The following is a 72,089-nucleotide window of genomic DNA, read 5'->3' on the forward strand; positions in this document are numbered from 1 at the left end:
AGGAGCGTTTAACTTATTTTTTTTTGAAATCAACAAATTGAATCTAAAATTTTATATTAAATACAAATGATTAAGAATAAGAAAAGTTAATTTTATTTTTATATAACAGAAAGAATATATATTTCTATACTTCAGCAACAAAACCCAGAAAATAAAATTTTTAAAGAATATATAACAATAGCATCCGAAAATATTAACTACCTAAGAGCAAGATGAAAATTCCTGACCCCTTACCTTATGCCATATGCACCATCAGTTCCACATGAATCGCAGAAAGACATGTTAAAGGTAAAACAGAGCTTTCAGAAGAAAACAGAAAGAATATTTTCACGACTTTGGGGTAGATAAATATTCCTTAAATAAGACACAAAAATGTCAACTGCAAAAGAGAACAACTGATAAACTGAACTACATTAAATTAAGACTTTCTGTTTATATACGTGACAAAGGCCTCATATCCAAAATATATAAAGAATTCTTACAAATCAATAAGAAGGGAGTATCAATCCATTCAACAGTTGAGCAACAGACCTGACCAGGTACCTTGCAAGACAGAATATCCAAATAGCTAATACACATATGAAAGGGGGCTTCTCTGCACTGGTCCACAGGGAAATGAAGAGTAAAACCATAAGGTGTTTATCATGTTATGATAAGGTAGCCATCAGGGAAATAAAGAGAAAACCATGACACATCCATCAAAATGGCTAAAGTGAAAGACAGTCAGGTGTTGAAGAAGAAAGACATGGAGCAGCAGGAGGGGGAGTAACTTCCTGCAGCCACTTTGGAAGGCTGATCGGCAGCGTCTACTGAAATTGAAAACATACAAACACTGTAACCCAGCAGTGGACCTTCTAGGCATATATCCAACGGAAATGTGTACAATAAAGGCGCCCAATAAAAGACGCGTACAAGGATTTCTCAGCAGCCTATGCGTAATAGCCCCAAACCAGAAACAACAAAGATGCCCATCAGTAAAAACGTATGAACTATGACTAGATGCAAACAACATGGAGGAACCTCCCAGAATCCCCCGTCCCGCACGAAACAGAGCCCACCAGATCATTCCAGGAATTCACCGAACGCATCATTTCTATATATTTACCCTTCACTGAGGGAGGTGGGTGTGCGTGTGGAAGGTCTGAATTGACCCCCTCTGGTGCTAAGCCATTTGTAATCTGGGTGTTGGCCACCTGAGTAGATTCACTGTGAAATTCCTTGAGCTATGTGTTTTGATTTGGGTGAATTTTTGTATGTATGTATCATTTTAATAAAGCAATTTCTAGAAATAAGTGGTCAGGCAGGTAAAGAGTTTATAAACCAAAAAATTCTTTATATGAGTGTGTTATTGTTATCCTCCTGTGCTTGAAAAAACCTCAGCATTGATGAATTTCATGCTTCATTGGAGACCCCATGCATTTTCTGTCTTTTCATAAGAGGGCACCCATCCATTTAATGCATTGGCTTGCTCCAACTGGGGTGGCCTCTAGACTCTAGCCGCCAAGTCCGTGTAGTGGGGTGGCTTGGCTGCCATGTCATTGCATGCATGCCTTCACTGGAAGCCCTAAGCACCCCTCCTTTAGTGACAGTTTTTATTGAGATAAAATTCACATACCAGAAAATTCATTCTTTTAAAATTTCCAATTTATCAGGTTTTGTATATTTACAGAGCTGTACAACCATCACAATTACCTCCTTTTAGAACATTCTCCTTGCCCCCAAAAGAAATCCGTTAGCAGTTACTCCCATTCTGTCCTCTGTCCAGCCTCTGGGAACCAATAACCTTGTCTCTGTTTCTATGCATTTGCCTGTTCTGGACATTTCACTTGGATGGAATCATACAACATATGGTCTTTGCCACTGGCTTCTTTGACTTAGTATCGTGTTTTCAAGGTCCGTCCATGTTATAGGGGGTATCAGTACTTCATTCCTTTCTATGGCCTAATAATATTTCATTATATAGATATGCCATATTCTGCTTATCCATTTTTCAGTTGGTGGACACCGAGTTTCCATTTTTTGGAGATTGAATAATGCAGTTCTAACATTCATGTATAGGCTTTTGTGTGGACATGTGTTTTCAATTTTCTTGGGTCTGTGCCTAACAGTAGAATTGCTGGGTCGTATGGTATTCTGCCCTTTATATTTTGAGGACCTACTGAACTGTTTTCTAAACTGGCTGCATTATTTTATAATCCAGCCAGCAAATTATGAGGGTTATGATTGCTCCATATTCTTTGTCTCCATATCATATGGATCCTCCATATCCAGACTTATTGTTCTCTCTCTCTCTTTCTCTCTCTATATTAGTCATTCTGGTCAATGTGAAGTGATATCTCAATGGGGGTTTTATTTGCATTTCCTTGAAAGCTAATAATGTTAAGAATATATTAATGTTGGGGCGCCTGAGTGGCTCAGTCGTTAAGCGTCTGCCTTCGGCTCAGGTCATGATCCCAGCGCTCTGGGATTGAGCCCTGCATTGGGCTCTCTGCTCAGCGGGAAGCGTGCTTCTCTCTTTCCCACTCCCCCTGCTTGTGTTCCCTCTCTTGCTGGCTCTCTCTCTGTAAAACAAATAAATATAATCTTAAAAAATATATATATTAATGTTCTTGTTCAACATTTGTGTATCTTCTTTGAAGAAATGTCTGTTCCGGGCCTTTACCCATTTTGAAATTGGGTTGATTTTGTTGTTGCATTGTGCGAGTTCTTTATATATTCTGAAAATAAATCCCTTATAAGATATACAGTTTGCAAATATTTTCCCCATCCATGGGTTGTCTCTTCACCTTCTTGATGGTATCCATGGAAGCACAAAAATTTTTAATTCTTTTTTTTTTAAGATTTTATTTATTTATGTGACAGAGAGATAGCCAGCGAGAGAGGGAACACAGCAGGGGAGTGGGAGGGGAAGAAGCAGACTCCCAGCGGAGGAACCCGATGTGGGACTCGATCCGGGAACGCCGGGATCACACCCTGAGCTGAAGGCAGACGCTTAATGACTGCGCTACCCAGGCGCACCCAAAATTTTTAATTCTTATGATGTCTAATTTACCTATTTTTTTCTTCTGTGCTTTTAAAGACCTACATAAAAACACATAGCCTAATCCATGCTCACAAAGACTTGTTTTTCTTTCTTTCCTTTCTTCTTTCTTTCTTTCTTTCTTTCTTTCTTTCTTTCTTTCTTTCTCTTTCTTTCTTCTTTCTTTCTTTCTTTTCTTTCTTTTTTGAGATTTATTTATTTGAGAGGGAGAGAAAGAGAGAGAGAAAGAGAGAGAGAGTGGGGGAAGGTTGGAGGGAGAGAATATTCAAGCACACTCCCTGCTGAGTGCAGAGGGCTCGATCTCACCACGGTAAGATCATGAACTGAGATCATGACCTGAGCTGAAATCAAGTTTCAGATGTGTAACCGACTGCGGTACCCGGGCACTCTGACTTGTTTTCTTATAAGAGTTTGATCATTTTAGCTCTTCCATTTATGTCTGTGGTCTCTTTTGAGTCACTTTTAGTATCTGGTGGTATGTGTGTGGGTCTGTGCTCATTCTTGTGTGTGTCACCATCCACTTTTCCCAACATAATTTGTGGAAATGATTTTTCTTTCTCCATTGAACGACCTTTGCATTTTTGTTGAAAATCAACTGACCATAACTGTAACGGTTTATTTTTGGACTCTTTGTTCTGTTCGGTTGACCTATGCCTCTCCTTATGCCATACCACACTGTGCTGATTACTGTCCTGATTTTGTAGTAAGTTTCGAAATAGGGAAGTGAATCCTCCAACTTTGCTTCTAATTCTGAAGGTTGTCTTGACTATTCTGGGTCCCTTGCATTTCCATATGAATTTGGGGATCAGCTGGTCAACTTCCAGAACCTTGACAGATGACATGGAATCTGTAGACCTGTTTAGGCAGTCCTGCCACCTTGATGGCACTAAGTCTTCCAACCTATGGATGTGGGATGTCTTTCCACATCTTTAGATCTCCTGAAAATTTCTTTCAACGTTGTTTTGTAGGTTTCATGGTGTAAGTCTTGTATTTCTTATTTCTAAACTTATCTTTAAGTGCTTCATTCTTTTTGGTGCTATGGTAAAGCGGGGTGTTTTCTTAATTTCATGTTTTATTATTCAGTGGTATGTAGCAATACAATTCATTTTTTATATATTGATCTCATATTCTGTACCTTAAACCTTTTGCAGGCCTGGTCCAGGTTCTGAATTAACAGAAGGACTGATTTAGTTGATGGGTGAAACGAGCATGAGTCACTCTGTCCTTGTGGGCCTTGAAGGACGCTATCACTGCCTGGTGCCTTGCAGGATTGCCTTTAGTACATGCAAAGGAGCTGAACGGCAGCCTTCCCTGGAGCATCTGTTAAATGGATCTGAAATTAGAGCCCTGCCCCCAAACAGGGGTAGGACGGGCACAAAGAGCAACCCATCCTGAGGGGTAAGAGTTCTAAAACCTGGCCATGTTTTTATCTGTCTGACAGGAACTGTTGAAAAATCCTGTTTATCTTATAAGTTTCGTGATTCCGGGCCATTTAAAAAGGCTCGTAGTAGAGGAAGAGATGATTTGTTAATTTTATATTCAGAGCCTACAAAATTGCACCTATCATTCAGGTGCCGTGGAATAATCTGAAGTTATTTTGGAACACTCTTTTCTTCTTCTTACATCGTCTTTTAAAAAGTAGTTGTTTAACATATGCAAAAGGCCGTGTGTAATGTATCTGTCACTTACAAGCCTAATCATGCAATAAACCCAACGCCTAACACAGGAAGCACGGCATGACCCGAATCTGCCCTTCCTTATCTGCTCCTCCTCATCCCGAGTCCCCACTTCTCTCTCCGGAAGGTCTTTTCTCCTAAATGAGAAGGAAATGGAATTTTAAAGTATGGCTTGATTAGAAATGTATGCATGTTTGGCAGCATGCTATTTAGTTCTGTTTGTTCTTGGGTCGGTGAGAATGGTGTCTCCAGGCAGCCTTCTGGGCCCGTCTTTACTACTTCTGATCTGTTTCAAGGCTCATCCAACGTGGTTGTAAGTTGCTGCAATCCAGCAGCATTGTGTGAACATGCATCCGTTTATACAGCCTTTTTCCAGGCCATGGGTGTCTGAGAGGTCAATTCCAGGGTTCCCATCCGGAGCAGGGCTGCGGTTCACTAGTCTTGCTGGGCACACGCCTGAGTTTCTCTTGGCCGTGTGCAGGAGTGTGACTGCTCTGTTTTCTTCCCACCCACGTGCTTGTCTTTTCCCTGACTTGGGGCGTATGCTTACCAGATGTCCTAGTGACCAGGCCTCAGTCTCCCCTCCTCGGGGGCATTTGGACAAGGTTTTGACCTTCTCAGACTGGGACGAGAGTGCTGTGACATTTGTGCAGGGGAACCAGCCCTTGGTTACTTCCTCTTGGATCCACTCTAGACAAGCAGCCACACTTCTGTGTGCCGTTCCAGGCTTGCCCAGCCGTCCACGGACTCCAGTGGCACGGTGGACAGCACAGCCCATGCCTTCCACTCTGTGTCCATTAGCAATACTTTCAAGGAGGAAATCCACTGCAAAATGAGAGGAGTGGACAGACAGTGTGGATGGGTAACCCTGGACATCCAGTGGAGCAGCCTGGGAGAATTCCGATGGTCATAATGGCTGACCCACATTTCTGGTACAGTGTAGAGAGCTACCACTGTCACCGAAGACATGGATGATATCATCGTCATCTTCATCACCATCTTCATCAGTGGCAGCAAACTCGGATGCAGGCCTTACTACAGGCTGTCACTGTTCTACATGCTTTTGCACATGAGTTCTTCAATCTCGCAGTAACGCTGCGAGGCAGCTGCTACCAGTAACTCTCTTTTCTCCAGAGGAAATGGAGTCTGAGAGCCAGTAAGCTGTCCAAGGCCGCACGGCAGGCTGAGAGAGGGCCCGGGACTCATTGGGCCCTGACTCACGATCTGTGCTCCCGCTGTTGCCCCAGTATTTCCCCTTGTGTATTATTCACCAACCTCGCATGCCTGTGAGCAGTCCTGGGGACAGACGAGCTGCAAACGAGCCTGAAGTAGGTCCCCGTCTTCAAGAAACTTAGAGTCTGTTGTCTGAAGTCTTAACGGACTACATGAGGCCCAGCTTCTGGTGATAAATGAGGCCTGAGGAATATAGAATTTGCTCACACAGGGGTGATGATCTCCTCCTGGGGTGGCTAGTCAACCCCAGGCTTTGCTGAAGGAGTGCAGGGGTCTGGGTGGGTGAGCCCCAACTCCTCCACCCCTGCCTGTGTCTCATGGAGGAAAAGCCCCCTCAGCTCCTCGGACCCCCAGACCTGGTGGTGGTGTTGGACTCTGTTGGCAGGAGGTCTGTTTTCTTTGACTCCTCGAGTCTGGCTCAGGGGTCCAGCTCCTTTTAAGGTTCGCAGTGAATGCACGGGCTTGATGTCACTCCGAGGTTTTCTGACCCACGTTAAGTGGCTCTTCTTTCCACTTGAGGTTGGAGATGGAGGTGGTGTCCTCGCCTCTGCCCCGAGACCTGTTTTCAGAGAATTTTTCTTCCAAGGGAGCTAAATAATAGCCCAGGAACCAATGGAAACAAAGGAATAAAGGACTCACACACACACACACACACACACACACACACACACAAAGGAAAGAGAAGAAGCGGTGGCTAAAAAGTTGTCATCGCTGCTTAAGGATAATATTACAATTTTAGAGAGGCGCAGGCTCACTGCCTCATAACTGCTGCACATGGGCCCCATTAATGCTGAACCTGGCCCTCAACACGGAGGGGATCTCAAACAACCTAGTGAGGTCACTCGCCCTTTCTTCCCCCATGTGCATCTTATACTTATTTGCAGTGTTTTTTACTACCTCGTTCTGCAACCCATCTTGCAGAGAAGTTTCCGCACAATTTTGCAATAAATAAATACATAAAAGTAAATTTAAAAAAATAAAAAAAACAGCTGACATTTCCATGTTCCTGGGTGAACACAGTGGCGAATGGTGGTTTATTCATGGGATGTCCCTAATCACAGTTTGGAAAGTCACGCTGACCAGGGAAACGTGCTTTTTCTTTAGTTCCCTGTGCATAGGGACCCATGGCACAAGCGCGCACAAAATGCTCTCCCACTTCGGTTCCTTTTAAAGGTATCAGACACTGTTGCTGCCACAACTTATCTCGAATAGGCAGCTAGTGTCTGTAGAAGTTTATGCAAGAGATGGGAAAGTTTTTACCCCACTCCAAACACCCCTAACGCCTTCTGGCTGTAAAAGTAGTGAGTTCTTCTATCATGTCTCGCGGGCTCAGCTACAGAAATTTAATGTTAATTTTTCCCCAGTGCCTTGAACTTCCAGGTGTTTGATTCTCCATTTAAAAATACCCATTAGCGTAGCAGAGGGGACCCTGTTTTATCACCAGAGGCCGCGGCTGAGACCGTGTTGGCTGCCTGTCCAGGTTGTGCCCACATGAGTATTCTGTGCTGTCTCCCTGCGAGTTCACAGCAAATTACTTTTCTCTGCCCACTAAGCTTTTAGCAACTGCGTGTCTATGGCCTCCTGATTTTTAATGCAGCTAGTTCAAACCATCATAATCTTTGCAAGTCATTTGTAATATATTTATAGGAAACCATCATTCCATAGTGTTCTGAATTCCTGCTTAGGGTACAATGGCGAAAGTCATTAAACATTAGCAGTAATAGTATTTTCACTGTAATAAAGTGTTAATTACTTCCACATGTTAATAGAGTGGGGGAGGGAGTTTTCGCTATTGTTACTCTGCCTAAAATAATTTCCATGTGATAATTTTCCAGGATATCAAAAACTGAATAATTATGCACTAATTAAGAAAGTCGGGCCTGCTCTAGGAGTTAAGACTGCATTAATTTTAATGTTTTTACAGTCCTTTAATTGGGGAAAGGGCTGTAAATTGGGAGCTGACGCACCGTTCCTTCTTAAGTAGGCCTGCCTTTGCTATCGGCCTCCTATATACGGCAACCCAAGGTCAACACAAGTTTGCAAAATCCCTCTGCTCTTCATACGAAATGTATTGGTGGTGAAGCGTGCATCGATCACTCTGACAAGCATTTAACTCTCCAAGAGCACATGCTCTCACTTCTTAAATTATTAATTGCATTAAATATATTTTCATATTGTGGACGGTTTGCTACAAACTGTCCCTGGTAGGGAGGCACTGTCCCCCACTGTGGAGACCGCTCACCCTCTGTGGCTACGCAGGACTCCTTGGTAGGTTGGCAAAGCCCACGAAAGAGCATGTCTGTCAATCCAGGGTTGGCCAAAGGAAGTAACCTTGGTGGTCGTGGCATTCTTTTCATGGTGGTTTTCTAAGCTGCTTTGTTATCTTGTCTGTTACTCTTCCTTGGCTGGTTACTCCATGGAGGCCTGTTTTCCCATGAAGAAGTATGTGTCTTCCCCATGGACCTCCATGGGAACATTCACTCAACGTTGCAACAGAAAATGTTCCTGCCTCACTAATATTGAGTCAAGAGGAAGAGGGCGGCAAAGAGGACCAGACATTCCAAAGGAGACCACTCGAAAAGAAAACGGGATTCAGGCTATCAGATGAGTCTCATAGGGGTCCTAATATGTCATCTGCTGCAGCCATTTCCTTATGCTATGCTCGCCATGGCAGCAGGCAGAAATCCAGACCTCTCTTTGCATCTGGGGTGGATCAAGCAGTGGTATCCACACGTCATTGCAGAAATACGCTGCAGAAGGCTGACTGTCCTCGGCACATGCAACGTTGATTGTCAGACTAGAGAGACCCACCAAAGCAGAGTTGGAGACAGGGCCGGTGCAGGGAGTGCTGAAGGCATGACTGGCGGAGAGCACAGGGTCCTGAAGGGGATGTGGGCACGGAGGAGGACATTGGAGGGGAGCTGGATTCACTGACCATGAGTCTCATACAAGTCAAGCCACAATTTTTCTAAGGCATATCACCTGCCATCCTAAGGGACTGTGATTTGTGTGTTTGAAATAATCTTTGGTTTTAGGCTGCCATTTGACCAAAGAAGTCCAAGAAGATAACAATGACAGATGTAGGTTGATTCTTCTCTTTTATCACTAACTTGGGAAATAAACACATTGAAATGCACTTCTTCTGCTTGTCCTCAGTGGATTTGTGATGGGGACATCACTGAAATATGGCTTTATCCCTGAAATCCTAGAATGGAGAGTCTCTACAAAGATTGAGATGATTCTGGGGCAAGAGGTCTTTGACCTGGAACCCTGTTAGGTGTGGGGTATGTGGGAGTTTGCAGTGATGTCCTGGACACTGTGGACAAGCTTGAAGCCAGGAAAGTCCTTTCCCTGGGCAGGATGAAGCAAGTCCTTCCCTAGCAATGGATCATGGTCGTGATTCACTCATGGGTACTGACATTCTCCTGAATATTCTTCTCCAATATGGCATGAATTTTGGCCCTGGGATCATATAATTGACCCAAGCAGACTCTCTTCTTGTTCTTGTTCTTCTCCTCCTTCTTCTTTTTTTAAATGTAGGATCCATGTCCAGTGTGGATCCAAACACAGGGTTTGAACTCATGACCTTGAGATCAAGACCTGAGCTGACATCAAAAGTCAGATGCTTAATCGACTGAACTACCCACATGCCACCGCCGTCTTCTCCTTCTCCTCCTCCTTCTTCTTCTCCTTCTCTTCTTCCTCCTCCTCCTTCCTCTTCCTCCTCTTCTTCTGCTCTCCCTCTTCTCCTTCTCTTCCTCCCCCACCCCTTCTCCTCCTCCTCCCCCCTTCCTCCTCCTCCTCCTCTTCTTCTTCTTCCTCTTCTTCTTTTTCTAAGAGCAGACTATACATTTCTTACTTTCAAGGGACATAGAACTCCTGGATGCATTCATAATGGCATTGACCCTTTCAGAAAATCTGGATCCCATAGTAGAAGCCAACTCTGTGGCTGACCTCCTGTGGTCAAGTTATTTTAGTGGGAAGTCCACTTAGGACACCTGTTCACAGGTGGAATCAGTTCCCTCTCATAAAATGGCAAATGGAATATTTTGTTTCAAGGATCTGCATCACAAGTTTACATGAAAACCTCCAGAGTATCAGTTTGGTCTGTACATGTGGTATCTTTGGCAGCCTTGACACAGGGCCTTGAGGTCGTTCAGTCCAGAGGGCAGATATTCAGTCATTCGAAAAGTAGTAGAGAGTGGTTGCTTTGCACCAGGTGCTGGCCTTGGTGCTGGGGCTACAGCAGTGAACACAGTAAAGAGTATGGGGATGTGGGAGGGAAGAGAGTGAGCTACATAGGTATCTGATAAAAAATTATAGCAGTAGGACCAAGGGCCCCGAGGAGGAAGCCCACTGAGATGAGCAAGGAGGGGCAGGTAGAGAATGAAGTCAAGAGGTAATGGCAGGGCCTGATTGTGTAAAGCCTGTGGACATGGGCCGGCACTTTGGGCTTTCTCACTGCGAGGCAAGCACAAGTGAGGTCAGAGCAGTGACATGTCTTGACATGGTTGAGACCAGATTGTCGAGGGCTAAGGTTGGCGGTGGCCAGACCACTTCACTAACCAAGGTGAGATGATGGTGGTTTGCACTGAGGTGGTGAGCATGGGGAGTAGAAAGAGATCAAATTAGGGGTTTGTTTTAGGAATCAAGCCAACTGGGTTTGTTTTTGCGGATTGGTCATGGAGTATGAGGGAAAAGGGCAGTCCGTGGCTTGTGGCTACAAGGGTAGAGTTGCCACTTGCAGAGATGAAAAAAGTGCTAGAAGGTCTGGCCGGGGGAGGGAGTGTGAAGATTAGTTGTGGGGACATGAAGATTAAAACACTAACGGACAAATAAGTGGAGATGTCTGATAAGCTGTTGGCTTCGAGTCTGCAGTTCCCGCGGCAGGGCTGGGTTGGAGGTGGGTGCGTCTGCTGTCCTGAGCGTCCACAAAGGAGGCAGCCTCCCGCTCACATTTATCACCAATTTTGAGAATTTTTCCAAATTACATGGTCATCTGAGCATCTTGTCTTGGAATGTCTGAAAATGAATATCTGAGTATGAAATAAAACACTTCCTTTAAAATTTGAATTTAGGTTTAGATTAAGGTAAAAATAGAAAATTTGATTAACCAGACAACTGTACTTATCTGCCAAATGACAGAATTGGATTACAAAGCCCTTCCGTACATATACAGTTCATATTTATACACTTTCAACCTCTGGTTAATGATAGATGCTCCGGCTCCTGCAATTGCTTCCCTTGCAGATTGCCTATGGTGCTTTTACCTGGAGTACTCATTTTGGTGCTTATAAACTGCCTTCTGGATAATAAGTTCTTGGAAGGCAGGGATCAAGTGACATGAGCCACTATTGTATTGTTTCCAGTGTCTGGCGCCATGCCAGGCAAATAGCGTGGGCTCCATGGTTGGTTGGTTGGGTGGATGAATGAGTAAATGAATATAGTAATAAAAGTATAGAAGAAGACTGTCCTTCCTCACAGGAGATAGGTGTGTGCTTCTTATGCTTAACCAAGAAACCCACCCATAACCCAGGGCTTGCTTTGTTGGTTTGTTTTAGAGTCAATGGAAAGAAAATAGAACATGAATGTATTCAAGACAGAATGTGGTTTGGGGGTTGACATTCTGGGCGCTGAGTTGACAGCTAACCTGGAAGATCTGTTATTGGTTTAAGCGCCTGCACTTAGAATCTGAGAGAGAGGGGAAAGGGGAGGGAGGAAGAGGGAGGGAGAGGGAAGGAGGGAGAGGTATGAACATTGAGAAGTCATATAATAAAGAGCAAACAGTGATGACTAAGAAGTGCCAGGTCACATACCCCACCTGCACCTGTGCTCACTAGTGAGGGTGTTAGTTTTGTACATGGACCTCTGATGCCCAGAACTGGTTCAGGAATGGTCCTTAGTGTGTGACATGTTTTGTGCACATGTGTGTTAATAGCAAGAAGCACCCACAATCTCAGCAGTGGCTGGAGACCTGGAAGTCTAACTAAGTGGCCTTGGCTTAGCCCCTGTGTGCCTCTCCCATCCTGAGCATGGCTGGTCTGGTTTCCCCCGTGGTCCAGGCATATTTACTAAAACTGTCCCTTTGACTCCGCAAGGGCCCAGTTTGGATGATGACACATTCAAGAGCATCCCCACTTCTTGCTTCCTCTCTCCTGATGCGCCATTATCTTGAATTACGTGTTTATCCTTCCCTTCCTTTTTAAACACTAATTTATTTCGGGAATGGGTTTTCTATTGCATCTTGGATGATTAAATTTGCATTTTTCCAAGGCGGTAGGGAAAGAGCATTCAAGGAAGGGACGCGTAAGGAAATGGTTCTGTGCTCCAGGAACAAGTGGGTGTGTTGCTGGAAGTGAAAATCTGCAGGTCATAGTCCACTCGATGTGCCATTTCATAGAGTGCATTTTCATATTATGTGCTGAAGTGATAACTGATAATAGCTCCGAAAGAAGAGCTATCAAAACGGAGCTGAGACAGATGATCTGTGAGCTGCTACTTCCTCCAGGAGCGGTGCACCGTTCCCTCTTCGTATCACCCCCTGGTGACTTGAATTGCTCAGCACTGGAAGTCAGCACTACCTGGAGGAAAGATGAATTGGGCTTCGGGTGGTGGCGGAGGTTATGGGGAGCTGGAGGGATGAAGGGAATAATAAGTCACGGAGAAGAGGACAGGCAGAAACAGGGTCACGCGGATCACCGAGGGAATCCAAAAAGACAGAAGGTGGAGCAGGAGTGGCTTCTGAGTGGGAAGGCTGGGCAGGCTGCCCAGGTGCCTCCCCTGTTGGCGAGTGAGGGCGTGGCAGCTGGAAGGGACTTCATCTCTCTGGCTCAAACTCCAGACTGGCCTCTGTGCATTCTGTCTGTGTGTCATTGACACTGAGCAGACTGAGTGACGGATTTTAGCTAAGGGGGATTCTTTCTGAAATTTGAAGGTTTAGCATAAGTTTCTGTGAGCAGCATTTTCTGGAATTCTCTGATGTCCTTACTAAGCATCCTTTGTTGCGTATCACGCTGGTGTTGAGAGACATGTCAGTGCCAGCACACTGTTGCAATGTCCCACGGAATTTTTACTGAGTGCTGCTAAATGCTAAGCTCTGGGGTGCAAGAGCCGGCGAGATCCAACATGCCTCCAATGTCTCCAGGCTGGTGCTGGAGGTGGATTATGAGACGGACAAGGAAACATGGCGGCTGGTGGTGCAGCCATGGTGTCACCAGGATGCCATGGGTACACTCGTTCTGTCTGTGAGAGACAGAAAAGGCATCCCAGGAGGAGCTGTGTTGGCAGATGGGGATTCCCTTGTTGTTGGAATGGGAGAGTTTGGTTCATGGCGACAGGAACTGACCTCTGCTCCGCTACAGATTTTGTGGGAGTTATTTTAAAGTCTCAATTTCATCATCCTTTAAATGAAACATGTGTGCTATGCCACGTCCAAGGTTGTTTTTAGGTCTAACATTCTCTGTGTCTTTAAAGCCATGAGCTCACTGCCTCCCAACCTCTTGACCTAGAGATTTCCCAACAACTGAAGGAGTGTATACGGTGTGTATGCACATTTGTGGCGTATTGGCCCTTGGGTTTGCCTAGACTGCATCCAAACCTGAAACCAGATGGGATGCTAGGCTTGCTGGAAAATAGGGGCCGCGCCTTCCTTGGGAGAAAGCACTCACCTGCTGGGGATTCAGTGACGGCTGCAGACACTGTCTCTGGTTCCAGAAATGGTCAGTGACTTTGATTCACTGCACAAAGCAGTCACCCTGGCTGAGAGCCAGTCAGGGTCCTTAGGCTGCTGCAAACTTGAAGATGCCAGCAGGGCACGGCACCGAGGACGCCTTGGACCCGTGCCCGCCCTGGTTAGTGAGAACCAGCCGGGAGCACCTGAGGCCCCCACTGGCAGGGCTCGTGAATGCCTTTTTCAGAAAAGGCAAGCTGCCAACCACAATGAAATATGCAATTGTCCATCTGTTGCTCAAATTAAAAAAAAAATTTCCTTCCATTGCCAAAAATTTCTCTAACTACTGTCCAGTGGTCTAACCTTGTATTTCGAGGGGGAGGGGATTAAATAGTTTATTATTTTGAGGGAAGTAATTGGATTTGTGGACAAGGACTTCACTGATATGAAGGAGCCAAGGTAGGATTCTAGACGGATGCCACAAAAGATACCATCATCATTTGTTTGTTTGTTTGCTTTTACCATCATTTTTAAAAAACAATTCAAGAACTTTACAAATCACCAACTGTTTCTCCTAAAAAAAAATAAACTGGAATCCTAAGAGATCATTTTCCTCCTTTATTCCAGACAAATTCCTATTGTCTCCATAGACTTCTGGAGAAGCTGGGGCTAGTTTGCCTCAGTAACTCATTTTTATTAGTAAGAATACACGCATACACACAGACACTCCTTTATCTATGAGAATTTTCTCTTTCTCACGCCTAAAACAAGATTCACACATCATATTCTCAAAACTTCAAGAGATTCAAATTTTATTTTCTGTCTTGTTTTTACCTCCCCCATTTTTTTTGGTTGAGTCAATATTTTCCTTCTTTTTATAGGTGAATCTTTATGAACATTATGGAAGGAAGTCAGATATGTCAAGCAGAGGACAAAATCTCTGGTCATAAATGATACCTGGAAAGACACGAGTGGTTAAGAGCAAAGGGGATGAGAGCAAGCTTCTGGGAGGCATTCCAGGCTTCCTGATACATCTGACACAGCATGGAGGAAGGGTGCCAGAGTGGTTTGCAGGGCGCGTTTCCAAGAAGAGTCTTCAAGGCAGGATGACCTCAAGATTCAGAAGTAGGGGCTGTGGCAGAGCGTTCGCTTCCCTCCTGAACTGGTTCCCCATTGTATCAGCAGCAGGTGCAAGCTGGAGGGTGATGTCATAGGCTCCAGGAATGTGCTTTGAAGGGGCTCTTAGCAAGGGAAGGAAGTCCTGAAGGAAAGCTGTGGGGACACAGTTCCAGGGACACAGAGGGGAAGCTGAGTCTTGAAGACTGACAGCTACTCATACCCCTGCCTTCCCCCCAGCTGGCTCAGAGTCTCGATCCGTAAATATCATTCTCTTTGTTTTTGCTCTTCCATTTCCTCTTGTTCTTGTTTTTCTATTTCCTTTATATCCAAGTTCGAATTTCTCCCATATTAACATTTTCTCTCTCATTGGGCCACTCCCCGGTGGGTAGCGCCTCCCTCATTTTCTCTTACTTCATAATTGAGCTTTTGGGATATTTATGTTTTTATTCACTGTTTTACTGCTTCACTCCACTTTCAGCCCCAGATTCACCACAATTTACTGGATTTAATTTATGCAAACTAAAATTGCCAATCTAAGGAGCGCTCAAGACATTTACTTCAACTTCTGTCAAGAATTTAACACACTTTAACATTTACTTGATTTTTCTTCCAAATGAAACAGCTACAATACTCTTTAACATAAATGTAATACATGCTTATTTCAAAAAAATTGAAAATTCTGAAACAATGAAACAAAGAATATAATTCCAATTACATGAAATAGCAATAGTTATCTCTTATATCTATTTCTTCCTTTCAGAATTGTCCTTCTTCAGGTGGACATACACAGATTATATGTAGATTATATGTCTGTACATTATGTCTACATATAAGTGTTTGCATGTATATAAATATATATGTCAATGTGTGTATATATACACATTTATTTTACACTATATTATGTTGTAATATATTATATATGATATTGTTATGTATTATATAATAATACATTTACATATTATAATAAACATGATATATAGAATATGATGATGTTTACTATATATCATATTTGTTTATATATATAGGTAGAGAGAATACGATATTTATTTTTATGTTTTATAAGTTACATTTGGCATTTGATAGACAAAAACAAATTGCGAATTGTTTGCTTTCTTTCTGCTCTCTAAGGTAGTTTGTGTGGAATTATTATAATGTCTTTCGTAGGTGTTTGGGAGAATTAAACAGTAAAGTTGTCTGCGTCTTGAATTATTTTTGTGGGAAGGTTTTTAATGAAGAATACAATTTTGGTTATTGATATAGGACTATTCCAATTTTCTGTTTCTTCTTATGTCAGTTTGGTAGGCTGTATTTTTAAGAGGAATTTGTCCAATTTATCTGTATTTTCAAATCACTACCATAAAGGTGTCCACAATGCCTTCTTAGTATGTTAGTAATGTCTGTAGGATCTGTGGTGATGCCCCTCCCGCATTCCTAATATTGGGAAATTTGCATTTTCATTCTTTGTCTCTCTTGTTGATCACATTTCTAAGGGCTTATAATTTTTGTTTTTCTCAAAATTCCAAATAAATTCTATTTATTGCATGTTTGCTTTACATTTCATTGACTTCTGCTCTCAGCTCGTCATTTCCTTTCTTCCACCTTGCTTGGACGAAGTTTGCTGGGTTTTTTCTTGAGATGAATGCTTAGTATTTAATTTTTAGCCTTTCCTCCCTTTTAATACACAAATTAAGATAATAAATTTTCCTCTAACCACTGCTTTAGCTACATCTCATATGTTTTAATATGCTTTATTATTTATTTTTGTTATGTTTAGCTCAAAACAATTTTTAATTTTTAATGTTCTTTAGATATTCATTAGTATACAGCTTTATTTGTAAGCACTTGGAAATTTTTGTAGGTATCTTTCTATCATTTATTCGACAGAGATAGAGACAGGCAGCGAGAGAGGGAACACAAGCAGGGGGAGTGGGAGAGGAAGAAGCAGGCTCATAGCAGAGGAGACTGATGTGGGGCTCGATCCCACAATGCCGGGATCACGCCCTGAGCTGAAGGCAGACGCCTAACCGCTGTGCCACCCAGGTGCCCCCTATCATGATTTTCTAACTTACACTATGATCAGAGAACATACTCTAAATGATTTTAATCCTTTGAAATCTATTGCGATTTGCTCAGTGACCTGGCATACGCTCTATTTCGATAAATGTTCTAGCCTCACTTGAAAGAACGTTTATTGTGACACAGCTAGATGTGATGTTCTGTATATGCCAATTAGAACAAGTTTGCCCTTCGTGTCGTTGGAATCTTCTACATCTTTACTGTTTTTGCTCATGTTATCAATCACTTAAGAACTGTGCTAAAATCTCTGTCTGTGGTTATAGATTTGTCTATTTCTCCTTTCAGTTCTGTCAGTTTTTGACTCAGGGATTTTGAAGCTAAACTCCTAGGTGCATGCACACTTGTGATTGCTATTTCTTTCCAATGAACCGATCCTTTTAAATAGTGATACATCCTTCTTTAAGTCTGACAATACTGGGGAGAAAAATAAAAGGATTTCCCTGGTTCCAAATCTACTTGTTATTACGTGAATATGTGCACATGAGCTTTCTTTTCGTTAGAGTTCATGTAATATGATTTTCTATCCTTTTCCTTTATGCTTCCTGTGTCCTAATATTTAGGACGTATCTCTTGAAGTAGCATAATATTGGGTTCTTTTTGTTTTATCCAGACTGACACTATTTTTCTTTTAATTAGAAAACTTTATCCACTTACATTTCATATAAATTGCTCATATATTAAATGGTATAACTGTTCTAAATCTACCAACTTGAAATGTTTAATTCATCCTCTAAAAATTTCCAAACTTTATTAATATACTTAGGAAGAACTCCTTGCCCTATATATGCCTCATCATACTTATATTTTCTTCAACCAGTTCGCTTTTTGATACACTTTTTTTCTTTGTGTTTCTAACGAATTAGGTATCTAAATGTGCAATGAGCTTTCCAACAACTTTTCCTAAGATTCTACTCATGTTCTACCAACTCTTCCTTGTGAATTTGTCTTTATACAGCTGACCCTGAATATCGGTCATTTCTCAAGATCTTTCCTTGGACCTCTTTTCTTATTTCTCTCTAAGTAATCCCTGGGTAATCTTATATATTCCCATAAATCTGCGCTCCCATTAACACCTTTTATATTGATATAAGCTCTAGACACATATTTCCAACTGTCTTGTGGATTTCTTTATCAGTATATCCCTGAGGCGATCCAAAGTCTTTATGACCAAAAGTTAACTCATAAATTCTCCTTCCACCCTTCCTAACCTGGCCCCCTCCTTTGAGACCTCTGTTGTTGGTAAATGACTTCACTTTTGACTCAGATACCTGAACCAGAAATCTCATCCAAAGCTCTGTCTCTTCCCTATTCCAAATAGTTTCTTGACCAAACTGCTAACCGGCCTCCTTACTCATCTAATTGCTTCCATTTCATCTCTTCTAGTCATGTTTCCCTGATGTTAGCTTTCTGCTGAATCAATGTTTTTCTTTCCCCGAAGGTGAAGTGGAATGTCATTCGCATGGCTTAGAAGACCTTTCCTGCTGCAGCCCCTGCATCTCCTCACTACTCCCTGTGTGGTCCTCATACTGCATCCTGTTGGTATCAAATGAGCTGTGTGCTCTCCCAGCCTCCTCCTTTCACACAACACCCACCCTGCCTGGAATGCTTATCTCCTCATCCATGAGTGTGTGTGTGTGTGTGTGTGTGTGTGTGTGTGTGTGTGTGTGTGTTTTCCCAGTCTTAACTCAAGCTTTGCCTCAGCAGGACTGTGTGGATGTCTTTTTTCACATGTTCCCCACACATGAACATCTATATGGTCCCCTGTTATGGCGTAGATAGATTGCTATTTTAAAAAAAAAAATCGCAGTCTGTCTTTCTCACTAGATCCCAAGTCCTGAGTCTGTTTTCTCAGTGTGTTCACGCTCCCAGTATACAGTCGTATACTGGGTACTTGATACTCCTTTGAATATTGAAAGAATGAAAAATATGTTAAAAAGTGTTATTACTAGGGTTATTGCACTCTTTTATTGACAACAGATTCAGAAATATTTTTGGTAACACTTTGAAGACAGGTATTTCTGTGTTTTCATTTAACTTTCATTATTTCAACAAATATTTTATTGCACACTCATTATATACTATGGTTTTTCCCATTGACTAACAGTGTATCTTGGTGTTGTTTGAAGGTTTTATCCCCCCATGTTATGGCTAATAGTCTTTATTTCATAAATGAGAAATATAAAACAGATAATTGGTAAACTGTTCAACCAAATTCCTCAACCAGGAAGTAGTATATTTAAAAACAGATCACAAGCTATTTAAGCTTACCCTTACAACTTTTTCCTTTAAATGATTCTGGTTAGAAGTCTCAATACTATACCGATTAATTAAAATCATAGTGAATAGCAGTCTACCAGTGCAGATTTCTTCCAGCTTGGTTTACTGTTGTTAACAGAGTTTCACTTTAACAGTAATCATGGCGGCTGTTTAAGGAGTGTCTCACTGTCATAGATATTCATCTGTACATCTATACCTGGTATCTCATTTAATGCTTCAAGCCTTTGAACAACAGGTATTTTTTATCCAGATTTTGCCAATGAGGATACTGAGACTCTAGGAGTGTAGGGGCATGGAAGAACATGAGGTCACCTCTAGGTCCGCTGTGCCCCAAAGCCATGAGCTTTCCTTGGGTGACATTCTCCTGTTCAGCCCTTCCATCCTGAGGCACAGCAGTGGCCACCACCCTTCCTTATGTTAAGGAGGTGCTCCTGCAAATCCAAGACAACTTGTAATGGCAACGCCTGTGTGTGTTTGGTTCTGATGATGTTCGAGCAAGGAGAGCGAAGAGAAGTCCCACTGCTGGTTCTGACAGACAGTCTCCCCGGGGCTGCGGACATCGTATTTGTTCTGCCACATCTCTGACTGGCTTGTAATCTGTCAGTAATAAGGTGTTATGGTTTTGACTCCAAGTTTTACCTGGATGAACAATGTTATTCTTCAATGGTTAAAGTCATTTCTCTCCAACAGAGAGGGCTTTCTTTTCCCTCTTTCAAAAAAATGGATAGTGGCTCTTTCTTCCTGAAGCAGCTTGGCGGCAGAGTGAATCAGGCTGCACTCTGATCCTCCCTAACGGGAAACACTACACTAGAGGAGGCTGAGACGGAGTCCCAAACGCTCAGCCAGCTCAGCGAGCACAGTGCGGGGTCACTGATATGGAGCAGCCAGTAGAAGTCACGAGGTCTGGTGTGAATTGGACTTTGAAGTGGCTGAAGAGTGGGAATCCCATGATAGGATGCTCAGTTTTTCCAGTGGAAGGAATGTCACAGTGCTGCATGAGGATGGAGTTACTACCTGTAGCAGGAGACTTCGGATCATCTTTACGTAAAATGTAACAAGATGCTGCCCATGGGGAAAGCCTACCCACCTTTTACTGACAAGAAATTGCGAAGCAAGGGCACTGTCCCACTTCTAAAATACATTTAAAGCCATTGGCCATCTTTGCTAAGTCTACTTATAAAGGAAAATTACTCCTGTTCTCTTTTTGGAAGAGTATGTTTTCCAAGGAGGATTACTATTTGTCCAGTTGCACCCTGAGCACTAATCCTTTAATGTAAAGAATGATTAGGACGAGTAGTGAGGATAAAATGGGATTAAGAAATAAGGCTCATGACTTAATTATTAACAGTAAAACTATGAACAGAATCAATAAGGCTGCACATACAACAATTAAGGCAAAAACTTTCTCTCTGCCAAGATACAGTTTCCCTCGGAATGCGAGCTTCCACCTCTCTATGCAAGACAGAAAACACCTCTTTATAAACTCATCATAAATGTTGACTGAAATTTAACCATGTGTTCCAGGCTCAGAAATGCAAATGTTTTTAGTTTATGGGGAGAGAAAAAAAGAATGTGTTTAGCAGTGAGGAAAGGGAGGACACCGCTTCAGGGTTAAGGCTCCAGAATTACGCATGCTTTTTTTTCAATAACTATTTTAATAAGTCTTTCATTCCAAGGAACTTTACATCCCAGAAAATGTCTGTATGAAGAACTATCTTGGAGGAAGTCAGGATTTTAGAGGCATGGCAGGAAAGGCTAACTCCTCCAAGAAACCAGGGTTAAATCCTGGCCACTGAACTCAGAGTCTCACTGCACCCACGGGCTGCGAACTAACTGCCCGTGACTATGACGGTAGGTCGTGAGCTCCAGACCCCGTGTCCCACTCTAGATGTGGACTCACGCCTTTGGCAGAAGGCTGTCCCAAGCTTCACAGGAGTAATGTGGGCAAAAGATAGACACAGAGCAGCCATATACTCACCAACGTCAGAGCCACCGCTGTCATCTTGAACAAGGACCATAATCACTTGAGATATTTCTTAAGGTCAGTGGTGGCAAAAGACATGGTCTGGAGAGCCTTGGCTGAGAGCTGGCCACTTGGTGTTCCCAGCAGGCTTCATTCCTCTCATTGTCCATGTAATCTTAGGCTTAACTCCCTAAATCTCCTTTTCCTCATTGGTAAATTGGAGGGGTTTGGACTAGATAATCACTTTTATTGCTTTAATATAATACAGTTCAATGATTTTAAAAAAATTCACACTTCACATAATAATAGCACTTGGAATGTTTAGTGGGAATGAATAAAAAGGCTTTTAAAAATAGGCACTGCTAGGGTAGTTTGAGATAATTGAGGCTATTATAGGTAGAAATGAGTCACACCGAAGAAGTGTTGTTGGGTACTTTACACTTAACAAATGAGAAATATCCTTTTCTAGAATTTTTACTGGGGGTTCAGAGACTAACTTTTAGCTTTTGCCGATCTTATGTGACAACGGACTTAGTCTTCCCGTTGAGAAGCAAGTTAGTCAATGTCATGCTTGAAAAGTGTGTGCCCTACCAGTGACCAGAGGAAGGCATGCCCTGCTTCGTAATTCCTCATGTGAACTGGGCATCAGCTATCCTCCAGTGGGTGGAGGCAGAGAGGTGAGTAAAATGCTTGGAAGAAGTCCCGTCAGGACTGAATGTGGTGAAGACATAAACTGGAAATTCACAAAAGAAGTTCCAGTGATGAAGTGGCATGAGCAAGTAGACTAACCCACCCTGAATAGACAAGTAGCAATTCAGACCACAAGAAATGAGCAGGCTGACACTATTTCGTAGATGTGATGAGACAGAATGTTGGCCAAGGCATTGTTTTTGGTTGAATTGTGTCTTTCCCAAACCCCCGTGTGTCAGAATTTGACCTTATTTGGAAATAAGGTCTTCACAGAGGCAATCAAGTTAAAATGAGGTGCATAGAGAGGGCTCTAATCCAATATGTGAAAAGGGGAAATTTGGATACAGAGAGAGACACACATGGGAGAAGACGATGTGAGAATGCACAGGGAGAAGACAGCTATGTGGCAGGACCTGGCGTCTACACACCAAGGACACCAAGGACAGCCAGCAAACACCAGCAGCTGGACGAGGCAAGGAAGGATTCTCTCCTAAAGCCGGCAGAGATGAGGTGTTGCTGGCTACACCTTGATTTTGTGTCTGACCTCCAGAACCATGCAACCGTCAGTCCTGTTGTTCTAGGCCACTCTAGAACTTTCCAGTACTTTGTAATGGCAGCCCCAGGAAACTGATGAAGGCGTGATAATATGTGCATATTCCCTACTGTCCAGAATAGGAGATGGTTTCTCCTTTCTGGAGAAGAGTTTGTCAACATGTATCAAAAATCTTAAAAGTGATCATTTAAAGGAGATATTCTGCCTCCTCTCTAAGATGACCGTGAGGACTATGTATTAGCAGGCATAGAAACCATAGGGACCCAAAGTGTGCACAGACAGGAAGGTTATGGGTGATGCAGGTTCACCAAGACCACCTTCAGGAGATGGGTTATACGTTCACTCTACTGTGATTCCTTAGAAGGGTTAATGGCAGGAAATGATAATATCTACTCACTCCTAACACTTAGCACCCCTGCGTGCTCGCAGAAGAATGGAGAGGAGGCAGTCAGGAGTCAGGCAGGGAGAGCATACAGGGGCCACGGTAGCTCAGGAGAGAGCGGGTGGTGGCCATGACTGCAGTGCGGGCAGGGGACACAGGAGAACTGGGTCCCCTCAGCACATGTTTTGGTGGGAAAGCTCACGGCACATGCTATTGAGAAAGACTCCTTGGTTTCCAGAGTGAGAAACTGAAAGGATGCTATTACCCCTGGTGTGGGGACGGCTGTCTGGAAGCAGAGTGTGGGTGAATGGCGGGAGACTCAAAAGGTCCATTTTGCAGATGTGGAATTTAAGTTGAGATCTCCAAATAGCGATCTTAAATAAAAGATGTGGACAGACGGGCAGTGAAATGTGGAAGTCTTTAGCACATGGTGGCATCTAAAGTCACAGGAGTGGACGCCATCCGCTGGGGAAGACAAGATGGAGAAGATGGGGTCAGGGCTCCCTGGTACCACAGAGCTTCCCGTGAACCCGCTTGATAGGAATTCAGGACACACCAGCTCTGCAACTGCTAAATATTTGCGTCTTGAGCGTGAAAACCTCTGCGCGCTGTATTGGCTCCAGCACGCAAGACTCTGTTCGGCCTGAGATGCCACGCTTAAGAAGCTGGATATACACAGAGACTGTCGACCCCTTTAGAAAGACAGGAAGGCCTCATATAGGAGCTGCTGTGGGACTCGGGAGTGTGTTGTCCGGAGGAGCAGGCACCGAAGGAGGGAAATTGATGATTGTTCTCCAATCCTTGCTCGTACCGTCATGCCTGGGCCGCCTTCCCGGGGCTGCCACAGCAAACTACCACAGACCAGGGGCTTAGAGCTACCGGAATCTCTTGTCTCATGGTGGTGGAGGCCATGAGTCCAAGGGCAATGCCTCTGATCCTACAAGCCATGGAGGAAAGTTCCAGAAGGTGTTTGTGATTGAATGTCTCTCTCTTCTCCTGCACCAACCAACTAGCATTTATTAGGCACTTACTGTGTTCCAGCCTCTCTGCCCGTGTTTCATTTGCTTCATGTCTCTTCATCTAATTATATGTGTTCTCACTAGACTGGAGAGCTTCGAAAACCAGTCAAGGACCTCAATAGCGGGGTTAAACTGCTCAGATCTTTTTTCTGCAAGATGTGATTCTTTTTCAATTAAAAATAAGAATTGTAAGGCCCAGTACATTTGGAAAATCATGAGCCACATGTCTTGAAAGAGGTTTCCGTACTACAGAATTCTGAGAACCTTCAATTTTCTGATGGGCATTGTGTCTAAGAAGGAAAGATTATGTACTTTCCCAGAATATTCAACTTTTATTCCAGCAAGCATCACACGAAATTACTATTCTAAGGAACACAGAATGGGAAATGTTGTTCTGCGAGATCACGGCTTCATTAATGTCAGCCGTAATTGTAATTCTGGAACGTGTCTTTTCCTCTGTTTGAGGAAGAAGTACTTGGAACTGGAAGGAAAACGTCATCGTGGGTCCCGCGGACACAATGTGGAGACTTCTCTAGAAGAGGCTGTTTTACAACTATGCACAATGCCAGGAATTTTCAGATGTCGGGTGGATCTTGCTGTGCTCGAGGCTTGGGTTCGGTGACCTAATTGCACGTTTGTAGCTCGGGGTCTGTGTCGGGGTTGAGGAGGCCGGGGGGTCGATGCCCCTTCTACTCAGCAATGGGACAAGCATAGATTCTCCAGGAAATGGTAACTTGATGCAACTCACCTTTCCTTTCAGTGGGACTTTTTGGTAGGTTGTTGAGAAGACAGTGCCTTGTTTCCTGAGGAATCTGAGCAAATGATCTCTATCTTTCCCTCCTTCTGTTGAAATAAATGGTATTTGGTGATGACGAGTACCTGCGGTGGGGCAAATAGTTGGAAAGTTAACAGAGACAGAATACATAAAGACTGACAGAGGCAGGTTTCAACTTTTCCTTTTTCCTTTCCTTTCCTTTTCTTTCTTTCTTTTGCTTTTTCTTTTCTTTCTTCCCTTTTTTTTTTCTGCTCCAATTTCTCTTTTGTCACTGCATTAATTAGAAATTTAGGTAAATGACATAAGTGCCCCAATTTTTTATATCTGCCAGGAGAACAATTAGGCCATTAGAAGTAACAAATGGTCCGGACTCATGTTGCCTGTTGAAGATTTTCAAGCTACATTATTTCTGACAAGAAAAAAACAAATAATAGTTGTTTTGGCCAATTTTTACCATAAGCAGTGTCAGCTTTAGCAGATGCAGCCGAGCCCTGGCTTTCTCTCCATTGTCATGCCTCATTAAAGTGTGCTGACTCTGGTGGGTTCCCAGTCCTTTCGGTAAACACTTATTTACATGAACTGCGGCATTTTTCTTTGGTGACAATTTCTAATTGTTTAGGCACCAAGGGTGATATATTAAACACTCGGAAAAAGGCTTCACCTGTGAAACAAATTAGTTTAAATGAACTATCCTTTCAAAAGAAAGGCAAAATTTCAAGATGGACAAATTAGACCTTTCTCAGGCACATATGGTAAGTGTTTCAAACACGTCCCCACTGGTACCCACTCCAGAGAACAATTCTTCATGATGGAGTGGAAGACTTCCTGGCTCATTTGGGGGTCCTTTCCATGCCAGCGTTTGCCCGCAACGTGCTCAGAAGGGATCCTGCTAGGGCTGAACGCCGCGCAGTTCCCTGGGCGTCTGGAGCTTCGCTAACTCTGTAGCCTTTGCTTTCGGAGCTTAACTCTTTCGGAGACACGTTGACTCAAGGCTGTTCCCACAGCATCTTCCATCATGTGCTCCCCTTTTCACATGATTTCTGGCAACGTAAGTGGCTGCCGAGTATCGGTTAGAGTCGATCAATTAGCCACACCCTCACATCTTCAGAGCTGGGCAGACTGACAGCCGCAGCCCTGACGGGATAAGATAGGGTCGGGAGAAATCAATCACCAACACAGCCGCTCTAAGATGTTCTCTTTGCTCAGGGTTCTGGGCTCGGTGCACTGAGAGTAGCAAATTGAGAATCAGGGTCGGGGCACCTGGGTTGGTTACGCTCAGTTGGTTAAGCAGCTGTCTTCGGCTCAGGTCATGATCTTGGGGTCCTGGGATTGAGCCCTGCATCGGGCTCCCTGCTCTGCAGGAAGCCCGCTTCTCCCTCTCCCTCTTGCCTGCTGCTCCCCCTGCTTCTGCTCTCTCTCTCAAATAAATAAATGAAATTTTTTAAAAAAGAATCAAGGTCAACTTCGTACTGTCCTGGACTGGGTAGTGGTTGCCCTCCCCAAATTTCATGCCCTTCCCAGAACCTCAGGACTTGCCCTCATTTGGAAATAGTGTCCTTTCTGATGAAATCAGTTAAGATGAGATCATAATGGAGTAGAACTTTATACCAGTCTGAGTGGTATCAGGCACACAGAGAGGCTCGGGGGGACAAATCGCCACCAAGATGAAGGCAGAGATTGGCGTGATCCCCCCACAAGCCAGAGAAGGGCCAAGGACTGCCAGCAAGCACCGGAAGCCAGGAGAGGCACGGGACTGACTCTGTCTCAGCCCGCAGAAGGGATCGACCCTGTCCACCCCGTGCTCCCAGATCTGGCTCTCACAACCATGTGAGAGTAAGCTTCTGTTGTTTCCCACCCAGTCTGGCACTTCGTGATGGCGGCTCTAGGACCGATACGCATCCTTTAAACAGGGTCCGAGGGAGCAAGGCACCTCCTAGTAAATGTCACTGTGTAACATCCTTCTGTTTAGCATCATTTGAAGGCATTTTTAAAGGAAGTCCCATGCAGAGCGAACAATTAGGCAAGTTTTACTAAAGTGAAGTGCATTTTGAGTATAGCTGCAATTGAATGAACACTAATTTGCTGCTACTTTTTATGAGAAACTTGAGCAAATGGGGTGATAAGTAAATGGATATGACTTTAGAGCCGCGTTCCTGCCTCCTATGGACACTGTCTGTCTAAGATCGGGTCTCCACTCGCGCCTCCACCGTGTGGTGGCTGGAAACACGACACCTGTCCCGGGTGTGGGGCTCCTGTCTCCGCTGATTAGAGCACATCCCACGCCAGATCTTCACTTTCTTCACCCTGAGTCCAGAAGACTTTTCTCTGACTGTGCAGTTTCTCCTTTCACTCACACAGAGCAGCTAGGACTCTCCTGGTGGGGGAGAGCCTTCCTATCTCTGCCCGCTTCCTGTACTAGTGAGACCAGGGACCAAGTGCCTTCTAACGGGGAACTGGCAGACTCCTCCCCATTCAAGGGGTCCGCTCAGCATTAAGCAGAGAAATAGCCAGAAGCCAGAAAAATAAAAGTGATGCAGAATCCACCTTCCCTCTCTCCCTCTGCAGCCCACATGCCCCCGGCGCCCCTGGCAAGACCACCTCCTGTGATGCCCCCTCGCCTGGGGGGAGGGCTCCCGCCAGCTCAGCTGAGGGTCCCACCTCTCTTCACAGTGGGGTTTGCTCTGCAGACCACGGGAGGGGATGCACGTTTCTTGAAACTGTATTTCTGCACACAAACAGCTGTGAGATTCTGCCGATTTGCTCTCATGCTTCCAGAACGTGTGCATTGGGGGGCACACATGGGTTTGCACCAGTTACTAGAGAGGTAGGAGGGCGTTGCCCTAGATCCAAGAATTTCTGTCCAGTTGCATAGACAGAATGCTGCAGGAAAGCCAGTGGGATGGTTGGATTGTGACTATAGAATTCTAAGAGTGTTTTTAGTGGCTTTATGGCTAAAGTCATAAATACTTTTCCTTCTGGTTTGCTGGAATCAGGTTGCTAGTGAAATTTATCCCAGGTTTACCTAAAACTACCACCAGTGGCCCTGAACTGTGGCTCTTTTCCTCCTGCTGCTACTCAGTGGAGAGTCAGCCCCAAGCAGACGCCTGGCTCTGCCTCTTCCTGGGCCCTCGGTCTCTTCTTCGAGACCCTGTTGTATTTCTGGAGAAGGCTAAGTCTTTTCCTATATTGGTGTTCGTTGTGTGTTCTTTAATTAACACACACTTAGCATTTTTAGATGCCTTCTATACCTTTTCCATCTAAATATTTTAGACCAAAATATTTTCCAAAGCCAATTGAGTGACATCTGTGAAGTTTCACATATTTTATTGAAATAACACATTTCTGTTTCTATATTTTTATGAACATCAGTAATTGATTTGTGCTGCTTCTCACAGGGGAGCATTTTGGGGGCGTTGATGCTCACTGTTTAAGGAGACATGGGTCTGGGACATTTTTGATCGTCCCGCCTATCTAAGCCACTTTCAGGATTTAATGGAATTCTCTAAAAATTAGGGTTTTCGCCCCTCATCAGATCTTCGATATTTCTAAGACAACAAGGAGAAGTGGTATAAAAGGGAAGGCACGGGCAGGATTTGGAGCGCCTCCTGGAAGGGGTCCACTTTAAATCTATGCACACACGTGCTGAAGAGCCAGGCAGCACTGACTCTGTTTTTTGTAAGTGAGCTTTTCCACCTCGTGAAAGGTTGCTCAGGGAAGCCCAAGTATGGACTGTCCGGGGAGAGAGCAGTGGGGGAGACCGAGGGCATCCGGGGATCCAGAGACGCGGTAATGGAATGACGGCCCAGCAATTTGTGGGTAAGAAGTGCTTGGATGTCTCAGTGAGGTGACACAACCCACCCCACCCCTCGAGCTGCTCCATCCATCAGGCAAATACAGAGACTTTGAACCTCCTCATGTCGGTGACAGCTGGGTCCACAGCTGATGGGCTTAACAACAGGCTCTGAGTAGCTCCTTTGCTTGTGTGTCACTAATGCCCACCCACCCGTGCGCCACAGCCAGGAGCCTGGAGGGAGAAGGATCCAGTCATAATCTAGAGGTGGATTTGAGCCTCGGCTTGAATTCCTTGTCCTCTTTCCAAACCTATTCATTCATATGCCATTTCTGAGAGCTTACTAGGCCCCAGAATACACCGAGGTGACAGATGTTACAGGTTGAATTAAAAGATTCCAACCATAACAACCTAAAAATATATGTTCAAGTCCTAACCCCCAGGATCTCAGAATATGACCTTATTTGGGAATACGGTCATTGCAGATGTAAATAATTGAAATGAGGTCATACTGGAGGAGGGTGGGCCCCTAGTCTAATAGGACCACCGTTGTCAGAAGATGGCCTAGAAGACAGAGACAGAGGAAGGAAGAGGAGGGAGGGAAAGGGTCCAAGAGAACTGGAGCTGTAGGCCATGTGACCCCACCTGCCCTGTCCTCCCCTCATCTGGCTCTTCTCTCACTTCAGCGCTGGGTTGGGGGTGTGGGGCAGGTGGCAGGGGCCAGGGGATGGGAGGAGCTGTCAGAGTAGAGACAGGGCCCAGCACACTTCCTCCCTGGGTGTGAGCTGTGGGAGGTGGGGCAGGGTGGGTGTCTTTTGATCTCACCTGGGCTGATCTTCTTATTTAATTCAACAGACATAAGCCATAACAGCACAACATATTAGATTTTAATTAGTGACACATTAAAATATAGAAAGGGGATATTGTTAGACATTCATGAATAACAAAATTACAATATCAGTGGGGGGATTTAACATACTTTCTCTTAACATCAAGTAAAAAAAAAATACCAGATGGGAGATTTCAATAATATGATTAGTATATAAAACATTAATAATATAGCTAATACATTTAAACTTTGTACCCCATAAAGAATATACACTATTTTTTAATATCCATAGAACATTGTAAAAATGTATCACTTGTTAAAAAAGAAAACACCAATATATTCCCCAAAAGGAATGTTTTCTTGTGACACAGTCTCTCATGACAATACAATGAAACTAGAAAGAAATAATAGCTTAAATTAGAAAGAAATAAGAGCTTAAAAAACTATGACAATAGGGGCGCCTGGGTGGCTCAGTCGTTAAGAGTCTGCCTTCGGCTCAGGGCGTAATCCCGGAGTCCTGGGATCGAGCCCTGCATCAGGCTCCTCCGCTGGGAGCCTGCTTCTTCCTCTCCCACTCCCCCTGCTTGTGTTCCCTCTCTCGCTGGCTGTCTCTCTGTCAAATAAATAAATAAAATCTTAAAAAAAAAAACAAAAAACCTATGACAACAACACAGGAAAATTTAAAAAAATCTTTTCCTGAGAATGAAAAAGGCAGGTTACTAAAAATAGGTGAAGAAGAAACAAACTTCAATTATTGAAATAAATAATACAAGAATGGTCATAGGAAGCCTCCTGGGATGTGGCCACAGCTGCACCAAGATGCAGATTGATAGCTGTTAACGTTTTTATTATTATTAACAGCAATAAAAACAAAAACAAACCATTGTATCAAAGAAGACAAAACCCAGCGTGAACTTACTGAGAACAGGCGGAGAGAGGAACTGGTAAGGATGAGATCGTCTACTAGAACATGACGGAAATGGAGAGTAAGCTTGAGGGTTGATTCTTTGAAAACAATTTTTAAAAGTTTATTTTGTCTCATCAAACAAAATAAAAAATCACCTTCCAAATGCACAGGGTTGTGTTGAGGGACCATTCACACAAGACACAGAGATGATAAAAAATATGCCTGAATATCATTGATAATCCTGATGACACAGGGGCTTCCTAGGACTGTGTATGATTAAAATTGACTCAGAGTATGAGGTAGAGCCCCTGACCGGGCCAAGTCACCACATGAAAGGAAAACCAAACCAAACCGTTTACCTTCTACTGCCCCAAAGTGTAACAAGCAAATGTAATGGTTTCAAGGGTGATTTCCACTTCTTTGCATCTTTCAACCTACAATCAATTTCTACTCAATATAAACTATTTCTGAGCATAGGAAAGGAGGAAATCTTTTCAATTCATTTTATAAAAATACAAGATTCTTGATATCAAATCTTGATGCAGATACAGAAAGAAGCTATACATCATTTTCACCTATGAGAAAGTCCTAAATAAAATATCACCAAACGGAAAAGAACAGCATATTGAAAAAACGATTAACGTTTGTTGAACATGTTCCTGTGAAGGGCTTCGTCCACAGGAATCTCACTTACTCCTTGGCGACTGTCTTTCAAGAAGAGGAAGGCCGATGGCTTGAGGAGGTCAAGGTAGTTGCTCATTATCTTGTAACAGGAAGTAGTAGAGATGAGATTCGAACCTAGATTTTTCTGAGTCCAGATTCTAAACTTTTGCGAATGCTCTACCATGACTTCATAGTGTTCGTTGCATGCAGGTGCGAATCATCCTGAAGAAACCTGGGAGAATCAACCCCATTCACAACACAGGTAAAAACACGTGTGCTGATTGTGTTTGATGCAGCCAAGTTATTTGATGAAATTGAGTATTTCTTCTTGACGATAACAACAAGGAGGAAAAGGGAATATATCCAAAGCATGGAAACAGTGTTTTGTAAGATCATCAGCCCTGTGCCTGCCGGGTCTCATTAGAATCACAACTTTTACAGTTAAGAACAACACAAGACGATCATTACGATTCTTATTTAAATAGGCTATTTTGCCAATGTTCATAGCAGCAATGTCCACGATAGCCAAACTGTGGAAGCAGCTGAGATGCCCTTCAACAGACGAATGGATAAAGAAGATGTGGTCCATATATACAGTGGAATATTACTCAGCCATCAGAAAGGATGAATACCTACCATTTGCATCGACATGGACGGAACTGGAGGAGATTATGCTAAGTGAAACAAGTCAAGCAGAGAGGGACAATTATCATACGGTTTCACTCATTTATGGAACATAAGGAATAGCGTGGAGGACATTAGGAGAAGGAAGGGAGAAATGAAGAGGGGGAAATCAGAAGGGAGGATGAACACGAGAGACTATGAACTCCAGGAAACAATCTGAGGGTTTCAGAGGGGAGGTTCATGGCGGGATGGGGTAACCAGGTGATGGGTATTAAGGAGGGCACGTATTGCATGGTGCACTGGGTGTTATACGCAAACAATGAATCATGGAACACTACATCAAAAACTAATGACGTACTGTATGGTGACAAACATAACATAATAAAAAATAAAAATAAAAAAATAAATAGGTTATTTTGTAAGTTTTATTTTATTTTTAATTTAAATTCAATTAGTCATCTGTGTCGTTTAATAAATTATCGTTGTGTAAATAAGCTATTTTATAAGTTTTAGAAAAAGGACACAGAATTACTGGAAAGGAAGAGAAAAGATTAGAATGGTTTTCAGTTGACATAACTATTTGTGAAACCTAAAGAAACCAACTGAAACCACATTAGAGTTACCAAGATGATGTTAGCTGATTCTTAGCTAATATTTAACCATGTCAACTAAAACTTAATTTATAGCTAATATGCATAAATTAGCAGATTCTTATAACACAAAACAGCAAAAAGCTGCACTGAACATATATTCTAGACAAAAACATCTGATTTACAATAGTGACAGAAATATAAAATAAGTCTGAATAAAACTACAAAATATCCTGGAGAAATATTAAAAATTATAGAACTTTGCCTAGGGACAGGAATAAAAAAGACTTAAATGAATATAAAGAATAATGTTCCTGTAGGAGAAGATTTAGTAGTGCAGATGTCAACTTTTGCCTAATTCATCCACAAATTCAATGAATATCCAATTCTAGTCCCAGCGGGATTCGGGGTGGAACTTAACAGAATGTTGTTAAAGTTTACCTGGAAAAATAAATGGCTGGGAAGAGCCAAGGAAATTTTGAAAAATAAGAATAATGAGAGAGGACTTGACCTACTAGATATTAAAATACTAGAGTGATTAGAACGATGTGCTCGTGGTGCAGGGTAAATGGATCAATAGCACAGAAAGAAATTTCAGGGAGAGACATAAATAATTTAGATAGAACCAAGATGACATTTTAGGGTAGTAAGAAAAGAACGAGTTATTCAGTAAATAGTTTGGGGCAACCAGTTAAGCATTTGGAAAAAGAAAAGTCGGATCCCTATTTTATAATTAGACTTAAAATGAGCACGAGGAGGATGAATATTTTAAGTTCAGGAATAGATCTATTTTATATTAATAGCAGAAAAAAAATCTATGTAAAACCTGATATAATCTTTCTGTAAGCAAAGGCTTTTGTAAATGTGACATCAAATGTAGAAACCAAGAAAGAAAAGTCGATGGGTTTGAAATGATAAAAATGCATTTCCAAGTTAAAAAAATTAGATTGCAAACAAATTATGAAAACTGTTTGCAACTTCTATTACAGTTCCAGTATTACCATCTTCAGTATGTTAAACTTCTTCAAGTCACTAAGAAAAATATAAACAGACACCCCCCACCTTTAGGCATTTACCCGCATACTCACAAAGTGTTCTCTCTGTCTCTTTCTCCACTTACACCCGCACACCCACACACATGCACGCACATGGACTTTCATTCCCATCCTGTTGAGATAACAAAACCCAGACAGAGACACTCGATGGATCCAGGACTGAGGGGCTGGTTAGGTTGTGCAGTCAGGAGAAAGGATATGATTTGATTATGCTGTGACTATATGGCATCTCTGGCCTCTGCTATGAACTATGAAAGCAAGGCAAAGTCATATACGGAGGAATGTGTGTGGGACGTGCATGTGCACCTGTGTGTGGAGTTGTGCGTAGAGTACGTGCGGTAGGAATCAAAGAACACGACTTTCAGGGACAGGATTTGAGAAGAGGAGCTGGCATGGGCCATGGGGATAGAAAGGAGGCCCATTGTTGAATTTTCTAATCTTCCACAGGCATTTTTAAAAAGAAGTAATGTCAACAGACATTACTGGAGAGAGATTACAAGCAAGTTTAGTTTTCTTCTTTATGCTTCTCTGTGGTTAAACAAACCAACAAAAATGAACACATATTAAGTTAAAAATATAATTATAGGAAGAAAAATATGCAGAAGATTTAAAAGGGTAATCAACTAAAAGAGAAGAAATATAAATGGCCAATAAGCAAAAAATCTCTAAACTTGACTCATAATGAAGTGAATATAAAAATGAAATATTATCTTACTTATAAAATCACATCTATAAATGTTTACTTACAAAAGCGTTTTAATGAGAATATCTGATGTTGGGAGGGTGTAGGAAAATGGGCACAGCCGAAGGTAAGGTATACGATATGGCCTGTCTGGTTCAGGATTTTCCAGTATTTTAAATTCTATTTTAAGTTTTATCCTATGGAAATAATTATGGCTGTTAATAAAGACTTAGCTTCAGAGATTTTTTTTTTTTTAATTGAAGTATCTTTGGTGACAGGAAAACAGAGTGTAATCAGCTGTATGTTCATGGTACATTCATACCATGAAATGCTAGGCAACCATTCAAAATTGCTGTGGGAAAAGAGTTGTGGAATACTGTTTAGTATAAAATATTTAGTGTAAAATGTGGGCAATAAAACAGTCTGAAGGGCTTGACCCAAGTTTTAACTTAAAAAGTGTGAAATCTTACGGCAAAAGGAAGGAAAAAAATTCACCAAAATGGTTAAGTGGATATTTCTAAATTTCGAGACCATGAGTAATTTTGATCTTTCTTCTGTTGGCTCATCCTTAAATCCCTGCAGTCTGGATTCTCAAATGAAGTCTAGAGAATGGGGCACCTGGCTCATTCTTTAACTTAGCAAAAATCGGTTGAACGTCTGCTATGTTCGGGGCACTATACTGCTCCTTCTGCCCAGGACGTCACAGTCCAGCGAGGACACACTCCTGGAAGGACCAGTGAGCAGGGAGGTAGCTCCTGGCTTCTGCAGAAGACCTGTGAAGGGTAGGGTTTAGCTGGGAGAGAATATTCCAAGTATGTCCAGAGTTCCTCTCGGATATCCTCTCATTCTGTCCCATGCACCCCTAAGGGGCGGGATGCAGTCTGAGTATGTTCTCCCCCTCCACATACAGTCTGCTCTGGAGGAAAGCACTAGCTTGCCCTGGATGTCCCCTCCCCCTGCCCCTAGCTCTCGGAGCAGGGTGGGCACTAAAGCTGGGACAGGCTGCCCACCGGGAGGTCCATGCTCTGGGCTTGTGATACCTCTCCTGGATTAGGCTATGGAAAGATCAGATACCAGATGACAGCCAAACCCGTGTGAGGTTAGTAATGACATACAACCATTCTCCATACCACTCATAATAATTTCCTTATTTCCAGATTTCTTTGAAAGGCAGCTAAGGTCTGGCCAGATCTATAGAAAATATTTGGAAAAGAAGGAGGCGAACACCAGCCTCTTGGCCCCGCATGGCACGTGGTGGGTGCTCAGTAGGCATCATTGAATGTGGAGCGAAGGAGCTTACGGACTTCGTCTTGACCTCACCCCCTGTACCCTGGCCTCCTGGGCCAGGCGCCCCCCCATCCCAGCCACAGTCAAGTCACCCCCGCTGCAGAGAGCCGGGATCCTCACAGCCCAGACCGTGTGCCTACAGGGGCTTTCTCTCTCTCCTCTGTAGTCCTGATTCCCTCTAAGGCCTGCCTGCACATGTTGGTCACCTTTGATGTAAATTGCTCCCCTTTTTATCCCATTTTCTTGTCAGTGTTCTGTTTCCATCCTGGATTATTGCCCGCTGTGCTAGATCATTCCTGGGACCAATGCTTATTGTTGCTCCGAGAGTCCAAGTGACTTCTCTTGTCCTGAGTGAGTTTAGGCTTTGTATTTCTTCATGTACCTGCGTCCCTCTCATCTTCTGTGTTTAAGCAGAATCACATAGCAAGATGGTGTGTTCTTAAATAATATACTCTATCTCCAAACACACACGTGCACACACACGCGCACACACACACACACGCACACAGGTGTTTTAATTATTTTGCATCTCTAAGCATTCATAAAACAAAGGTTCAAGGAGAATGAAATTTGTTGCAAGTCTGCGAAGGGACGGGTGCCAAGAAGCAGCAGCCTTGCGATGATTTCTCCCCAGTCTCCTCCACCGGAGGGTCCCTTTAGGGCCAAACCAAATGGGATGTCTCAAGGCTCACCTGGCACTTTGGTGGTTGGTCAGCACAGCTGTCCATTAGCAAAGCTAGTGCATTCGGTGATCTTCATCCCAAGAATCTAGGATCTCAACAGCGTTTTAACCCCACTGCGTTGCTCCAGAAAGGCACTTGGAGGAGGGAGTGCTTACATCCAGGAGCTGGTCAGCTTTGCTACTTAGTCTCCTGCTGAGTCATTGAGACCCATTTTAGTTTTTATTTTGTTGTTAATTTCATACCTTATGCTAAGTCCTTATTGAGTACTTAATCTTGTTAAGAAACATCCACAAAATATTTATTACTGGGAAACTTATTTCATAGGTAATTGCATTGCACTTTTTTTTTCTCCAAAAACTTTTATTTTATGCCTTTTTGTGAAATAATTAAAAACATCATTTTCGTTTTGATCTTTTGGGGATTAAAACTATATTTAATCATGCAATGTTTTTTTATTATTTTTGTTCTTGTGTTATAGCCAATGTACAGTGGTTTTTATCTCCTCTTTGTACTTGCAATAACATATTATTTGACCATGAATCACTTTAATGGATTGAAACATAAGCATGTGAATTGAAAAATAGATACATTAGTCAAATCAATAAATAAATATGAAAATATATTTCTACGATGAAAAACCATCTTGGCTACTGTGTCCTCCAACTTGGACAGAGAGAGTTGAAATATACGGCCGTAAAATATAGCTTGCCGTGTCAACTAGCCAGTGCCTGCAGCCTAAAAGGAATTTTGAGCACTGGGTACGTAGTATTTCATCAACAAAATCATAAAATAAAGACATTAAAATGAAGGGATGATGGAGTGCGGCAGGGCATTTGTAAAATCACCCTTCAGTCTGAGGCTGGAGTAGTTTAGGATTAGACATTGCGTACTTTTCCTATAAATTTGCTTACAAATGGCAGGCCTTAACAAGCAGTGTGACCAGGCTGGCCCTGTAGCAAATATATTTCTACCATTGTTGCTAAACAAACTCTACTTGTACTCTACGGTATAGCTGAGGTTGAAATAAATAATTCATCTCTGGTCTGAAAAAGTATAACTATTACGATCTTCACCCAGAGTATTTGTCTTTGCTAATTAATGACTGAACATAGCTCCTTTTAGCTCTTCAAAAGCCAGCTACCCATTTTCTTATATACTTTTCCTCATGTGCTGTCTTTATTGGATGAAATCCCCTATTAGTCATAATCAATGTTCAATCTCTAATTTCATAAGATAATAAAATGGGCTGCAAGGATTATTAGTAGTTACATTGTGTAACTTATCAGTTATTTGTCAGATGAATGTCGGAATATAATTAACATGCATGATTTTAACGAATACAACTGAGAAATAAGGATTTTAAGTGACTTGCCTTTCGCAGAAAGTAGGCACAAAATACAGCAAGGAGGTCTGGATCTGCATTTACTTACATATCAACGTAATGTTTTTTCTGTTGCAAGAGAATTAGTTAATACCTTTCAACTGCAAATTGCTGCAATTTGTTTGATTCTATTTTTACACAGGGTAATAAGATCAAACAGCATTAATCAAAATTCGTGGGTCCTATTGGATTGAGGGACTTTTATAGAATAGATGTGAAATTAGGTAAGAGATTTATAGATTTAGGGTTGGATGGAGTTCTAGAGTTCCTGTCACCCATGCCATTTCCAGGCATCCCCACATCAACCCTCGCCAAGCACAGGGCACTGGGACCACCTTAAGGGGAGAGGGGATGTTTCCTCCACTTCCACCAAGCACCGCCTCTGGACACCTTGCCCTCCCCCCTTGCCCAGGGGCCCGGTGAAACAGTATGTGGCAGAGCACAACCACACCTTAGAACCCAGCTCCACAAGACGTGAATATAATGGCGAAGCCTTTTGGATTCTTCTCTTCTCTTTGGTTTAAAGCAGCATTATTTTGCTGGTCTTGGTCCATGCAAACTGCCACTGACTGCCAGCTAGGGAGCCACACAAGACCCTCCACTCAGATTTTAATTTATAATTAATGATTTCTTTCCCTTCCCTCTCCAAGGTTTGTGGTGTGACCTGTCCTTGGAGTTGGACCCTGCAAAGCAGTTGGGAGGCAGAGTTCCCGTGGCATTCCAGGTACCCGGCACGGCCCTCTCCGGGCTGTCTGGGAGGGAAGGATGCCCTCCGAGGAGGAGCTGAGTCTCAGGGGCTCTGAGACGGGACCCAGGCGAGAAATCCTGGGGAGCGTGCTTTGAACTGTAGCTGGCATCTGATTGAGCCACGTCATCTGACCTCCCGAAGCGTGGCCCTGGGAGCCCACCAGAGACGCAGAAGGCTGACTCCGTCCCCACGCACACGTTTCGCATTTAGAGCAAGGATAGAACTCCTGGGACAAGAGGCAGGCTGGTTCTGTCCTCCTTCCCAGGGCAAAGCCAGCCGGCGTCTCCCAGGGGCAGGGATCCTGGGTCCATCTGGTGACCAGCACAGGAAAGATCTGCTTTGAGGGGTCATCTCCCTGCCCCACATTCAACTGTGCCAGTTTCAATGAGCACTTTCTATGAAATATTTTATTTGGGGCAACTGGTGTGACACGGAGTTGGCTTTTCTTTTCTTTATTTTCCCCCCTTTGTCTTTCTTCCCCGTATTTTCTGGTTTATTCTCTGTCCAGTTGGTTTTGGTTATAATGTAGCCCACCCACCAGGTTGCGGAGATGGGTGAGTAAAAGTCAGAACCAATTCAGGGTAATTGTGGTGAAAGCTTTGTAGAACACGTGCAAATACCAGGGATGCATTTGTGGAACAGACTAGCATATGCTTTAGGAATCAATAGTTCAAATTTCTTGTTCTTTTCAATTGACTTTTGTGTGTGGTGGGGGGAGCGAATACACAGAAACTCAGCTGATTAAAAATTATTTTTGAGACACAGATAGGTTAGCACTATTTAAATGCCAAATGGGGAATACTGTATGCACATAAACATTTCAAATAATGCCAGTCAAATTATAGTGACTCATTGTATGGACCGCCCTGTGCCAGCGAGCTCTGGCTGATGGAGAGCACGGAGCCATTTCTGGATTGACGTCATGCTTTATGTAACGCATCGACCTGAACGTACTGTTGTCATTAAAGTTGCTAATAAATGGGGTTTAATTTTTAATGCAGTAAATTGTTTATTGTACTGATGCTCTGTTCTCCTTTGAGGAGATCGTGGGGCCGTTTCTTGTACAAAGCGCCTTCCATTTTCAGAAAAGCCAGACCCACAGCTTCAGCTGTATTTCTTGCGTCTGTGTCCTCGTTCCCTGAGTGTGAAAACTTTATTGCTCATTATCTACTGGGCTGTGATGAAGTGACAGATGATTTATTGGGAGCCAAAAACTGTGTTTCAACGGCGAACATTTTTATCCTTTTGTACTGTAGCCTTGCCAGCCTCCTCCAACGGCCGCGGCCACAAATAAAGAAAACTCACTGCTGGAGAGCTACCCGCGCCCACATTTCAGATCCCACTCTGGTCCTAATTTGATTCAATTCCCCTTTGTTGCTTAAAAATTCAATTTGTTTAATTGAGCTGTTTGACAGTAAAATCTGAATTCCATGCATTTTAACCATTCATAGTAAATTTTCCTCCGTATAGGACTTCTATTAATGCGCTTTACAGGCAAAAGGCGTAATTTAAATTTGGTGACCTCACAAGCTTATAAAAAGATCTGAATTCTTGTGTTTTTCCCCCCCAAACCTAAATTAAAATGAATAAATGCAAACCAGTGGTACAGTTGTGATTTCTTTCCTGAGTTTAATGAGTCAGGGAAAGGAAGACGCCGGGGCTTGCGGGTATGAAGTGTGAAAGCGTGTATGTATGTGTTTTATGTGTGTATTTTCATATTTTAATAGATGACATAATATTGTGGCAGAAGTGAAAGTCTAAATGACCTTCCTTTAACAGTTAAAAAAGCAAGCCTCTCTCTTCCATTAAAATGGTAGGTGAGGCACTGTATAATGGGTTTTACATTGTCTGCTCCTTACAGGGTTACACATTTATTGACATTTAAATAGCGGAACATCTTTTCCTTTAGGATTAATAAGATACCCAGAAACCAACATCAGATTTTTAAGGTTTGCTAAACTTTAATCTGTAAAATGTAATAGCAATATCCGAGTCGTTACGTGTATGTAGAACGCCGTGTGACTTTACAAACACTTTTTAAGCAATGAATTATGTTACAAGAGTGGGTTGGCCGTGCATCATTACGTCCAGGTAAATGCCAGAATGATGACATAATTGGTAGTTGGGAGTAAAATACAACCCCTGTAAAATGTTACTAAGGTAAATGTGGAAGGATTGTAATTCATTATACATAAACATGACTTCTAGGTATTTATCATTTTATGAAATATACACTAACTTGATCGCACCAGGCATTGTTTTCCTCTTGCCTTTGTTACTTCATTCAGCAGTGTGGCCACGTCCTGTCTCAAAACCGCTAATTCCTTTTCGTTCTACCGTTTTCCAGGGTGCCCCAGTGAATTTTAAGTCTCTTTTCATGCACAAGAGACTAAGTATTCTGTAAATGCTAAATCCTAAAAACTGGCCTTAATAAGAATGATAGTCCACCAATTTCAGACAATGATAAATTTATGGCTTTGGATTAAAGGTCAGATGGCTATTTCAGACATTAAAGCAGCCCCATTTCATAATACCCGGCACCTTCAGGAAAGACATTTTTGCACACCGGTGCCTGTTAGTTCCTGCTAAAGACAGAGAGTAATAGTTTGGAAGTCAGGGAGCCCATTTCCTACCTGTGCGGTGCGCGGGCTCTTAGCCCTAGGCGGCTGTTTAACTTTTAACCTGCTTGTTCACGCAGCGTACGTGCATAGAAGTACGACGTAGCACACGAGGAAGCAGGGCTGGCAACATTTGTTTTATGCCGTTTGCTGGAAGACACATTACTCACATTTCCAGACATGTTCTGCTGTCCCAAAGTAAGAAGTCATTTTCTCTAAATGGCCACTTTGGCTTTCAATGTGTCCGTTTTCAGGTCATCTAGGCCCCTTCCGACGTTCCCGGGGCATCTAACGGGGAGAAAGGGTCCCGGATAAAGATGCCTTCGAAAAAGGCTTTTGTCTGGCCATTCTTTTGGGGTGTTTGATTTTATAATATTTCATCAAGCCTCTACGCTGTGCCCCAGCCACCCTCCCGTCACATGCAAGACGAACGGCTTTATAACTATGAGGTGTCTCCCCTAACGGTCTCGGGCCGCGGCCTGTGACGAATGAGCCTCACCATCCCTGGGCGTTGCCCTGCGAGCTCTTAGCCCCGCTGACATGACGGTTAGCGGCTGTGGCAGGCAAGACATCTGACGTGACAGCTGTGTGGCACATGGCAAGCCCTTGGCCCACTGGTTAATTAATGGTACTAGAGAATAGATAATGAAATCGTCTAGAATTAGCGCTCTTTCCGCTCATGGGGTCCCTCATTGCAAGCTTGGGGTAACCACCCTAGAGAGACAATTAAAGCCATGGAGAAAGAGGCAGAGGAGAAGCTCCCCAGAATCCCGATGCAGTGGGGCTCCTCCAGGTGAGCGGGGAACTGCTGCAAACCTGTGTCCTGCTCAGAGGCCTGCTGTGAGCCACAGAAGGAGCCGAGAAGCATTAGCTCGTCTACACGTGTTCGCTTCTGCGCACCTTGCATGTCTTTTATTCATTTACTTCCCTTTCTCAAATGTTTCCCAAAATGTCACCATCCCAATTTACATGGTGACAAAGAATGGGATTTGATAGGTGAGATTTTCTCTGTGAATATTCCGAGTTGACAAAGAAACGTTCTTGCCATTCTATCCAGAATCTCGCTGATGGGCAGCTGAGGAACCCATAAGAAAAGACCTCATTTTTCCCGGAAGAGGACCATGCTCTTTAATTGAAAGAAGATTAGCAAATGGATCTTTCTGGATGGGGGTAGAATATGCTATTTAAAGGGAAAGAGAAGCCTCCTTCACTGTAGTAAACGATTCAGGTACCATTCAGGATGGAAGAGCTGCCATCTATGTCAGTTCTGATCTAAATAATACGGCTTTGAGGTCCTCATGCAAAGGCAGAGGAGATGAAAGAATTACAGACGAACATCCTAGAGAAAGGTGAAAGAAATTTGGACGATATCTCCTAAACCTCCCTGGAGCTCTCCCCCCTGAAACTTTCTGGACCAAAAATCAAAATAGAGAATGCTAAGGGTCAGCAGGTGGGAGCCTAGTTTTTGTGCGGGAGGTAGACGGTCAACTGTGGAAAAGACAGACATGACTTTTTGGACCCTCTTGCCCACCCACCACCAAATGGACAGGAGAGAGGAAATCAGAGACCGGAGTGTTCCCCAAATTGGGCAACTAAGAGTCGACTTCAGATTTTTAGCATTCCCAAGGCCCTGGAACCCTCTGGAGACCGCACAGAATTTGTATTTGTTTCTGCGATTATCTGAAGCATTGTTTATTTTCCACAGTCCTCCCTCCTCCCCTCCATGGACTCCAGAAATGAGCTTAGGGACAAAGTTGTGTCTTGTCTAAAAGACACTAGCTAAGTGCTCTTCACAAAGTGAAGTGTTCTGACTTTTGCTTCAGCTAACTCAAAGGTCTGCATTAAGATAAAGTGGTAAATAATAATAATAATAATAATAATAATCAACAACATAAATCAAAGAGCCAACTGGCAAAGCCAGCATCAGAATTTAACATGATTCCTAAATTGTCGATTCCGTTGCTTAGGGCAAGATGTGGTGCGAGTCACCCCAGGAATAATTACCTGTATTAGCTGGCTGAGTGCTGTGCCCTTGTTGGCTGGCGCTGAGCTGCGGGGCTTGGAGGAAGCAGGGTTGGTAACTACTGGGGCGCAGAAGGAGGGCGTCAAGCAAGGTGAGCTTTAAACAGCGAGAAACACTTAACCAGACAAAGCCTAGGGGTGAGAGACATTCCAGTGTGAGAGGTTGAGAGCACAGACCGGGGAGCCAGTGGGACCAAGGTTTAAGTTCTAGTTCTACGGTTTCCTAGCTATGCACCCTAATGGCCTTCCAAAGTTGTCTTCTTCAGAGAAATGAGACCCAAAGGAAGACCTACGTCAAGAGGGCATAGTGAGGGTTGCATGACATAGCGGAGTGTGTTCCTCAGCTTCACACGTGGAGGCTGACGCACAGAAGGGTTGCCTGTCGCTGCCACCTGCGACTGAGCTCGCCAAGAGGAGGTATTTTGCGGATTGCTGGACGCATCCTGACCACAGCAAAGAAACTGGCTCAGGCATAAAATAATGTTAGAAGCTGGGACCAAAACCTCGAGAGTGGATTCTCTCTCCTCTTAATTCTTCAACATAAGTTATTTATTGTTTTGTAAGGTTGAGAAATATGTTTTAGGAAGACTTCAAGTCGTGACAACGTCACTGTACATCCCGTCCCCTCCTCCCCCACCCAGTTTTTAAAACTTCTATGATTCCTTTAGTGTTCACATTTGCTGCACGTATGTATTTATACCGACTTTCACATATTACTTGATTTATCACCTTCGAAAATGGCATCTTTGTTCCCCCAATGGAAAAGATGAGAGAAATAGTGAACGTGCGTTAGCTCTGAGCCCCTCTTCCGCTCACTACCTGACTGCGGAAACCGCTCATGCCAGGAGAGCTGTGACGTCTGTGCCATGTTCCTTACCTTGATCCGCGCAGCTGCCCCCGGAGGTCAACACTCCAGAGCAGCAGGTTGATGCTTCCTGCCAATCCTTGCCAATCCATTCATTTTCTGATGGGCTGAGGTGGCATCCAGTTGTTTCTATTAGAAAGGTTTATAGACACGGCATCCCTTGCGTTTTTGACCATTTGTTGCCTTTAATACTTGCATTACTGTTTGGTCAGGTGCAAGATTCTTGGGGTAACACTTTCTTCCCCTGAGGATTGTGTGAGGGGTTGGTTCTTGGAGTGGACCCGTTTTCTCCTTGGTCCCCAAAGGCTGCGTGTCCTCTGGGAGGATCGATGTCGTTGCTTGACGTGGCCCAGTATTGACCACTGTCTTTCAAACCTATAGGTTCAAGTTGTACCTTATTTATGAAAAGTTTCCTAAAATCATATCTCCATGTTTATTTATTTATTTATTTTGTTCCCGTTTTTCAGCTTTCTGCTCCAGGGATATCATCTACGTGCTCTGTATCTTACCTACACGTTCTTTACCCTTCTTCACGCATCTTCGCTGACTTCCGTCTTATTTGCTCAGTTTCCTGGGCCTGTCTTCCACGTGCCCTTCTGGGCTGCCAGCCAAGGTTCTTCCTGTCGTGCTCTTGTCAACATGCCCTTCTTTTCTGTGACGACTTTAGCTTTTCTTCCGCTTCTTTTCATCTTCTTTCTTCAGCTATTGCTGCACTCCATATTTTCTGAACTCCTGTAGCTCTGCTCTGAGATTTTGTATTAAAGAAGTAATTATTTCATTAAGTTTTTAAAAAATTCACGGGGCTGGTTTGGCAACAATTTCCATCTGCTCCGTGGAAACCTCTTTCTAGCGAGTGTTCTTTATGTACCTCTGATTTTCCTGACCATTTCCAGTGGTGTTTTAAATATATTCTGTGCTTCTTCATTTTTTAAAATTATTACTCATCCTGAAATGAGATGAATTATCCATGAGCCAGGCTTTAGAAGGAGTTTAATGTTGGCAAGGGCCAGGCCAGGGTTCTTGATTATCAGGGAAGTTCTTAAGACGACATGTTGTAGGGTCGCCTGGGTGACTCGGTTGGTTAACCGTCTCAGCTCAGGTCATGATCCTAAAGTCCTGGGATCGAGTCCCACGTCGGGCTCCTTGCTCAGCGGGGAGCGTGCTTCTCCCTGACCCTCAGTTCCTTCCCCTGCTGTGCACTCTCTCTCACTTTCTCTTTCTCTGTCAAATAAATAAATCTTAAGAAAAAAAAAAAAAAGACAACATGTTGTTTTGGCATTTGCCTGTCCCCAGCCAGAGACGTCAACTGTAAGACCAGCTCTAAGTAAGTTTTTCCCCATCCGCACCTCCAACAACTTTCTGCAAATACGGCATGAATCTATTTCCTCATTCGGCCACATTTCTCTTGCTTCTCCATGGTACCGAACAGAATCTGGGGAACGGGAATTCTCTACCCCTGGTATACTCAGTTTTTTGGGTTCCAAACCAAGCATCTTAGATTTTGCCCCTTTTTGGTATATTGCCTACTATAAAAAATTGTGACCTGGAAGTTTTACTTGAGCCCAAAGATGTCCTCTCTGCTGCTCTTCCTGCACCCTGCCCTGCCTCCTGCTGTGGGAGGGTGTCCTTCACATGTAGTGGTGTGAGGTTACAGGGGAGTTCTGGTTTTCACAACAATAGAGTTCGTGTTGCTTTATTTCTCATTCTTGTCATTTCAGGGGTGATTTCTCAGTGACTAAGGAAGCTGTTTATCTTAACCCTAATATTTCAAACCTGATGATAAACAGGGACAACTTAATTCAAGTTTCCAGGTAATGGATGAGGAGTTAAAAAGCTAGCTTGTGTTACTTGGCAAATAGCTAATAAATTTAGAGAGTTTTCAAACTTTAGGATTTTTATTAGTTTAATTTAATATCTGTGTAGTTTAGGAAAACACTGCTCAAAATGTGCTCCATTTCCTGAAATGAATTCCCTGATTCATGTATTCATTCAACAAACACGTGAGCATGTGCTCAGCCAGGCACTAATTTAGGTGCTGGTGATAAATGGAGCAAAAGAGACAAAACCCTACCATCATGAGCCTTCTTTTAGTCGGGGAGACAGATGAAATCAAATAAACACATACATACCTAGTAACGAGTGCTAAAAAGTAAACAAAGAAGCAGATGGAGTGTAAAATAACTTTCATTTTAGATTTCTGATTAGAAAGGTCACCCCGAGATGAAGGTGGAGGAGAGGTGTGTCAAATTCAAGGGGCAAGCCAGGAGAAAGGGGTCTGGGGCAGAAAGAACAGTACGTAATGGGACCGGGAGCTGAGAGTGTGATTGACAGGTGTGGTGGTTAATTTTCTGTGTCAAGCCAGCTAGGTCACAATACTGATACTTGGTCAAACACCAGGCTAGATATCACCGGGAAGGCATGCTTTAGATGAGAATAACATTTAAGTCAGTAGATGTTGAGTAAGCAGATTACTCTCCACCATGTGGGTGGGCCTCATCCAATCAGGTGAGGGCCCTCAGAGAAAAAGCCCGCCGTGTCTCTAGGAAGAAGGAATTCCATCTTTGGACTTGAGCTGAAACATCACCTACTTCCTGAGACTTCAGCCTGCCAGGCTACCTGTGTCTTTTGGACTAGCCAACCTCTATAATCATGTGAGCCAATTCCTTAAAATTAATCTCTCTATATATGTATACACACCCCATCCATTCTGTTTCTCTGGAGAACCCTGACTAATACAGCAAGTTTGAGGATTGCCAAGGATGTTGATGTGGGTGGAGTGCACTAAATGGGGGCGGGGCACAAAGGTAAGACCACCCAGGGCCCAATCACCCAGGGTCCAAAAAGTGAGATCACCCAGGGTCCTTGTCAGGCCAGGGTCAAAGTCCAGGGAATTCTCTTGTGTTGGACTGTTAGCAAACTGGCTTCTGTGTTGCCCTCTCTGCATTCATGCCTTTGGGTAGTCCCTTCCCTGCTGCCTTGGGATTGGCCATGTGACTGGATTTGGCCAAAGAGACAACAGTGCGGAGTGCATGGGTGTGGGGCTTGTCCTGGCTTGCTGCTATTGGACACCCTAAGACTGGCTGGCGAAGAGCCCTGGCTGGCCTGCTGGACACCTAGTGACCCACGGGGCAGAGGAGAGCCCTGCCAACTCAGGCTCCTGTCCCTGGACCACCGAGCCCGACAATTCCATTCAGCGTAAGCTGAGCTCCAGCTGAGCACAGAGGTCCGCCAAGTTGTTCCTGACTGCGAGGGTGACCCACAGGATCTTGAGTAATAAGACATGCTGGACAAGTGTTACATTTGGGGTGGCTAATTACATCGGCAAGGCTGATTCACAGCAAAGGGTGGAAGCAGAGAGGCAATCCAGGTGACAGATGGTGGCATGGACCGTGGTGGCAATAGAGGGAAGTTGAGAAGGGACCTGGGTCTGCATATATTTTGAATGCAGGGCCAACAGGATTCGCTGATGAGTGGGAAAGAAAGAGATGGGTCCAGATGACATCAAAGATCTTGGCCTAAGGAGCTCTGTGGCTTGCTGTCAGATGAAATAAAATTTTCATGGCCAAAGAAGTTGTAGAGACTCTGGCTTACACAGAGCTAAACAGTTTCCTTTACTGAGGGAGCTCTCCCAGCATCTAATATGATGATGTGGGTCGTTCGTCTCCAGGAAGGAGGAGAACGCCCAGGGTTCCTCTAATGTCATTCCTCCCAGAAAAGCCCAGGGAGCACATCTGAGAGGAGCTGCTGGACAGGCATTAGAGGTGGTTGTGGTTTCCACTCTCATTTACTGGAGCTGATCATGGGTCAGGCATACACAGCATCTCATTTAATCTTTCTGACAGGTGCCAACTAGAAGTGTGTTCTTGGAGGTGGGACACCCTGTTCAGGCCCCTGGCTGTTCAGGGCCCTACTTCTGAGCCTGTCTGATGCCTCAGCAGCAATCTTCCACCCTCCACATTGCACCTCACTGGGAAAGAACCGGGGTTCATTGTGCTTTTCTAGATGTGGCCGATGGGGATGTTTGGTACATCAGAGATGGGAGCTTGTGGAAGGTAATGAGAAAAGCAAATTCCTCCTAAGGCTGGGAGGACTGGCAGGAACACATGGGAGGGTACAAGTGGGTTCTCCCACTGCAGGGGCAGGAGCAACTGGGGAGGGGTAGTTGGGGCAAGAGCTTCTCCCAGCGCTCTAGGCCAGGGCAGGGCACAGGAAGGACTCTTATAGAAGGGAAGGAACATGGGAAGGGGTGATGTCCCCATCCCCTCATGCCACCTGCTGCTGCTGCCACTTCCATGCTCAACCCCCCAAGGCCACTCATTGTCCCAACAACCATATCCACATTCTTTATGATGGTGTCCAGGGCCCTGGCTTCTTTCTCCAGCTGGGCTGGGGCTCTCATTTTGTCTCTCCCCTCCCCCTGCAGGGACACGGGAGTCCCCGCCTCCTGCAGCCCTAAGACACTGCAACCCCTTTCTGATCATCATTATTTTGAGTATGCCATTCCTCCTGCTTGGAATACCCTTCTGACCTGCCTGGGGAAACTGAGTTAAAATCCAAGTTAACAGTTACTGTCTCTAAAAGTTTTCTAGGTTATTGAGATCAGATTTAATTATTTCCTCATGTGGGCTTTCAACAGTAGCTTCTTTATACTCAGACGTGTTGCTCTCTGGCATTGACTTTTCCTTCTGCTCAATAGGCTAGAAACACTGTGTCATGGGGGCTGGTGTTCAAGCTTTAGGTCTGGGCTGATCTGAGCTTCCGTTCAGGAGCCGTCGCATGCTGGCCATGTCGCCTGGAGATGATTTCATGTCGCTGAGCCTCAGCTTCCTCATTTATCGAAGATGGTTAGTAACACCAGAAGGACGTGGTAAGCTCAGTAAGGGCAAGGGATGGCTTAGTCTTTCTTGGAGCCCTGGCGTCTAGTACAGTGCAAATACTTGGTGTGTGAATGGATGAACGGATCCGCGAGATTACTGTCAGCAGTGAAATGGGTCATTGACTCAGTGCTTGGCGCATGGCAGGCTTACCTCCATGGTTACTATTATTACTCAGTTGAACAGAGCTATTGCCCCAACGTGTGAGTGTTTTTGGAAACTAGAGATGAAGTTTTGTTGTGTTCTCAGCTAGAACCTGCCACGTAGTGAGTACCTCGAGCCACTGAATATAGTTTCATGATCATTGCAGCTGGAAACAAACGTCAGGCAGAAAACAAAACAGATGAGCCCTCTTCTTTTCTGGAGCTACGGCTATCCATGTCCATATTGCACTGTCGCAAGCCCGGTGGGCATTTCACATGTCCATTTCATTGTGGAGTAAAGATAGACTAATAGCTAATACTTATGAGCATTTACTATGTGGTAGACCACATGATTGTATTTTTTATTTATTTGATTTTATGCATACAATAACCCTACAAGGAAGTTGCTACTACTATTCTTTTTCTTTAAAATTTTTTATTTATTTACTCAGAGAAAGAAAGAGAGCATACAAGTGGAGACGGGCAGAGGGAGAGAGAGGGAAGGACTCTCAAGCAGAGTCTGTGCTGAGTGTGGAGCCTGACACGGGGCTCGATCTCACGACACTGAGATCATGACCTGAGCCAAAACCAAGAGTCTGATACTTAACTGACTGAGCCATCCAGGAGCCCCTGCTATTATTATTTGTGATAAATGGACAGGAAAGCAAAGCCCATCTAATTTTCTCAAGGTCATACAGCTGGAAGGGTGGGGCTACGATGCACACCCAGGTGTGTGATGGCAGGATGTGGACAGGACACATCCATCCCTTTGTAGCAGCAGAAACTGTGGTGCGCTGGACAGCTGCTGGGATGAGTCTTAAGATACATCTGTCCTGGGAGTATGTGCAAAGAAGTCCATAGGAATAAAGGGTGCTACCTTTGGTGGCAGGTAGGTAAAATGGAAAGAATCCAGGCTTTGGAGTCGGACACACCTGGCTTTCTTCATTACTTGCATTATGCCCTAGAGCAAGTCACCTCTGCTAGATTCAGTGGTCTGTCTCCAGTAATGGAGCCCGTATTACGTACCAAACTGGGTGGCAGTAACCGTAAAATGTGTTTTGAATGTGATCATGATGACAGTTTCTGGTCTAGGTAGGAAGTTAACAAAAGCTGGTTCTATGCTTTCTAAGGGGTCACCCCCCACTGGAAACTCCTGGCCCCTGGGAGCTAGTTTGGGCAGGATACAGCACCAGGTCCCAGCTGGACTCGTATCCTCCCTTGATGGAGCTCACTTTCACTTTCTGAGGGCTTTGCTAGGTGCTAGAAATAGAAGGAAAGTACTATGTGCTTTGCTTTGGGGCGCCTTTGCTCTGTCTAGCCTTTTGGGGGACACTACATGACATTTGACCTGCTTCTGCCTTATGGGCACCCCTCCGGTCTCCTCTCCCCGATTTTTGGACTACTTGTTCCCGTCCGGTGGACCCAGCTCTGTCTGGAGACCTGCCTCTCTTCAGGGAAGATTTTGCATGAAGTTCTCCTTTTTGATACAATGTTTGCTGCTGCTTTTAGATCTCTAGGAAAATGGATCTCAGAAGTTGTTTGCAAATATGTAACAACCAAAGTAGTGGTTACATGCAATTTTTTTTTAAAGATTTTATTTATTTATTTGACAGAGAAAGAGGCAGCAAAAGAAGTAACACAAGCAGGGGGAGTGGGAGAGGGAGAAGCAGGCTTCCCACTGAGCAGGGAGCCCGATGCGGGCAGACGCCTAACGACAGCCACCCAGGCATTCCAAAATACAAATGGTTGAATCCTACACCCCTAAATTCTCAATCAGTAGGTCTGGAGTGAGGGTACCGGCATCTGGGCTTTAAATGAGCAGATGGTCTGAGTACCACCCTTTGAGAAATATCTGCTCTACATATGAGTGACCAACTTGTCCCCATTTGCCTGGGACTTTTCCAACTTAACACTCCTTGGTCCTGGGCAAATCCAGACAATGGTCACCCTAGACATATGTAAATTCAGTCTCTTTGGGCCTCTTAGGGACTAGGCATCTTGGTTTGGAGGTAGGGTTCTGAGTTTCAATCCCTGCCTGCCTGATTTTCCTAAAATCACCTGTCCTCAAATTATCAGATGCCACGTTCAACCTGCTCTTGGGGACACACACTGATGGATGGCTGGACCCCACTTCTCCTTGCTTACTGGGATACATCTGTGGCAGCTCTGTCCTCTCCAGTGTCCTTGTGCCAGCCGGACTGCTCATGGTCCCATCACCAGCAGGTGTGTCCAGCCTCTCAGCACCTGCCCCACCATGGGCGTGCTGATGTCCATGTGCTGGTTCCTCCACCCCCCTGCCCTCAGCCACATGGGAAAGCATGACAGCATGACCTTTCCTGCAGAGAACAGGAGATGAGCTGCCACAGGGGCCCTGGTTTTCCAATTTGAGCTATTGCTGAGCCTGTAATATCTCTTCACTCATTTGAGGAGTCACGGCTCTGCCAGTATCTAATTCATTACTCATTAAAGCAGTTTGAAATAAGGCACAGTGTGTACTAAAGGTGCTATATAAAACCAAATTAAATATATTTTAGTACAAGTTCACTCAGCCAGGTGCTCCCAAGAAAACCTGATAATTAGGAATCTAACTTGGTGCGATGGTGTAATCTAGCCCAGAAAAGATGCTTATTATAGCCATGCCATTCATACAGGCATTTATGAAAATACTGCAATTACACAGAAATATTTTAGGAGTGTATAAGTTGGCTTGAAAAATCAGTTTGGATTGAAAGCTGGCACTCGGCATCTCAACCTCTGTTTCAGCATCAATCATTGGGTAGAGTTTCTTTTTTCTTTCATATTCTTTCTTCTTCCCTTCTTCTCTCATTCACTCTTTCCTTAAGTCAGTTTTGCTTTTTATAATTTCAAGCACAAAACTTGGTGTTCCTGCTTATGGGTTCCCCTGAATTAAAAACAAAGAGCTTCCTCATTTAGAGTCATTGTGTCAGTCTGCAGGGACACAGACTGGGCGGCTTGACAGCAGCCATCTATTTCTCCCAGAGCTGGTGGCTGGGGGTCCCAGATTGGGGTGCCCGCAAGGTCGGGATCTGGGGATGGCTCTTTTCCTGCCTTGTAGATGGCTGCCTTCTGGCCGTGTCCTGTCATGGTGGGGAGAGTGAATGACAGCGAGCTGTCTCCGTGAGCCCCTCTCATGATCTTGTCGAAGCCTGCTCACCTCCCAAAGGCTGCAGCTCCTAATACCATCACACAGGGGTTAGAGCTGCAACATATGTTTCGGGGTCAGGGGGACACAAACATTAGGTCTATAGCAGTCATATTTTAAAAGTATTTTTCTGCAATATGTTCTCATTGGCTTGGGATAAGCAATGGACCCAAAGTAAATTATTTGCTACATAGCTACAGAGACCAAAGGCAAAAACCATTCACTCCAGGGGCGCCTGGGTGGCTCAGCGGGTAAATGTCTGACTCAGCTCATGATCTCGCAGTTATGGGATCGAGCCCTGTGTCGGGCTCCATGCTGGGCATGGAGCCTGCTTAAGATGCCCTCTTCCTCACCCTCTGCCCCTGTGCCCCCTGAAAAAAAAATCCCATTCCCTTAAAATGCCAAGATCTCCTGGTCCTGTGGGTGCTGAGGTGCGGATCAGGGCTGCCCCGGTGAGCAATGTTGCCATGAGCCCTCACCTTTTCTAAGCACCAGGAGACCCTGCCAAGTTGTGTACCAGGTCTCCCTAAATGGGGTCAGTGCCAATGTAGCTGGACTGGCTGGCCATAGCCTGGGAGGGGTGTCCTTTGGCCGGCGGAGAGCATGGGGGACTAGCCAACGTGCCCTTGCTTGCCACCTGCACCGCCGATGTCTTTCCCCGCTGTCCGGTGCTACCGACAATTCTGATCTTTGCAGTCATGTCCATGTTGAGCGATATAGGTGGGCCCCTTTAAAACATCCTGTTTTACTTAGGAAATTTCTGAAAAGTCATCACAAAAATGTAAAATTTCCTTCATAGGATTTTTCACTCTAAGGAGCCTTTTAAGAATTCCCATATTGAGACATGTGATTTGCTCTGATTAGTTAGGGAACAAGGAACCCGTGAGGTAGTGTATGCAAAATAACCTTAATGTGGCCACATGTGAAAATGACTTCCTACCGCCCAGCCACTGGGGCCCAGGCTCCCTCCATGGGGCTCACAAAGGTGTCACCAAGCTCCTCCAGCCAGCTCCTCAGGTCCACCCCAGTCTCTTTCTTGTGTCTCCCTGTCCCCCCTGGTCCGTGACAGGCATCCAATCCACCAGCCATGTGGCATCTGTGCACCATCTATGCGAATATGTCTCTCCAAACCAGTGTGGGTCCCTCAAAAGCAACACTCACTCTGTGGCAGGGTCTGAAGCTATAGAATGGCTGGCAGGTGGCTCACACTCTAGTAAGAAAGACGGAAAAGCCAAACTGGGATTCTGGGAGAGCCTGGCTGGTCTAGAGCACAGACGCTCAGGTGCAAGGGGGCATGGAGAATGAGGACCACGATCATCCCTTTGTTTGGCAGTGACCGGTTATCACTGGCTGGGCATACAGGAGGTTTAGCCAAGCCATGTGGATCCATCTAATGAATGGCTGGCTCCGCTGGTCAAGGCTTCCAGTACATTCAGTACAAACGGCCGCCGGCTTCATGCCCAGTCTGCCATATTGAAGCCGAATGTGCCCCAGCCTATCCTGCCGTGAGGCTGTGCTCAAGGCTATGGCAGTGTTTCAGGGTGCGTATTCTGCTGGACAGATTGCTTCTTCCCTCACAGATACTGGGGCATGAGGATGGTGCAGAAAAGCCAAGACAAACTCAATCGTGGTCCCCAGATAAGTAGAAAATGAAAAGCCCAAGAAGTATGGGCACTTGTTGTCTTCGGAGGCATGAAACCCTGGTGAGAATATTGCTGCTTTAGGACTTGATCAAAGGATGACTTCCTAAGACAATCAGACGTGCACCTCTCAATTCCCAATGGTTGTCCCTGGGTAAGGAGGGTGTGTGCCATGTGGCAGGCAGATGCCACATCCAGAGATTGCCCTTCTCCATGATGGCTCAGATGTGCCTCCCCTTCTGGATGTATTTTCCAAGAGGCATTTGGGCACCTGGTAAAAAGAGTGGCCTCTGGAAGCCCAGGGCTTTTCTATGACAAAGGAATCAGGGCTTGGGGTGAGCAGCAGGACCCTGTGGCTTTGTCAGTCTGTGTCAGGCCCTTTCCCAGGACAATACACTGTTCTCTCCAACAGACGTGACATGTCCTCAGTCCCTGTTTATTATATATGAGAGTAGTTCCCCTGTTCTAGACCTATGTCCCTCTGATAGATTAGAAAATTCATCAATATTGGTCATTATAGGAACATTTTAAAAATTCATTGACCGTGGTGGTTCTCTGAGAACTTTGTGTCCAGGTGTCAGGCACGAACCTGTCTAAATTGAAATACCTTGGCTAGAAGTTGCTCCAAATGGCTCAGGATTTGTGAGCTGAAGTCAGACGGACCCACAACCGTATTTGAACATAGTTTTTGGTTTTTTTCTTGTGTGTTTAGGAACACAAGTCTCCTTAAGTCGTGGTGGCAGGTAGCCAGAGGAAAGAGAGGTGTTAATGAGACTGTGTACATGGAAGCAGGGCAGGACTGACAAGTGCTCCTAGCGCAGTTGGCACTGGATCGGAAAGGCAGGTGGTGGCACGAAGCTGACCGATCATCTTAGATAGGGATGAAGGAGCGTGACAGGGCATGGATTCAAGGACTGCTGGGACCTGCACCAGCAGGGGGGCAGGGTGTGGCTTCGAGGCGGGGAGAGATCCCAGCTTTTTGACACCCCAGGTTCTCGGTGAAGAGCACACCCAGTGATGGGGCTACAGGAGCAGACGGGGTGGAGGGCTGGGGCAGCACATGTTTGCAGGGAGGGGGCGGGAGTGGAAAGAGCAGCTCAGCCTCGTCCTGGGAGCTTCTGTGTCTTTAAGGAAGGATGCCTGCTGGATGCATCGATGACTGTCACTCTTTTTACAAATGTCACTTTATTCCTTTGAATCTGGAGTGTGAGATGGCCTTTGGATATTTAGGGGCTGGCTCTCCATACTACCTTATTCAGATTCTTTTCTGGAACTCTCCTTTCTTTTACTGCTTGTTTCTCTGTTTCAATTGCACATTTTTTTCAGAAAACAAGCAAAAAAAATCAAAAGACATCTCAATCTTGTCCCATTTGGGGGGTTCTGTGGATAAGCTGGATGTGGAAGGAGTTCGAGTCATTTGGTCAATGGAAACTTCGGGGACCCTCCTTCTTTTGCTGCTCTCCCCGTCACAGGGAACAGATTTCATTTTCCTCGGGACACATAGAGTTAAGCTCCTGCTGGTTCTATTGACCACCAAAAATTGGGGGAGATAGGGTGAAGGGGAACACATTTACACCTCATGGCTGCAAAAATAAAATATTACTTCCTGGTACCTTGGGATATAGGCGGCCAGAGTTGAGAGACGGCGAGATTTCTGTATTATCAATAGAAACACAAGAACTTTGTCCCAGGGACGTACACGGGATGAAGAGGGGCCCTAGGAGCACATAATGCAGGAGCTCGTGGGCGACGGGACCTCCTTAGCACAGATGATGTGAAAATTGAAGTTTCTGTATTACCAATAGGTTTTTAACATTCAGGAGATGAGAGCAAAAGGGAAAAAAAAATCTATTACTGTTACCAGGTGACATAAAGTCACCTTTCAGATTTCCCTGCAGCACAAAATAGAAAACAATAGGATGCGGCCAGCACGGGGCAGGGATGCCTGGTGCCACCCAACTCCTGCCGTGTTTACCTGGGAAGCGTGGGATTTCCGTGGGATTTGCCTTGTGGGTTTGGTCTTAGCCCATAGAGGAAGTCGAGCTTATGGAAGATTGATCAATTTCAGTTAATGTTAAAAATTAGTTCAAGACCATTTTGGAGAAAAATTGTCTTTTTCTGCTATTTCCTAGTAATGACCAGCAATCTTTCTCGCTTACACCACTTGCCTTTGCAAGAAATTCCCCGAATGGGTTAGATTTAGCATTGTCACCCTTGAAATTAAATGCTGGTGTTTAAAACTTCATTTTTATAAGAAGAATTTGACATTAATAATTTTTATACCTTTGATTAAATAACTAAAAATACATTATTATTGGGTTAATAATTACCCTAGATATGTTCAGATTTTTGACCATTTCACTGCATTATTATGGCACAGAAGCAAAATTTCACTCATATATTTGACTTAAATGGCAGTCTTCAGGGATTTGAATCAGAAATTATAAGTTCTAGTGCAATTTACATGTTAAGTTCTGTAACCCCGTGATAGTTCAACCATTTGTTAAAAAAAACAGTAGGTGGCCTATCCTCTGATTTTCAATGAATAATTTTCTCTTACATCCAGCACAAGGTCCAGCTGAATGTTTCATTACATTAAATTTTCACCAAGTGACATAAACCTTGTAATTAAAAAAACGTTAACGTTTTCTAGAGTGCCCAGATAATTTTTGAAAACATTGATATATTCCTTCAAGATGTGGCTGGGCTAGAACGACAGACATGTTGTCACATCGCATCCCCAGACATGTCCCCTTTTAAATTATTGAAGCGGTGGTGTTTTTATTTCTTCTCCTTCCCAAAGAGGAACCTTAAGGAATTCAATGGAAATGAGGAATTACGTGATTACTTGCCACATGATTTCTGGAACAAACTCCAAAATCATTTAAACAGTTTCCTGTTTCTGTATTGCGACCAATTTCTTTCAGATTTTTAAACAAAATTATTTTGAAATCGCTCACGATTTCTTCTTGTTGCCGTGTTCATCTCACATTTGTTTAATTAGCATTGCTCCTCCGACATGTCTTCAGAAAGGGTGGGAAACAGCCTTATCATAGCAGTTACCTGTCTCCTGCAAGAAGCCCCAGAATTACCCATGCCATCTGAGATCCCAAAATACCCATCTTGCCCACGGGCACCCGTAGGGTCTGCAGTGTACTGACATTATTCTTAGACACACTGCCTGGGACTTCTAGGAATGGTGTCCCAGCAACGACCAATCGGTACCCACCTGCGATCCAGGGCCGCCGTATACATTTGGGTAGAGACTACTACCTCTGGGAAACGCTGAAAAAAAAAAATGCATTACCTTCTGTGTTCGAAGCAGAGGGGAATGAAAGAGACAGCCGGGAATGCCAGCTAGCCATTCACAAGTGCAGAGCGCTCCAGGGAACGTTCGGAAGTGTTGTGCAGACTCAGAGACTCTGCCTGTCGGATGGAATGGCCCTTTTTTGTGGGTCTGAACAACGTCCTGAGTCCCCATCTTTGGGAAAGAGGACGGTATTTCTTGGCGAGGAGAAATCTAGACCTTTTGTGTTCTTGTAGCATTCTTTGGGTGTTTTTGGCTTTCTTGCTTTGTATTTGCGTGTGTGTGTGTATGTGTGTGCGCCGTGAGAAGGATTTTTTTCCTTAACACAATCTGAATTGTTAGTACACGTGGCCTGGGGCTTTTAAAAAGAAAAAAAAATCACAGATGTATACATTTCAGTCTATGGATGAGAGCGCACAGAGACCTGTAGCATTCATTCTGCGGGATTGTGTTGCCCTGACGAGACTCTGTTTCTCTAGCGTGTGGCTGGACCCTCAGTAAACCTGTTTCTGTGTCTGTCAGCTTCTCTGGGTCTCTTCACCGTGTGCTGCCCCCTCACCCCCGCCCGACTGCCACTAAAGTGCCACCTACCTGGCCTGTGAGTTCAAAGGGAAGTAAGAACAAATTACAATTTGTTCACGATTTCCATCCCCATTGAAACAAAATGAGCCCCATTGTGTAATCACCACGTACATGGAAGAAGAATGGATGAGAGCTACATTGGGTGGGGTCTGTGACTTTCTCTTTTACCAAAAAGTAAAAGAACAAAAGCAGTATCATCTACCAAGTGACAGGGGAAAAAAGAAATAGGGAGGAAAAAAAAAAAAAAAAGAGGCCAGATCTGGTGCATTCCTTCTTGGCTGCGGGGAAGCCCGTTTAGACTTCCCTTCTATTTCTTTGAGATGTTTGGCGATGAATCCTTTTGGAAAGACATTTTTTTTTTCTTATTGGGCTTTATCGATCAGGAAAAAAAACATTGAATATCAATATGCAGCAGACAGTTTCTACAATTTTTAAAAATTTCATTTTGAAATGAAAAGTCTCAAGAATATGGGGCTTATGGTCATGCCTCAAAGATAAAAGTTTTCTTTTGTGTGTTTTTAAACAGTAAGAATGCATGAAGGGAAACCTCTTTGTATGGTTTGAATCTAAAGTATCAGAGTAAAGTGTTAAGGGTCACAGGAGGCAAGGGAAAGCCCCCCAAAGCAAGGGACCGTGGACACGACCTGCACCAGCCCACGAGGACGGTTACTGACATGTGGACACGAAAGTCACAGGAAGACGCACTGCAGTGAGCCCCCCTCTGAGTTAAGACCCCAGTACGAATTGTGATTTCACAGGAACTATCCTGACTAGACACTGGCACCAAAACACCACATTCTGTAACAATCCTCTTGTTCACAACTCGTCATTTTTCACAATCAAGTTGTGAAGTTCTTGGTCTCAAGAACTTCAAGTAAACTTGTCACTTTCAGGTTCGAGCCTTTTCTAATTTGTTTCTTTTTCTTTTTCTTTTTTTTCTTTTTCTTTTTTTTCTTTTTCTTTTCTTACAATGAAAGTCGTCCCTGTTTGAAAACTGTTTTCTTCTGTCCCCCCCCCCCCCCTTTTTTTTCTTCACTCCCCGTGTCCTTTGGGTAGATTCAGTCTCCTCAAGGGAAAGGCTCTAGACTTCAGTCCCAGGAAGGGAAGTGAGGAGAGTGTGCTGTTCCCTGAATACACACCAACATGGGTTCTGAGTAACCAGTGTCCCACGTTTTAAAGAATGTGCCATACACATTTTTGATTCGGGTGCTTTCCCAGCTGCCATTGGTTCTGTCCCTTAAGGAGTCTTTATGTGGGGGGGTGGAGAAAAAGGCTTGGACCTTCTGACCAAATGCAGACCTAGTAAGAATTTTCTGAACATCATCAAGGGACAAAGACCGATCTTCTGCACAAACACGCTGACAGAAGGTTGGTCCCCACAAGATTTTTAGCCCATTTTCTGTCAGAGCCTTCGGGTGGTTTGTAGGTCCAGGCAACTGTGGGATCTTCTTACCCAGAGTTGTCATCCTGACCAACAACAGCTCCAGCCCAGAGAGAGGAAAGACCTGTGAAAGATGACAAAATATTAATTTTAACGCTTCAGTATTTGCTGGCTGGGGAATATTTCGTGAAATCGTTCTCGGTTAGTTACACGGTGATTTTTAAAAACTTGTTGGCCAATGAGAAGCAATGAATGACAGTAACACTCTAGAATCTTAGGTTTATATTAAAAATTGACTCAATTTAGGACTTTTTTTTAGACGAGGGGGAGCTAGGGGCAGAGGCAGGGGAGAATCCTCAAGCAGGCCTCCCCCAAGCACAGAGCCCGATGTGGGGCTCAATCCCACTACTCTGGGATCATGACCTGAGCTGAAATCAGGAGTTGGACCCTCAACAGACAGAGCCAGCCCAGGACCCTCAGTTTAGGACTTTTTAAAAAAGGTGTTTCTGGTGAGAATCCTCCTTGACTCCTGAAAAATTTACTATCTTCCACATTTTCCTATTTTTCTGCCTCTGACACCTGTCCCCCCAAACTGTATAAAATTGAACAGAGCTAAGAACCGACGCACAAATGAAACATCCTCACAAAGACTTCTCAGCGGTCTGTCCAATTTGGGGAAAATCTCAGAAAATGCTTACGCCTTGTCTGATCTATTTTCCTAACCCAGAATATTCAGGATATCCAGCTCTAGTGTAAAAATCCCAAATAAAGATCTCAGGACCTCCACACACACCTGAGAGACTTCTCACATGCATCACCAGGTGAAGTGTTCAAAGCCCACGTAGCTTCCACAGAAAGGACAGATCAATGATCGAAAGTAAAAGAGCAAATTAATTTAAAACTATACTGGCAACTGTACTAGACCATATATTCTCTCTGTCTCATCTGTATTTACATCGCGCATGAGCAGAACCCTGAAGGCTCAGGCAAGTTATGTGAAGTGGGGCTGAAGGGAGAAATAACCCTGAGAAACCCTGAAACCCTGAATAAATCGTGAGGGAGATCTTCCGCAGACCCCGGCCCAGACAGCGTGCCCCCCGTGCACAGAGATATCTCTGTTCAATTTGGCTGAACAGTCTCTTACACAAATGCTTCCTTAGTTTCATTGTACATATTTCCTAGGAAAGGAAGGAAAAACCTCCGGAGTAAAGGAGGGTTATCTCGCGGTGTTTTGAAACAGTTTTGGTCATGTAGTCTTCTCAAAGACCATGTCCCCCTCCCAAGCCTACTCAATTTTCCCCCAGGCTAACAATTTTATATCCAAGGTAAATCTAGCTAAAATTAAGAAACAGAGCATACAGCTGCCCTTACTCCTGGCCCACAGATGTTACCATAATCTGATTAAAAAGCCCTTAATCTCCTGCTGCACCTTTTCATTAGTGGGATAATCATTTTTTTTCCCCCAAATATCTTGCAGAAGGGGAAAAGAAGCAGGAGAAGAAGAGGTTTTGATCACCAGCATCGCTGCAAATGTGCGCGGAGCCTAGTGGGGAAAATGAGGAGTGAGGTAATCCGTGTGCTGAAATATTTTTGCTTCTTTTTCTAGAAAATGTGCAATTTGGTCAGGCAGAAAAAATTGAACAGAGCCTTCCAAGCAATAAATCACTGGATTGCTGGTGACATTCATACAATGCGGATATAGTGTTAACTGTACGAGTCAGACAGCCCCTCCTGCACCCAGCCTGTCCCTAGGAGGTGACCTTGTGATGGTGTGGTAATCAATCATCCTGGCGTAGGACACACTGTTTTTGTTTAATATTACACTATTGGAATATATAGTAAACAAAGTGTAAAGGAAATTTGGAGAGCAAGCCCTATAGAAGGAAGGCCGGAATCGGGGTGCTGCCGGCGGAGAATCACCTACTCCCCGCGCCCGTGAGCGGCTAGGTCACCAGCTTCGCGGCCTTCGACCCCAGCGCGGCTGCTGCTCCTGGTCTGGAGCTCTGAGCACGGAGCCGGCAGTCCCGATGTGAAGGGAAATGAGGCCGGAAGTTTGAGAGACTGGAGACACCATGCCCTCCACTGGGATGGATTTGGAGGCTCACCTCCTCGTCTCCCTGTTGCTGTGTTTCCTTTCACACTTTCCCTCAGGAGTTTTCCGACCAAATCCTCGGGGAGAGTGGAATTCGATTTCAGACACACAAATTCAAGCATACCTCTCGACCAGTCCCCTTCCCCCAGAATATTCTGGAAGGGACATGGACCAGGAGCTGTGTCCAGACCCGCCCTCCAGGCCTCTCGCCCTGCCCTAGGAGGGTCTATTGTCTTTAAAGTGACTTACACGCACATAAAGCAGGAACACAAAAGTGGGAACACGGGGCCTTATTAACTGGCTGGGTTGTTATTTTCAGTGTGGGCCACTCTGGAGACAGGCTGATTCGCACTGTTCACTGTGCCTGATGAGACCGAATTTTATGGAGGAGATTTTCAAAGAGAGAGAGGTCTAAGTAAATTAATCATGGAAAGTCAAGGGAGCCTCTTTTTTTTGTTTTTTTCCTAAGCCATTCAGCATTTCCTCAAGGTGGTAGCCCTTTCGGACAGGATGTTGCAAAGTGCATTTTGATTCTTTTTGTTCAGAACACACCGACACACCTTCCTTAAAAAGTCGTGGAATTGGATTTGTTTGGGATGTAACCTCATCAGTGGGGATGTGGAGCCTAAGAGAGGGGGAGAATTGGACTCCAAGCACACGTAAGTGGAGACTTTTCACAGCCCAGTGAAGTGGTACGTTTTAGCTCACATCACAACCAAACATTTTCTCCCTCACACACTGCAGTTTTCCCTGTTTTTCATGGAAAATCAGCAAGTCAGAAACAGTCAGTTGATTTTTACAATGTGAGTTCTGGGGCCTCTAAATGAGCGTGATAATCATACAATCCAAAGGAAAACAATGGTGGGGTATTTAAAATCAATGTCGTGAAATGTATTCAGAAAGATCGACAGCCACACATTTCCCACGTGGGTACGGAGCTCATTTCAGTCACTGGGAATGAGGTTTCAGGGTGACATGTCCAAATTTCTCTCGGAGCACTCTGTGAGTAGCTCTGTGCTTGCTGGGGGGCGGGGGTCAGCGAGGCCTTTCTCACCCCAGACTCGGGATGGTAGGAGAGTCTCAGGAGACGCTGGGTCTGATGGAAACCTCCAGATGGTTGGACAATGCCAAGAAAAGTCTGGAAAAGAAGGGAATCAGAGACCACCCATGTCCGTGTGAAAGACCCTGTCCATTGCACAAGACTGAGTTGGTGAGGTCACGTAGGTCCGCATAGACTTATACTAGTTGAGGTGGTTTGGACAACTTTTGACAGCAGGTCAGTTAAGACTGTGTGTGTGTGTGTCTGTGTGTGTGTGTGTGTGTGTGTGTCTGTGTGTGTGTGGTGTAGAAAGCTTTTAACTGACCGAAAGGAAACCTCACTTCATTTTTATATGAAACTTCCTTCAAAGAGACAGTGCACAACTGATTTGCCAATGGGAGAGAGGGATGAAGGGACATGGCAACAGCTATAAATGGTGTCTAGTTTGGGACCAATATCGCCTCTGGGAAGCCAGGCCAGACACTGGGAAAGAGAAGGAAACTGTGGGAGCAGCACTTATACCCCACACCCCACCCACCCTGGTGCTGACTCCACCCTGAGGCGCGTTTCTACAGCAGGGCCCCCAGCGCTCTGCGGCAGGCGGCACCCAGCCCGCGCCCAGGGTGGGGGGAGGTGGTGCCTGCCCTCGTTGGGCCGGGAGAAGGCACTTGAGACACAAACGAGCCCTCTGTTTCCCTCTTTTGAAATAATCCAGGAGCCCCCGTAACAATCCTGTGTCTGGCTTTGTTCATTCGAAACATTAAAAGCAAACTGGTGGTCAGTAAACATAGGATCTTCCAAACTGTCTTTGAAGAAAGAAATTGTAGCACCAAATGTTATAAACTTTCAAGCAGTAAAACCTCTTGAAAAGCTCTATGACTTGGAATCAGCAGTATTTATCTCTGTTTCTTGTCGAAATGCATGTTGTTGTGTGCTCTGTATTCGCAGCAGGGAGATTTTTATCGCCTCTCTGACTAATCCGGCTCCATTATGAGTTATGTGGTTATTTTAAATATGTTCTCCTTCCTGCCCTCAGCACTTTTGTTCTTGGGCTGCTAAGCCTTCCTGGGGCAGAAGTTGTTCTAGGTATCATGCCTCAGTGTACGATTCTATTCTTTGGGAGATGTCACTGTTCCCCACAGCAGGGGTGAATTGAGAGCAAGTGGTCTTAATATGCAGCAAGAAATCTACAGACAACCGAATCCAATTTGCATAGCTTTAGCTGTGCTAAAATTCTAGTCTCCAAAGGCTACATGCAAAAAAAAAAAAAAAAAAAAAAAAAAAAAGTGGTCTATCTTTGTGTGTTTAATTATCTGACTTTTAACTAGCTAAGTTATTATTGCTACAATGAGCACTGAAAATATTTTGGGCAAAAAGCTGTGAGCGTTTTTCAAATTGCTGATAAGAAAACTATTTGAGCAAATAAAAAAAAAGGAAAAAAAATAAGACCATAGAAATTCATTTTCTGGGATGGTTAAAATGAGAGGTGACATAAATTATTAACATCTTGTGATGCTGTTTAATCCACCAACTTTCCCAGAAGTCACATACTTAATGTAAATATGTAGTTTTTAGAAACAGGAAGTTAAAGTATGAGACAATATCATCTTCTCTCATGAAAGATGATTGCATTTGCTTATAGTTAAAACTGTACAATATTCACTTGGAGGGCAGATCTATATTTAAAAAGGGAAATCAAAACACAAGGTTCATTATTTAGCCTGGAAATGCCTCACAAACAATAAAAATGGAGTGTCTATAAAAAATGTATTGTTTCCAACCTTAAGGGGAGAAACGAATGTTATTCTTCAAATTTGCTTTTCCTTTAAAAGTGTCGGAGGACTGAGCTCATGTACTATGTGACTCCAGAAGCAATTTATTGATTTAAAATAATAGTAATGTGCACTTTAGAATCTTACCTCTGAAGACCTTGAGCATGAAATATTCCAAGCAAAATATCAAGAAGAGAATTTTTACTCAGAGCCATTTGAATGTGAATTTGTTCCCAGATTCATTCTTGGGGGTGTGCATTCTAAACATCTCCCACAAATGTTTGTTCCGGGAAAATAATTCAGACTGGGGTCAGCAATGTTTCAAAGAATGCACGCAAATTAAGGCCTTCCCGGAACAGGGGAGACACTGTTAGCCTCGGGTACCTCGCACAGCACACGGGGCAAATGTTGAGACGCTTTCGTCTTTTGTTTGTTTCATCAAGTGCTGTTGTCAAGCCCTGCAGCTGAGCCTCTTCAGGAAGAAGCAGACCGACCTGCAAGTATTTGTTCTGTATTAAGAAAGACATCGATCAGCTTTATCAAGGATGCACGTTTTCCATAGTTTTTCCAAATGTCAAAGACAGTCCTTTTGCATGAAATAAACAAGCAGGAGATGGCAGAGAGGACGGTGGACAGGGTACCTGGAAGCCGACACGCGGATAGCGCTCGGAGCCGGGTGGGCTCCTGTGCACAGTCACGTCACATACCTATGGCAAAGCTTCAAGTCTGTAGGGAATGTTCATTTTCGCTCCAGTACCGTCCCCGGGTCCCTCCTCCTGGAACAATAATGGGTGTCAGGTAGAGTCTGGACCAGACAGGATTGAGCTATCAGCCCCCCTGCTGCGTGTTAATTTATTGCTTCAGACATTTTCATATCGGATTCATTTTCACCCACTCCACTGCGGCTGCACAAAGTTCCCAGTCTCTGCCAGGCTGGGTGGCCCCGGAGTGCGGGTACCTGGCACCGGGAAATGGCTTTCTTCACAGCACAGCTCAGGTACGACCCTCGGAGAGCGCAGCTGTGCCGACCCGGAGCTGGGAATAGGAAGCCATCCAGGCAATATGCGTAGGTGTGACACGAACGCCCAAACAGGGGCTTTTTAGTAAACAAGAAAGGAAATTGTAAGGCTGCAGAGCTCCCAGTGCTAGACGTCTTTAGGAAATGGTGTTATTTCCTCAAGAAATCACAGGGTCCCAGCTGCTCAGAATTTACATCAAAAATACCTTCTCCCTAGTTTTGTTTAGCGATTCTGTAGAACCTGCTGGAAAGGTGTTTGTTTCTGTTTGTAAATGGATGCACGGGGCTCTGTCTCTCCAGCTTCGCCCCAGGCTCAGCCGGCTGAGCTGAGGGATCGGGAGGCACTTAGCTATTCTGGGAGTCCCGAGGAAGGACTGGGGACTGCAGAGCTGGGGTTCCTTCCCTTCCTCTCAAAAATTCTCGGGGCTGGTTTTTTAAAAAATGACTTCATTTGGACAGTTAAATGGGACAAGAGAGGAAAGGATGTTTGCAAAGGCAGGCAGTAGTGGAAACTCCCCGCGATCCTGGGAAGCATCGGAAAGCCATTTGTATCTTGATGACTATAATGGGCACGTCCTGCCTGTCAGCCCGCGTTTGCACACATCTTCCCAGGGACGAAAGCAAGTTTGTGGTAGAAGCAGCTGGTGAGGCCCCTGGACCGGAGGGGCAGGGAGGCCCCTGTCGCCCCTCTGCTTCACACAGACCCGGCACTGTGCAACAGTGATCTGAAAAGGAAAAAGAATGCGGAGCACTGATTTTTGGTGGCAGTTGTTAAACTTAAAATGCTATATGCGCAGAGCAGACGTGCACGTGGCGTCGAAGATAAGCCAGGTCTTCCAGAAAGTAAGGTTTTGGAAAGCATCCAATCATTAATGAGTGAAAGGTGGTGTGCAGAGGGACACACACCCCTTGGGTGAGCCCGCAGGTATTGCTCCCGCCAGGGTGTGCACAGAAGTCCTCCGTTCAACCTTACGAAGATGGCGGACTAGAGGGATTTTTCACATTTATTCATTGGATTTATGATTTCTGTGTCACCCCCCCCCCCCCCGTTTCTGACATTAGGAAATGTGGCTTTTTAAAAACCACACAGTAAAATGTTTTAGTCTTCTTTCTTTCTGAAATCCTGGTAAATGGCTAATTTAATCCTAGGAAAAATCCTAGTAAATGGCTAATTGAATCCCAGAGACATACAACTAGAATTCTGACTTTCATCTGCTAATTCTTTGCTACCATGTTGAGGTCTTACATGATGAGGATAAATTGTGTGATGAGACCACCTTCGCTGTGCAGCCCTGTGCGTGTCCTGACTTTTTTGGTAAAAACATGCAACCTTTGCTTAGGAGCTGCAGGCTGGTCGAGGCCACGTTTCGTGGACACTGCACGGCTGCCCCTGGAAGACCCTGGTAAGCTCTCACCTGACGGTGGGCATGACAAAGCCTGTTCAGGGACAGGAAGACCGAGAGCTTGGACGACAGGGGTCCTCTGTGAGTATTTGAGAGCTAATCCTAAGGTATTTCTGAAATTTAAAAAAGGACAACTCATATTTAAAGAGTTAAAAAAATATCTTTTTTTTTTCTGTTGAAGAAACTCTCAATAATAATCTTGTATTTTACAGCCGCAATAAAAGAATTAAAAATAGCTCACCTCTGGTTTTCAGCCCTCACCTTTCAAAATGTAATAACCAGCATTCGTTTTTTTTTTTTTTTTTTTTAAAGATGACCGTGTTTGTTTTTGGCCTTTTTGAAGGCAAATGGGTCCTGTGACTTGGGAGGGAGGAGAAAAAGCTGATATTTGTGCCTGTGGAAATCCATCTTTCTCCTCGCTTTCTCCTTCACTCTGGCTAATTAACAGCGCGCCTGCTCGCTGGCTATATTTTATCCTCGACTTAGGGGCTTGCTGCGGTTTTCTGGGAGGGTTGCTGCTGATCGAGCCAAACGTCTGTGTGTCTGGTTACAAGCAAGCGGCTCGGCACAGTGGGGACAGCCTGTTGTGCCTCGTGCATTGACTGTGAGCTGGCCCTGGATGTTTCATTTCATATATCATTCACAACTTGCTGCGCTGTTTCCTGAAGTCAAATAACCCTCTCCTTCTCTCCCATTATCACAAATCATTTTGTAATCCAACCCCCCGAGTTGCGTTAGGACTCGGGCAGAGCAACAGAAGGCACAGTGGTGGCAGAGTTCCTGGGACGCCCCGGCTCTGGATCCAGAGAAATGTTCCAGCTCCCTATCTGGCCGAGACAGCGACGCCATGGGCCACCTAGACAGGGGTGTCTTTTTAATTTTTCATTTCAGCGTGATGGGGGGAAGGAGGGGGGGAGCGAGCGAGGTCAGCAGGACTCCCCCTCTCACCCCCCGGGTCTCTGCCGTGGGAGCCCAACCCACAGTGGAGCTCTGTGCTTCTTGGGTCTCAAGGCCGACAATGAAGTTCAAACCATGGGAAGCCAAGTCGGGGGCCGAGACCAGTCCCATGAACGGGTCCTGGGCAAGCTGTCACCATGCCACCACTGTGACTGTGGGAAACGTGGCAGTAAGTCCCCGGAGAGGGCTTGTCCCGGGACGTGTGACATCAGTCCCCGCTGCCATCTTGGAGGCAGGTGCTGAGCTACCTGCTTGGATGGGGGCCGGGAGGCTCTGGGGAGGGTTCTTTTTTCTGTTTCTGTCTTTATTTTTAATTTTTTGAACATGGCCTTTCTGAAGATGTATTCGAAAAAAGGCACAGCAGAGTAGAAAGAGTGAGCCTTCCCCTCCCCCCCATCAAATAATTTTATTCACACAGTCGTCTTTTAGTTCACAAAGTCTCGGTCACTCTCGCACATTTGGGAGATCCGCGGCGTTTGAGGAGCTTAAACGTACTGCATCAGACCAACAGGGAAACCGAGTCCAACATCCATTCATACAACGGTACCAGGTTATTTGCAAAGAAAAGAAAGAAAGAAAGGAAAGGAAAGAAATAAAATAGATTGGCTAATATTTGAACTAACTTTTCCTCCCACTGGAGGCACTCACTGCTTATGGAGCCTGGGACAGGGGGCTGCTCTTCTTTAGAATTACACGGGTGGTGACGTCAACGGGCCCGGCCCCAACAACATCTGGGTCAAGGGGCTCAAGGGGCCGGTGCCCTTTGCTCCCTTTGCCCTGGCCTTGTGTTTCCTGAACCGTCTTCCCGTGATAAAGACCATGCGCCCATTTGTCCTTCAGAACACGGGGCGGCCTTTCCTTGGCGAGACGACGGATGCAGTCAGCGGCTGTCTGCACAATCTATGTCGTTAGTCACTGCAGGAACGCTTCACCCCTGCTTCCGTGAAGTACACCAGCAGAGGGGAAGAAGATGACTCCTTGGGGGAATCATTTGATCCTAAATGTGACACTGACCTTGGCACAGCAAGCGCACCTCATCGTTGCCTCATGGCCTCGCAGACAGTGATCTCTTCTCTTGGTTGGGAGAAACTGAGGCCCAGACAAGTGGTGTGTGTCACTCCAGAGCCACGGAAAACAAGGCACGCTGTCCAGAGAGAGCCCGCACAGGGCCTGCCCCGGGCCGTAAGAGCTGCCGGAGCCAAGCTTGTCCTGACACCTGTCAGCCTCACGTGGGGTGACGCGGCCCTTGAGTAACGTCAGGTTCACGGAGCCAGCGCCCGCCCCAGGGCTGCATGCAGCCTTCCCGGCACTGCCTCCCCAGTAGACCCAAACCTCGTGAATGGGCTGGGGGCAGAGAGCTCCTCTTCTTTCCTGCACATTCCAACCAGGACTCTGATCTTAGCTCCTCCTGCTGCCTGAAGGAGGAAGCTGTTCAGGTGTAGGTTTGAGCTTGTCATTCCTTCCTTCCTTCCTTCCTTCCTTCCTTCCTTCCTTCCTTCCTTCCTTTTTTTTTTTTTAAATGTGGTGGTATACTGTCTTTATTTCGACAAGAAAACATATTTATTTATATACTGACATTTTCAAAGAAAGTAAACACAATTTACCCTGAGCTATTGTCCAAATCATCAGTGTCGGTAAATATAGAATGTTTTCAGTAATAGCTTCCTTTCTTTTTTTAAAATGAAGACTTAATTTTTGGGGGGTCATTGTAGATTCACAGAAAACATGACGGGAAAGCGCAGAGAGTTCCCACGCACCCTCTTCCCCTGCACAGGCAGCACCTTCCCCACCATCAACGTGCCACACCTGGGAGGCTCGTTTGTTCCAATTCATGAGCCCACGCTGACACGTCATCATCACCCAGGGCCCATAGTTTACAGCGGGGCTCACTCGCGCTGGTGTTCATTCCCTGAGTTTGGACAAATGGGTTCGTATGTTCCATGGTTTTCAACTCCTTTGGATAAATACCAAGGAGTACACTCACTTTGGGTTCTGAGTCCAGATTTTCTTGGTTGAGGGGAAACTAACTGTGGTTGGCTCAATAATGCCCCCCCAACTTATGTCCCAAATCTGGGGACCTGCAACTATTTCCTTAACACGACAAAAGGGACTTTGCAGATGTGACGGAGGTAAGGATCTTGAGACGGGGAGATTGTCCTGGGTCCTCTGAATGGGCCTACTGTGATCACAAGGGTCTGTGGAAGAGGGGAGCAGGAGAGTCTGTGTTAGTAAGAGGAGGGATGACAAGAGAAACAAGAGGTTGGGGTGCTTCAAGGGAGGGGTGCAGGCACGTCTGGAAGCAGATGAGGGAACACGACGGATTCTCCAGGAGGCCTCAGGAAGGGGCACAGCCCTGCTTAGACTTGATTTTAGCCTTCTGTCCCTGGACCTGGAATAACTTTGTTCCTCTTGGCGATAGCAATGCTATGTTACAGCAGCAACAGGAGACTAATACCCCAGCAAAGGCTGAGTCCCCTCTGGGAACCTGGAGCCGTTTGTTCTCACTGAAGCTCTCGTGGTTCTTGACTGGCCCCTGTTTGACGACTCTCTTTTGGCTCCAGGAAAACTCATGTGGTGTGTTGGGAAGATGGAGAGCTGACTGTGGTCTCTGAGGAAGGCACAAGCCAATGCAAATCATTTCTGAGGTTCAAAAGAGCTGTTTTTTCAGTCTTGATGTTTAAAAAAAAGTGTGTGCCTTTGTACTCACTGATTGGCTGCCCATTTAGTATTTCTGGCTAGGCTAAAACCCAGGAGGGTCTCATGAGAAAGGCTGGTCATGTGAGATTGTCCAACTAATGATATTTGGATAAATTCTGGGTAAGAAACCAAGTTTTTAGATGCTCTTCCAACCCAAATGTGGGAGCCGTGTGAAATTTACACATCATTCCTCCGTGGTCTGTGGGATCAGCAGGAGTTGTGAAATGGGAACCAGGAGAGGCTGGAGAGCAACCCCAGTCATGACCCTGGAGCAGGGGAAATTGCTTAAAACCCCATCGTAACTGTATCCTGCCCCTTGGATATGGAGGCAGAGCCTTGCACAGAGAACGGCCCTGAGCTGCTGGGGTGTGTGCCTGGGGCAGCAGTGCATGTGGTTTTCAGCCAAGTTCTGCCCTCTTTGAGTTCATGAGCTCAAGGTAGGGGGACCATGTTGCCCCAAGTACAATCTACTCACAGAACCCCTGCACTGCCCCAGGTAAACACTGGGGGGGGGGTCAGTAAGTTTCCTATTAAATTCTAAGCCCTTGCCCACTTTTAAATAGTCCACTCCCTAGTTTCCAGGCTTCCCACCACTTGCTAAATGAAATTTCACATGAGAGTTTCAATCAAAGGTGTCTGGGAAAACCACTGAAATTGTATGAAGTTCACACATTCCTGATGAACATATTCTTTCTACTTAATTCCCCTTCAAACTTTCTGGGATGAAGTTCTTCATTCTGCTGAATGGGATGAAGGATCCTGGAGTGTTAGTAACCCACATTATTTTTGGCACCCACCCTTATATTTTGGGCTACTGATACAGCTTGTATGTACATCATCTGTATTTTTTAACATTTTTGACAAGCCGGTTAGGTTCAACAGTAAATAAAGCACTAAGTAATAGTAAAACTTATTCATGGGATTCACCTTATGAAATACACACATGCATACAAGTGCTCTCGCAGAATCACCAATGAGGCAGAATGGCTTCAGTTTTTACCTTTGACAGTACTTCTTTGACTCTGCAAAAATTGTATGAAACATGGCAGGAAAAAAAATAGGCAAAAGGAAAATGTGCTTAAGGTAAAAACTCAATTCTGTTAGGTTTAGCTCCATTTTTGCACATTTAGTTGGAAATGGTGTAAGAATGGTCAGGACATCCCTGTACTGTTGAGATATGCCGCCAAAAGAACAAGAAAGAGGATCAAACCTCGACTATAATTGTGAGTCGTCCGAGAAATGCTTGCTGTCCATTTAGCATAACATAAAAGCCTGAACTAATTGACATGATGTTATATAATAGGAATGCTCGGGGCTTTCAATAGGTTTTCAACAGAGCCATTTAAGAACTGATCTCAGTTGTAATTCACCAAAAACTGGTGCTTTGCTCTGCATGTTCCAGTAACAGTTAAAGCACAGACAGAATTTAGGAGCTATATGGTGGACTGAGCAGAAACTTTCTACAACTTGGGGAGGACCAGAGATGCCACAAAATGACACAAAAGACTGTTTAAAATAATCAATCCACTAAAATACTGGAAAAAAAGAAACAAGAAGGATAGTGAATCAGAAATTTGTAGGAAGCTCTGAGAAATAGAGATGGGAGACAAAACGAGGAATGCTTTAGGAAAGCATTTTCTGGAGGTCTCTGTGAGAGGAGACAGCAGAACTCGGGGGTTCGGGAGTTTTCCCCCAGACTAACTCTTGCCCAGCAGAGTTTTCAGGAGCCGGGCAGACTAGAAGTCCCAGCCCACCAGAGCTAGGCACTGGGCAGCATCAGCATTTGCCCAGGACCGAGCCAGACGGGGGAGATTAGAGCTATGAAGGCATGGGTTCCCAGGAGGGATGCTGGGCTCACACCCCAAATGCAGAGGAGCATATAGGAGACAGGGAAAGCCACTGAACAAAGAAATAATAAGAAAATCTTTTCCAGGATTGAAGGAATCCTCAGATTGAAAGGCTGAGTGTTGAGTAGAGTGGGTAGAAGTATATTTATTAGGATTAAAAGTAAATTTATTAGAGTAAAGTAAATTTTTTAGGCGCTTTCTGAGAAAGGAAAAAAAGCACAGGTACTTACGAAGAATCAAGAATTATATTGACTTGAAATCTACTCACCATCAGTACAGGCAAAAAACATTAGAGCAACATTCCCAAAGTTCTCCAGGAAAATGAGCTTGACTCCGGAATTGTATACCCAGCCAAACTGGCGTCCAGTAGAATGAAATAAAGGCATTTTCACTCTACAGGGACCCAGAAGTTCACTCTGTGTAGATTTCTCTAGAGGAACAGAGAATAGACTCCAGAAAAAGGGCTGGACTATGCAAACTATGTTTAATTTTTGACTCTGTGTTTAACGGAACATGACCTTTCCTGCAGGCCATGTAACCTCTTGCAACCTCAGTTTTCTCAACTGTAAAATGGGGGTCACAATAACTTCATTTAAAGGCTATTGTGAGGATTAGAGAAAATGAACATAAGGCTACCGTAGTGGCTCTGAAAGGGGAAGAATGCATCTCTGTGCAATGAATGAATAAGCTTTTGTTTCTTCTATTCCCCCCGCCCCCGCCCACCCATATGGAAGAGACTTAGATTCACTGATGGGCAGGAGGATAGAGTTCTATGAATGAATCTAAAATGATTTCATGCTTCCTAATTCTTAATCTTTCCACAAATGTGGTAAGTTGGTAAGATTTCCCCCTCCCCCAATACAGTCTGTCCTTTTCTTTCCTAAAATTTCATCTGTATTGTACATATTTGTCCGTCTTTTTCTGGGCAGCAGACAATGATGCCGTACGTACATCTAGG

This window comes from Ursus arctos, unplaced genomic scaffold, assembly GCF_023065955.2.
Source record: "Ursus arctos isolate Adak ecotype North America unplaced genomic scaffold, UrsArc2.0 scaffold_7, whole genome shotgun sequence".
NCBI classification, from domain to species: Eukaryota; Metazoa; Chordata; class Mammalia; order Carnivora; family Ursidae; genus Ursus; species Ursus arctos.